Raw genomic sequence first — 71268 nt, 5'->3', positions numbered from 1 at the left:
ACATAGGTCTGTTCCACCCTTGACATGGGTCAGTTGCCACTTGAGAACATTAACCAGTGTTATGTTCCTGGCACAGATGTGTCCAAAGGATTTCCCCACAGGCAAAATAGGATGGTAAAGTTAGATGATAATTCACCAGAGGGATGAAACAAAGCAGACACATGGTAGACATTGAGAAATCCTCAATAGTTTTTGAAATCATTTCTTGAAATGGTGTGACTTCAAGATAGCCATTGTTGCAGAAAGAACTCTACCCACTGAGATGCTCTCATGACCTGCAATGGTTCTACTCCATCACACTCTAGAGTCAAAGAACTTTTGGTATAATGAACATAGTAGAAGCATTCCTAAAGTCCAACTTGATAAACAACCAAGAGGTTTTCAGGTGTTCTAGTTGTTCTGAAATTAGTAAAAAAGGAAATAATGTTTCAATGGTGTTCTAGCCCAAGCTCCAGTATCACATCATAGTGGACAGCCATTGGTTGATTTGTGCACTAGACAGGATTGGAGGGTGTGTATGGTACAGAAGAACCTCTGGTCTTGACCATAATTCATTCCATAATTTTGGTTGCAACCTAATTAGGTCATGACCCAAAGCTAACCAAAATTAAAGCAAAATTAATGCAACGGCCACATGAGGATCTTGTTGCTCAGTGCTTACAAAAAATGGCCTAGAAGGGGGACTTGGCAGTGAGCATGGTTGATCACCACCCAAGTATGTGTTCGTGACCAGATTCAAAACTTTTGTGAATTTCTTGGTCAGAACCCGATTTGGTCATGATCAGAAGTGTTCATGACCAGAGGTTCTACTGTATCTGCCATGACATTGAAACCTCTAGGTGTTTTGAAAAAGGAGGACATGATGTTTGGGCTTGGTTTGCCAGAACGTATCTCCATGACAACAGGTTTGTGACTTCAGACTGACATTTTGCTGTTATAAGTACCCGCAAGCACAGCTGAATTGTTGAATTGGGCCCAGATCCTCGGTTTCTGCTACTCTTTCAGTCCTTCCTGAAACTGGATGTTCGGGGTGAATTTCATTCTACAAAGCGTGTTTTCCAAAGACGAGCATGCAACAGTCAGTCCAAAGCTTAAGAGCAGAGTCAGGGTTGTCAGCCAGTCCAAGGATCGAAGGTTCAAATGTGAAATTAATACACAGGGATCACATTTGAGCTAACATTCCTTTCCTGCTAAGAGCAGAGAGGGAGCCAAGTCTGTTCTGTAGGCCATCACTCCTCAGAATGTTGTTGCAGAAAACTGCCACTGTCTGATTCTTTACTCTGTTGTTAGGCAACTAACCGAATGGAACTTTCCATATGTTCTCCTCTCTCCTTTCATGGGCCATGACTGGTCAATGCTTCAGGAGCCAAAATAAAACAGCCAAAGGGACAAAGCACAACCTAATCTTGCCCCCTTCTGGATATAATATGGTTTAGTTAGATCACCATTGATCATAATTTGAACTTTCTGAGATGTACATATTGACTTAATTCCTTGAATAAAATTTTTGTCAAAGTGCATAATTTCCAGAACTTTAAACAAAAAAGACCAATTCTGTTCAAAAGCTTTCTCTGCAAAACATGCTTTGTTTTTTATGTTGTAAATATCCTAAGGCATCCAATAAAGTTTTATTTGATTAACAGAACAATAGAGCTGGAAGAGACATTGGATGACTTCTACTCTAACCCACCCTGCTCAAGAAGAAGACCCGACACCATAACTGGCTGTCCAATCTCTTCTTAAAAACCACCAGTGATGGTGCAGCCACGACTTCTGGAGACAAGGCGTTCCACTGATTAATTGGTTTTGAATTTCTGAAATAGGCTGAATTCAGATCCCCCATTAAATTCAAAACCACTAAAACCATATCTAGGGTAGGACTCTCATCCAAGAAGCAGATGAGACCACCACTTATATGAGGAACCATTGGGAATTTAGGGCAAAGGCTTGCCATTCACCTTTGCTGTTAGAACTGGTTGCTGCTGCACACTGCTGCCCCATATTCAAGTGATCATCCACTAAGACTCCAAGGTCCCACTCAAAGTTCCTAGTTTGTCAAGATCTTTTGGGATCTTGAGCTTGTCTTCTGGGGGTGTTGGCTATTCCTGCCAGTTTAGTGTCATCTGCAAATTTGATTAGTTCCCCTTCTATTCCCTCATCTAAGGCATTTAGATTTAGTTTGTCGTTCCCAATGGAATGCAGTCATTGTAGTGTGATTCTTCTATCATGATTGTGTAGCAATAAAAATTACTGTTTGAGACTCTTAACAAGTAATTCTGGTTGCTTTCATCTGACCATCATGGAGAATTTTCTCTTGAAGGATCTCTCATGAAAATTGAAAAATCATCTTAGCGTGACTGAACATTTATTAACAGACTGTTTTCCCTCATATTTAGTCCACATTACCAGAACACTCATTCTAAATTGTCGTATTTGATTTAGGAAAATATAGCATTAAAAAACCCAACATCTGTCCATATTTGTATTCTCCTCTTAATTAATGTTATTCATTTTGAATTTCAGAAAATTTTCATCATCCATATTCATTGAATTCCCAAACTCTTCATTATCCATACTTACTTTGAAACCAGCTCATATCAACCTAAACATTTAACACAAATTAATTCAGTGAAGATTATTTTTCTTTAAACCCCATTAATTAAGTGGTTTAAAGAAGGAGCAAAACATTTATAATGATTTACTGAAGAGGCCCAAAGGGAATGGAGTAATTTCCATTAAGTGGGCCTCTATTTTATAACAACTCCCCTTATATTAAAGAAGGAAGATAACATGTTCCCACTTCTTTTCAGATCCTGAATAATTGCTTCATTAAGATAAAGTATGTTTCAAGTTGACTTCAGTTCCTCTGGATTTCACTAACATCATTTTGTTGGCAAAGATGATCTCTGTCTCTGTCTCTCTCTCTTTTCCCATGATGTTTCTTTACCTTCCAAGTCCAGCTATCTCCCCATTTCTATTAGGTTACCAGGAATCTACATCTCATGTACAGCAGCTGAATAGTTTCTATTCTGTACTAATCAAAAGGTAGAATCCAGATAGATGCATTGTAAATCGAGATTTCTCACCTGACATTGTGTTAGAGTGGATATACAGATTGTCAGTGTTCCAAATATCATGTAGAATTAAATCAGAGCTCAAGACATAACTTCCATCAAAGTTCCAATTTAATAAGTTCATGATCTTGTCCCCACACCCACAAATCCATCACATGGTTCAATCTTCCTCTGTCATGCTGGCATTTCATCCCATCTGGTTCCAGTCAGGTGCAGAGACAAAGAATGACCTTGATTTCTAGGAAGGTATTTTTTTATTTTGAATACAAACATATTCTACTCCTTTCTATTCCCCCTCCCAATTACTACACTAATGAAACAGCATAGTACAATAATAGAGAATGTGGCAGGCCAAAGATCTGAAAAGGAATATGACTGCAGGCCTGACACAGATTTCTCTTACTCTTACCCTTTTTTCTTTTCTTTTTCCAGGATGTTTCTTCAACTTCCCAGACCAGCTATGGCACCATTTCTATTAGGTTACCAGGAATCTACATCTCATGTATAGCAGCCAAAAAGCTTCCAAAAAGCAAGATGTGTGGTTGCTGTACAATTCCTAGTGAATTATGCCTAAACAAAGGTATCTCTTAAAACCCCTGAGATATTGTCACCATAATTCATGTATATTCAGCGTCGATAGAATAGATCTTAGAGTCCATGATCCCTATAAGGTCATAAGACAATCTGAAAAATGCATAAATAATAATTTAGTTAGTTTATAATGTAAAGGAACTGTTCAAAAGATATTGAGAACTTTAAAATGATTGCTATGGGTTAGAGGTTTATAAGTTTCTATGTTATTGGTAACTTTGAATGAAGAGGATCCTGACTGCTTTCTTTCCCAATGGACAAAGGACTTTTTACAAAGCTATTTAATGACATGCAGTATATTCATTCTGTGGAGGTTATGAACAAAGGAAGCCAGTGTGTTGTATCACTTCTTACTGTCCTTCCATCTGATACTTGTCACACTCTTGCTAAAAATGGTCTGTAGCCCTCCTACAAGTATTACCCAGAAATTCCAGGTTCTATCAATGAATTGGTTCTCTTTAGAGGATAAATTGTGTATGAATCGTTCCAATATCTAAGTTTAGTAACAGCAATCCAAGACAGGAGTTGATTCATTATCTGGGAAATACAACACATTGTGTTAATCTGTTGACAATGTCTTTGGTACTGTTCTGTACTAATGAAAAAGTAGAATCCAGATAGATGCATTGGAAATCAGGTTTTCTCAGCTGACATTGTGTTATAGAGGATGTACAGATTTCTCTTTCTCTTCCCTATCTGTGTTTTGCAATTAAAGTCATTGTCCATCATTATTTGTAGGCAGACTACCAAGATGGGTGCTGACAATTTCACTTCAGAAACAGGATTCATCCTCTTGGGACTCGCCTCTCATCGAAATCAATGCATTGTGCTATTTGTGGTCTTCCTAACAATGTACTTGCTCACAGTTTTGGGTAACCTGCTGATCATCATACTGGTACACATGGATGCTCAACTGCACACACCTATGTACTTCTTTCTCAGTCATTTGGCAAGCCTGGACATTCTGTATGTCACTTGCTCTTTGCCTCAGACTTTAGTCCACCTCTTGGCTGGAAAAGGTGTGGTTTCTTCCATAGGTTGCATCTTACAAGGAGGAAGTGCCCTGAGCTTGGGCTGTACTGAATGTTTGCTATTGGGTGTCATGGCTTATGATCGTTACTTGGCCATCTGCAACCCCTTGAGATACACCTCGGCCATGGATAGGAAGCACCAACATCTGCTTGCCATCTCCTGCTGGATCATAGGCTGCGTCCTCTCGACAGTCACTATTGTTTGCGTCTTTCGTCATTCCTTCTGCGGTTCCAATCACATTAACCACTTTTTCTGCGAGCTGCGTTTTTTGCTAGCTCTTGCATGTGATGATGTAAAGCGCACTACAGACATACTTAATGCTCTATCTGTATTCACCATTCTGATTCCCTTTTCAGTTATCTTGTGTTCCTATTGTTGCATTGTACATTCAATTTTTCAAATGCAGTCAATTGCGGGGCGTTATAAGGTTTTCTCCACCTGTGGCTCCCACCTTATTGTGGTCACCTTGTTCTATGGAACCATAATCTCTATATACATAACCCCCCATTCAAGTTCATCTGATAAGAACAAAAAGGTTGCAGTTATGTATCTTGCAGTCACTCCCCTGCTCAACCCCATCATTTACACTTTGCGGAATAAAGACATCCACAGGGCTGTGATCAAGGTGTTGAGAGGAAGGAACTTTGAAGAAAAACATGAAGATTATTGTTGAATTCATCTCTTTTTACTCTCAGTCTCTTCCTTAAAGTCACTGTCAATATGAGACTTAATAAATCAGCTGTTTATTTCTGAGAAGTTTCTGAAAGATCAGACATGATTATCAGTTTAACTCTGATTCCTCTAACTTGGTTAGAGGCTCGGAACCACAAGCTACAAAAGTTTCATCTTTTTTAATTACTGAAAAGCTACTGCAGAATGCTTCATACTTTAAAAGGGAAGAAAAATGGGACAGTATTAAGAGAAATTTTTAAGCAAAGGCTCTTAATTTAGTTGAAACTCACAATAAAATGATATAGCACTGCAAAGATTGTACCTTTTTCATCATTCAATGCAATCTAATACTAATATAATGGTTTAAAAATTGTAGATCTACACTCTAGCATCTAAAGTAATGTGTTACTGCTAATTAATGCTATCTAACATACAATGAAAATGTTGTTTCTGAAAGATAACCCCGGGAAATGCTGAATAGGAATTACAATAGCAGCTGTTGAAGCCTGTGTCTTAAATTTGTCAGATAGCCAATATCAGTTTAATTCTAGAAATGAAAAAATGATAAAGACAAAGAAAGTGAGGAAGAGGTATAACCAAATACAACCACACAAAAAATTAACAATACTGTCCTTAATTATAATATAAATGCCAGACTCACACAATTTTGCTGTGTATGCTCATAGACATATACCTCTGCAGTTTTTATTTATATTTTATATTATTTGTCAATCATTTACAAAATAATTGGTGTAAGAATAAACATGAATATGAATGAAATGGGTATGAATAACTAGGGACAGTAGGACAGGGACTGCAGGCCCGATGATGCACTTATGTACACCCCTTACAGACTTTTAGGAATGGGGTGAGGTCAATAGTAGACAGTTTAAGGTTGAATTTATGGGGATTTGAAGATGTAACAACAGAGTCAGGTAGCGCATTACAGTCATTGACTAGTCTGTTGCTGAAGTCAGATTTTCTGCCATCAAGTTTGGAGCGATTTACATTGAATTTGTATCTATTGTGTGCTCCTGTATTATTGCAGTTGAAGCTGAAGTAGTCAATGATTGGTAGAACATTGTAGCAGATAATTTTGTGTACTATACTTAAGTCCGACCATAAATGTTGTAGTTCTAGGTCAGTGGTTTCCAAACTTGGCAACTTTAAGACTTGTGGACTTCAACTCCCAGAATTCTCCAGCTAGCTCTTTTGGCTGGAGAACTCTGGGAGTTGAAGTCCACAAGTCTTAAAGTTGCCAAGTTTGGGAAACACTGTTCTAGGTTATCCAAGCCCAAAATTTCAAGCCTTGTGGTTTGGGTATTCTGTTGCGATCAAAGGAGCAGAGGACTTTTCTCATGAAATACCTCTGGATTCACTCAATTATATTAATGTCCAATAAACAGTGCGGATTCCAGACAGATGAGTTGTATTCAATTGGTCTAGCAAAGGTTTTGTAGGCACTAGTTAGCAATACAATGTTACCAGAGGAGAAGCTATTAGGTTAACAACTTATAATGCCTTTTTGGCAATGCTGTTACAGTGAACTCTAGCGCTTAAAACATTTGATAGGAGTACTCCAATGTCCTTGACAGAGTGAGGGTTTTCTACAAGGTTGTATCTGCCTAGTTTGTATTTGGCCTTCTGATTTTTTTTTAGCAATGTGTAGGACAGAGCATTTGTTGGTTGAGATTTGGAGTTGCCACTTTTTTGACCATTCAGACACAAAGTCAAGGTTACATTGAAGGGCAGTAGTTAAAACTATTGTATGCTCAAAATGTAAAATTTGAATTTGGACCATCTAAAACTCAAGCAGTTAGTTCGTAAAGGCCCTGGGGTTATCTCGTCTCATCTTCTTCACTGAAGGATATTTTACAATTCATCTTCTAAGGGAATGGGGTGTGAAAGTGGAGGACTAACTCCTTCTGTGTTTCTCTGAGTCTGGTCTAATCAGAATATTGTGATGGAAGGAGGCTTTGAACTTCTGTTGTCCTTGTTAATAGCAAGGAATCCAAAATACATTTCACAGTGGCAATCCAGTTTGTTTTAATCAATCTTTAACAAAGGAGAGTCCATCACCTTCTGGAGCCGAAATTGATTTTCCTCCAATTCTAATAGGGTGGAGAAGTCTTTGGAGTTTGGAAAGATGCTGCTGTGTTTCCATGACTTTTTCTATTCTATTCGTAATTTCCAAAAGCTTAACCTCTGGTGATGTCCCTTTTCTCAATCCATAGTCTTTAAAAGTCTACATAAAGATGATTTTTTTTAAAATATGCATTATGCAGTCTACCTTCATCCTAACTTGGTCAGTAGCTGGGAAGGAGTCCTTTGACTGACATAATGTGTACACAAGAAAATAATAACAATGTTATGTTGGATATTGTAAATATATGTATTGTAAACTGCCTGTTATTTTATGCTAAGATGGGATATTTTATGCTAATAAATAAACAAACAAACAAACAAACAAACAAAGTTTCTTCATCATTACATTTTGATAACACAACATCACAATATTTATTTTTATTTTAATCATTTTATTTAAAAATACATGATTTTGACTAAATGCTTATGAAATACCACTCTATTTTTAATTATATTTATTTCATATTGAAGAGAATCCTAGGAGAATGAAATATTTTATGAAATATTTCAAAGGCAGAATATTATATTTCCTTGGATGAGAAAAGGAGAAACATGCTGTTGAAAAGCAGCCTCCACCTTTGTTAATAGCCTCAGAAAGACTAAGCCATCTTATCCATAAGACAAAAGACCTTCAGCTCCAGGGTGATAGGATTAGCCCTCACTCAAAATCCAAACTAGGCCAAAGCGATTAAGCCATAATAGGAATTGCCCAACACCCTTTCAGAATATAAGGCTCTACATTACATCATCACCCAGCAAGATTAAACCAAGCGTTGGACACTGACAGTCTACAAGTTACCTGGATCCCCGCATAGCCCTCTGGGAGTCTGATAACCAATAAGATACATTACTTGCACAGGAACAGGAAGCTCTAGGGCAAGGCCCAAGTCAGTCAGTTAGTCAGTCAGTCAGTCAATCAGTCTCTCTCTCTCTCTCTCTCTCTCTCTCTCTCTCTCTCTCTCTCTCTCTCTCTCTCTCTTTCTCTCTCTCTCTCTGTGTGTGTGTGTGTTTGTGTGTGTGTGTGTGTATGTGTGTGTGTATAATTGCTTCAAATATTTTATAATCCGAGTTTAGTAATGAAATTGGCCTGTAATTTTGAATTTCTTGTAGGTTGGTTTCTTCTTTTGGTATTAATGATATTATTGCTTCTGTCCATGATTCAGGTATCTTGGCTTTTCCTAAAACTTCGTTAAACATTTCCACTCCTAGCTCTTCCAATATTATTTTATTATATTTGTATAACTCCACCGGTATTCCGTCTGGTCCTGGGGTTTTATTATTTTTCTGTTTTTTTCAGGACTAATTCCACTTCAGCTAACGTTATTGGTCTGTTTATCGCCTCCCTTTGTTCTTTTGAGATTGGTGTTACCTTTTCTGCGTTTAAATAATGTTTTATTTTGATTTCCTCCATACTATCTTGCGCGTATAGTTTTGCAAAGTATTTATGAATAATATGCTTCTTTTCTTCCACTTTGTATTGAATTCTTCCCTCATCATCTTTTAATTGATATATCATCCTTTTTTTTTTCTTTCATTCTTCAATCTGTTTGCCAGCCATCATCCAGGTTTGTTGGCTTGTTCAAAGTAATTTTGTCTGGCCACTTTAATTTTCTATGCTAATTCCTTTTGAGTTATTAAGTTGATCTTATGTTTTATCATCCCTCTTTTTCTTTTTTAGTTTTATTCTTTGGGTCTTTCCGTAGTTCATCCTCGGCTTCCATAAGTTCTTTTTGCATACATTCTTGTTGCTCTTTTTGTTTTCTAGTTTTCCTCGCCATGTAGGCAATTGTAAGGCCTCTTGAGTATACTTTCATAGTGTCCCAGAGATTTTGAATTGAGGTGTCTTCTTTTTTCTTTATTCTAAAAAATAGTTTTAATTCTTTCTCCAGCATTTGAGCGTATTCTATTTCATTTACAATATTTGAATTCATCATCCATCTTTTTCTTCTTCTCTGACCTTTCCATCTTAATTTTATTGGATTATGATCTGCCCACTCATTTGCTTCTATTTCAATTTCATCTAATTGATTACATAGACCAGATGAAATCCAAGCCATGTCAATTCTTGATAGGGACTGATGGGGATTCGAATAAAAGGTATATTGCTTTCTTGTTTTGTGCCTTTCTCTCCAAATATCATGTAATTTATATTCCATTGCCATCTCAAAAAAGGATTTGGGCAATGTATTTTTTTTCTTTTTGCTTTCATAGTCCATTTTTTTATTCACGATTGCATTATAATCCCCAATTAAGCAAATATTTTCATATTCTAATTTCCTATAGAATTCCTCTTGTTTTTGATTTGGTGCATATATGACTATTAATAATATCAGTTTTTCTGTTGTCTCTAATTCAATCATTAGCATCCTGCCTTCTTCATCAGAATAAACTTCTTTGGAGTTTATTTTTTCCTTTATATAGGTTGCTATCCCTCTTTATTTAATCTGCCAGTGCTGTATATAATTTCCCTAATTTTTTTTCCAGTAAGTTCCTATGTTACCTTTTAATATGCACTACCTGTATACAGGTTATAGCTACCTTCAGTTTCTTAAGTTTATTAAACATATGTGCTCTTTTTTGGGGGGGGGGTGCGTTCAGTCTATTCAAGCTTATTGAAATAATCATTTCCTGGTTGATCTTTAGATGGGGTGTTTTTTGTTCCTTCTGGTTTGTATCTGACTTTTCCTTCTCATGCCTTCCTTTTCTGCTCTCATTATTTCTTGCCTCTGTTCTTCTTTCCTGTTTCTTTCCTTGTCTTCTGATGTTTCTCCCTCTTACTTCTACTTTCTAGGTCCTCTTTACTTCCTTGTTCTTCTTCCCCTGTGCAGTATTTTTCATAGAATTCCTGCGCTTCTTCTATATTCTCTATCTTATATCTTTTTCCTTGCCAAGATACCAGTACCCCTTCTGGTACCAATCATCTGTACATTATTCTGTTTTCATTTAATTGATTTGTTAAAAATTGGTATGGTTTATGTTGTTCACGAATTCTCTGTGGAATCTGTTTAAGTGTGATCAAGTCTTTTCCCTGGAATGTAATTGTCCATTCTCTAGTTTTTTTGTACACTTCATCTCTAGTTGTTGTTTTTTTGGCAAATCTTACATGCACTTCTCTCAGGAGCCTATGTCTTCTGGCATAATTAGTATGCACATAGGAAGCTTCATCGATGTCCCCTCTCAACTCTTGTTCTTTTCTCTGTAGAATTTCGGTGAAGATTTCGGTCATTTTTCCTTTCAGGTCTTCCTCCTTCTCTTCCGGTATGTTTTGGAGTCTTAGATAGAATGCAGCTCTTTCATGTTCAAGTCTGATTATTGATAACTCTAATTCTTTATTAACTTGTCTATATTCCAATTCCATTTTTTCCAACTTCTGATCTGTTTGTTCTATTTTTGTTTCGATGTTCTGGATTTTCTGTTCGTTGATTGCTAAGGCATTCTGTATCCTTTCAATTTTGTCATCCATGTTTTTGATATTTCCTTTCAATTCTCCCATTTCATTTTTCATTTCTTCATGATTCCTCCTTCATGATTTGTAGCCGTCACTTCTTGGCTTTTCATCAATGTCTCTTGTATCATCTGGAGCATCAATTGCATACTCTGCATTGTTGGTGCTGGTCCCATTGTTCCTGCCATCGTTCCGCCTTTCACCTGCCCCAATGCACTCTCAATTGATCTTTGATTCAAGGAGGGGGGTGTTGCCAAAATCATATAAGGTGTAGTTTTTTCACTAACTTTACTGAAGTTGCCATCCTTGCCCACAATTGCAGGAGACACTGGTGGATGGGAAGCCTGATGTGTTGTGGTCCATGAGTTTCAAAACATCAGATATGGCTTCATGACTGAATTACAAAAATGTAATATGAATCACAATCTGATTACACTATCAACTGGAAAACATTTAATTTTGGCCCTTGAAATTTAAAATATCCATATATTGCTATAAGAAATGGAACATACCATTTGTTTGGATTGGGTTTACTTGGGGTTTTTTTCCAAAATATATTACTATGTCAAGTAAAATGCCTAAATATATAGGTGCAATTTTAATAATTATAACTCAATGGCAAAAACTTAGGTTAAATTTATAGAATAGAATAGAATAAAATAACAGAGTTGGAAGGGACCTTGGAGGTCTTCTAGTCCAACCCCCTGCTTAGGCAGGAAACCCTACACCACTTCAGACAAATGGTCATCCAACATCTTCTTAAAAATGTCCAGTGTTGGAGCATTCACAACTTCTGGAGGCAAGTTGTTCCACTGATTAATTGTTCTAATTGTCAGGAAATTTCTCCTCACTTCTAAGTTGCTTCTCTCCTTGATTAGTTTCCACCCATTGGTTCTTGTTCTACCCTCAGGTGCCTTGGAGAATAGTTTGACTTCTTCTTTGTGGCAGCCCTTGAGATATAGGAATACTGCTATTATGTCACCCCTAGTCCTTCATTAAACTAGACATACCCAGTCTAGGTTAAGATTAATGCATTGTGTGTTTCAGGTTTCTTTTTGTAGTTTAGAAGCACTTGTAATTCTGGGATTCTTAAGAGAGAGAACCCTTCAAGTGAAATCAACTGTTCAATTTTATAAGGATTTTTTTTTAAAAAAAGGATTAAAGTTAACTTCAGTTCTGTATCTAATTATGGAACAAAGAATTAGGCTACCCAATTTGGGGAAATCAGGTTTAAAAAATCTTCCAACTCTTCCTAGCACAGTACAAAATAAACACACCCCAACCTGAACTTTCTGCTTTTCCACATTAACATTAACTTTTCCACATTAACATAACTAGCAATTTCTGTAACACCAAATCTTTCTAATCAACAAAGCCAAGATCATTTTTTTCATAAGCATAAATTACAGAAGTGACAGCCAAATAAGAACATATTTTCCTCTTTAAATAATCAGTTTAACCATTCCTGCTTTATCTTCCTTGCTATGGAAATAATATGCATTTCAATTTGCACCTAACAATTTTTGTGAGCTGTCACCATTTTTATTTACAAAATTAATTGTATACTTTCAAATTCTTTGGCTTTACTGCCCTCTTCTCTTCCTCCTTGTATCTCACACACCCTTTTTCTTGTTCCATTTCCCTCCCTTAATTTCTTTTCTTCTTTGTATTTTATACAATAAAAATAAGAATGATAACATTCAAAAAAGAAATCTAAAATATATTTGATATTACTTGAGAAGGTAATTAATTTGGGGAAGGGGATAAGGGTAAAGGTTTTCCTTGTGCATATGTGCTAGTCATTCCCAACTCTAGGGGGCGGTGCTCATCTCTGTTTCAAAGCCAAAGAGCCAATGCTGTCCAAAGATGTCTCTGTGGTCATGTGGCTGGCATGACTAAATGCTGAAGGCACATGGAACCCTGTTACCTTCCCACCAAAGGTGGTTCCTATTTTTTCTATTTGCATTTTTATGTGCTTTCAAACTGCTAGGTTGACAGAAGCTGGGACAAGTAACAGGAGCTCACTCTGTTATACAACGCTAGGGATTCGAACTGCCGAACTGCCAACCTTTCCGATCGACAAGCTCAGCGTCTTAGACACTGAGCCACTGCATCCTGGGGAAGGGGATATTTTATGTCTATTGGACCTTTTAAAGGATGTTTTAAGAAGTTTGAATAACAGATATTTGTGGGTGGGTGGGTGTACATTATATGGAAGTTGTTATTTCCTTGACTCATAGGATATACGTAGCTATGTCCAGCCATGGCTTCATTTCAGTTTTAAATCATAGCATAAGTTAATACAAAGTTGGAAAAAAATTATAATACTCAAAGATTTAAATGTGATTTTTAAAGTATATTCCTAAAGTAAAGAATTTTGTCATTTTCTGGAGAATTTTGGCTGTACCAAATCTCAGTTTCATCACATTATGTTAATGATAATAAAATTATATTAATAAAATAAAATGCAGGATATGGGCCTCTTATGTATTGTTTATAATATTTAATGCTGTAAAGAGGAGGCAATATGTTTCCATATGACCTAGTTTAAATAATAATCTGAGGGACTGAAATAATTCTAATTAATATTACATGGATAACTTATTAGTCTCTTCTCTATTTTATTTAACAAGTTTTTTTATTATGGTTGTTTATTTAACCACCAATAATGTATGTCAATTATTTTCTCACTTTGTGACAGCAAAAAAAAATTAAATACAGAAGGAAAAAATGACTTTCTGCTCAGTCTTTCTTTGGTCAACATATAAGAAATGTTGTCTTTGGAAGATTTAATGTCTATACGTTGCTATCACATATGTTTTCTATATTTTTCCAGTCAAAGAATGTCCAACATTTGTGATATTTTTTTTCAGAAGGAAAGAACCTTTTAGCTTTTATGATTCATTGTTCAAAAGAGAAAGTCTTTGTTTTTTTTTTCATTTTGCCGTCTTTAACTACTTCAGACTCCCAGGAGGTTTAATTATGGAGCAACAGAACTGTAATGATCTTTGGGAATTCTATAAATGAATAGCTTTGGGAATTCTATAAATGAATAGCTATTAGTTTATGAAATCCACAAATTTATTCCAAGTACTCAAATAAGGAGGGCAATGTTACGTAACATGTCTGTCCTGCCAGGCACTGCATAATTTTGCTGGCAATTTCATTAAGTGGGTGAAAACATCTCAGTGGATAAAAGCTGCCACCAAAGTCACTGAGGATCTAAAACTTAGAAGTGATGCAAAGTTCTTGTGTAATTATCATTTGTAGTATCCCCAGGGGAGGGGGGAATCATAGCAATAGCACCTAGACATATACCGCTTCATAGTGCTTTACAGCCTTCTCTAAGCAATTTTACAGAGACAGCCTATTGCCCCCAACAATCTGGGTCCTCCTTTTACCCACCTCAGAAGGATGGAAGGCTGAGTCAACCTTGAGCCTGGTGGGATTTGAACTGCCAAACTGCAGGCAACCGGTAGGCAGCAGAAGTAGCCTGCAGTACTGCACTCTAACCACTGCGCCACCTCGACTCTCACATGGACTAATCAAAGAATGATATTTTTCTGCCCAATACATACGTAGAAAGTTAGCACCCACCCTTCTTGTAAATGAATGAAATATTTTGAGGAATATTTTTAAAAGGCAGGATAAAATATTTTTCCTAAAAGAGAAATAAAAGTCTTAAGGGAGACAAAAACTCAGAGCCCCCCCCTCCCCCTCCCCAGCAGATATTTTGTGCTCTCCGAGAATGATTGGGCCAGCCTATCTACAAAACTTCAGCTCCAGGATAAAGAGATTAAGACATGACTCTTTGGGACATAATAGGATTAATTCACTAAGACATAGAGCTCACTACTGTTGTGGGCCGCCAGCAGAGCTGGCAGCAGATTCAGACAATGAGGAGGTTGGGGAGGGACATGGACCAGTCCTGGAGTCTGGGGAATGCTCTGATGAGGCCTCTGTGTTGAGGGCAGAGAGGGGGTCAGAGCCATATGCCAGTTGTCAGCTGCCTTCAGAGTCAGGCATCAGTGATGCAGATAAACAGCTGGAGCCTGTTCCCAGTGTGTGCATGCACAGAGTTTCCAGACAAAGGAAACAGCTAAAGAACAGGGGTCGACTTGGGAGTAAGCCCAAAGGTGGACAGTGAATGGCCCCTCCCAAAGGAAATAAAAGAGGATCAAAGGGGGATTGGGGTTTGCAGGAGACAATTAGTTCGCTTAATTGGCCTGTGACTCTCTGAGACTCCTTACTAAGTTTTGCAGATATCAGCCTGGCAGCTCTCCAAGCCAGATAAGGTCTGTGACTGCAAATCCTCCCTTGAAAGACTTTGCTGTATGCGAATGAGCAGAATTCACAGTCAATTAATAAAATGATGTTTTTTGTCGGGACCAGGAGTTTGCTTCATGCTCTTGGGAAACCTAGGTCAGAACAACTACATTGCACAATCTCCTAAGGACATTGCATCAGCTCCAGCAAACTTCAACCAAACCTATCTTAGACAAACTCCTACATGGTTCCATGGGAGTCTGACAAAAGCCAATAGAATACATGTTCTTGCCCAGGAACAGGAAGTTCAAGTGCATAGCGCAAGAGAAGGTATAAATACCCCTCACTCTCAACTCCATAGGATCAGCTGCACCAGAAACCCTCATGTAGCTCCGCTTCATCATTAAACCATCTTTCCAATCAGCCTCCATGTTTCTAGTGTCTTTCTTCCAGCTTGGAACTGAACCAGATGGATATTTCTCCCAACACATACAATAAATCAGATCTGAGCCCTTAGCCTCCATGTTAAGAATCCCTTCTCTCAGGACCTTATTGAGAAAAGTTTTTTTTAATAGTATTTATTGAATTTTCCAACTTTTAAAAGACAAAACACAAAAGACAAATTTACACTTATAACAGCTTTTCCTTATTGGTATCAATATCTTTTGTAACAATCCTATTTCCAAAAATTCTATCTCAATTTCACTATCCAAAGTTATATCCTTATTTACGTTATTATAACATCAAATCAATATCATTTATTTCTTACACCTTTTACATTCTATCTATTATACTTTTACATTTTATACCTTAAGTTCAGTGGTGGGATACGACCAGCCATATCGGTGCCTGCTGGGAGCACCAGGTATCATTCCAGTATGGTGCTCTGGAGCCCCCCCCCCCCCATTCTCTTTATCTGTATTTGAGCTGTTTGGAGCTTCCACGCACGGAGCGCATGGCACCCGTGCAGCGCTCCGCCGAGCAGCTGGAGCATCATGGAGGCATCTCAGAGCGTCACGGAGGTGTCGTGGAGCATCACAGGCGGTAAGTATGCATGTGCGTGCCACACACGTTCATGTGGTGGACCCCTCAGCCCAGTTGCACCACATCGGTTGCACCAGGATCCGGAATCCACCACTGCTTAAGTTTTATGTTTACTTTTAAGCCAGGAATACTATCTATTCCAAATTTGATAGTACTCAAGTTTTTTCCCTCTCCTTCATTTCCATAGACAGTCTATCCATTTCTGCACATTCATAGATTTTCCTTCTTATACGTATTTGGGTCTGGAGGAGTATCTGTTTGTTTCCAATTCTGTGCTAGAATTATTCTACTTGCAGTTAGAATATGTAATGTTATTTATTGAAAAAAGTTGCATGATGCAATGACTCTCCCACCTCCTTCTAATCAACATTCTGAAGATAAGAAATAGTACAGGAATTGACATTTACACAGCTCAAATGGGTAGTCCTTGACCTAAAACAGTCCATTTAGTGACCGATGAAAATTACAATGGCACTGAAAAAAGTGACTCGTGACCATTTTTCACACTTACAACCATTGCAGAATCCTGATAGTCACATGATCAAAATGCAGGTGCTTGGCAATTGATTTTTATTTTTGACTGTTGCAATGGCCCAGGATCATGTGATTTCCCCTTTTGGGAACTTCTGGTAAGCAACATCAATAGGAAGTGAGATTCACTTAACAGCCGTGTTACTAATTTAACAACTGCAGGGATTCACTCAATTACTATGGCAAGAAAGCTCTTAAAACAGGGGAGGAAACATTTAACTGTCTCATTTAACAACAGATATTTTTGGTTCCATCGTGGTCATAAGTCGAGGAATATCTGTAGATATAAGCTACCTATTACTTAGAAATAAGTAATACTTCTTTATGGGTTGTTCTTTATTCCAGAAAATCTTCAGCTACACCTACGATACGATCAAGGATATACCTGTCCTTTCAAAAGCCCATTTCTAACAAAAGTGTTTTTTTCCCCTCAAATGAGTTACACTGAAAATGAGAGAGTCCGTTCAGATTGGTCTTGTGGGAGTTAAAGAGCCATGTTCTCCATTAAAGTGAGATCCTGTTGTATAAGAAGTATATCTGAAACAGTTTATTTGGATTTGTTTGCTTGTTTTTCACTTTTTTTAGTTGCTAATTTATTTTATTTCATCAAGCATGAATTAGATAACAGATATAAGTATAAACATGATTATGAATACATGAAATGAATATGAATACAAGGGAATATTAGGACAGGGACGGTAGGCACATTGGTGTGCTTATGCATGCCCCTTAAAGACCTCTTAGGAATGAGGTCGAGAGTAGTCAGTTCTGGGGGTTTGGGGAAGAAACCATAGAATCAGGTAGTGCATTCCAGGCATTGTCCATTCTGTTACTGAAGTCATATTTTCTACAATCAAGTTTGGAATGGTTTACCATAAGTTTGCATCTAGTGTGTGCACATTGTTGTTGGGGTTGAAATTGAAGCATTCATTGACAGATAGGACATTCTAGCAGATAATTTTATGTACTACGCTTAGGTCGGATCGAAGACAGCAAAGTTCTAAGTTGCCTAAGCCCAAAATTTAAAGTCTGGTGGCATAAGGGATTCTGTTGCGAGCAGAGGAGTGGAGGACTCTTCTCATGAAATATCTCTGGACTCGCTCAATTGTATTAATGTCTGAAATGCAATGCAAGTTACTGACAGATGAGCTGTATTCAAGAATTGGTCTAGCAAAAGCTTTTCATGCCCTAGTTTGCAGTACAATGTTACTGGAGAAGAAGCTTCGCAAAATTAAGTTAACAACTCTTAATGCCTTTTTGGCAATGTTATTACAGTGGGCTCTGGGGCTTAGATCATTAGAGATGAGTACTCCTAGGTCCTTGACAGAGTGAGGGTCATCTGTGAGGTTGTATATGCCCAGCTTGCATTTAGTGTTGTCAGCCTCTGCATTGCTGCCATTGAAACGGGGAGGGGGGGTATGGTATTTGGGAAGGGAATTGTTATGTGCTGGAGGAAGATTCTAGACACTGACCTGACCATCTTATTGTGCATGTGGAGGAAGGGAGTTTCCCGCCAAGGTTAACTGTCCAGCATTCCACCCTGGTGATGTTTTTTGAAGATATCTCCCATCTGACAGTTGGGTGAATTATAATTGGACTCTGGACTGGGGTGCCAAGGGGAGGGGATTGAATCATACATGATATTCTTTGCTTTTGCACCTAATTAACCAGATTCAGCTTAGCTTCGCTACTTTTCATTTGTAATTAGTAAAAGTACACTTAATTTCAAACAAATGGAGTTGAGTGGTTTCTTTCCTGATTATTAAATGAAGTCGCACCTGACAGGTGTTCTGATTTTTTGTTGCCAATGTGTAAGACAGAGCATTTGTTGGTTGAGATTTGAAATTGCCAATTGTTTGACCAGTCAAGGTTGCTATGTAGGACAGCAGCATTGTCAGTGGTGTTAAATAGTTTTACGTCATCAGCGAAGAGGACACAGTTGCTTATAATATGATCACAAAGGTCATTTTCTTATGATGAGTTTCTCTCTCAGTATTTTCTAGCCTCTCCATCAAATTTCAATGTCCACTTCTTAAATTAAAAAAAAACAAACCATTTCGTTAAGCAAGATGTGCAATGTTTTACCTTTTTCCCCTCAAAGTCTTCTCAACATTTTGAGTGCTGCTAAATGGATGTCTTTGTTCCTTAGAGTGTAAATGACGGGGTTAAGAAGGGGAGTGATTACAAGATAAAAGACAGCAATTTTCTTGTCCCGATCAGGAGTGGAGTCTGACTGGGGGACAATGTACATAGAGATGATGGTGCCATAGAATAAGGTCACCACAGCGAGGTGGGAACCACAGGTGGAGAATGCTTTGTGCCATCCTCCTGTTGACTGCATGTGCAATACAGAATCCAGAATATACCCATAGGAAGCCAGGATAATAAAAAGGGGAAGGAGAACAATGAAAGTCGAGAGACCAAAACCAATGACTTTGGTGATTCTTGTGTCTCCACATGCAAGTTTTAGCACAGCGGGTGGTTCACAGACGAAGTGGTTGATGACAACCCCACAAAAGGGATGATGAAAGGCGCAGAGGACATAAATTGCAGAGAACGCAAAACCAATGGTCCAACAGGATGTGGCCAGCAAGAGTTGGTGCAACCTGTCCATGGCTAAGGCATATACCAATGGATGGCAGATGGCCAAATAGCGGTCATAAGCCATGGCTCCTAACAGTAAACACTCAGTACTACCCATAGCCAGAGTCATGTAACCCTGCAGAGTACAACGCGCTAAGGAGATGACCCCATTGCCAGTCAAAAGGTGACTCAACATCTGCGGCAATGTGCTAGTAACATACCCAATTTCCATGCCTGCAAGATGGCTGAGAAAGAAGTACATCGGGGTATGCAGTTGAGAATCAACCCATACCAGTACGATGATCAGAGTGTTTCCAAAGATGGTAAGCAAGTAGATAAGGAGAACTATCACAAAAAGTAGCAGCTGGATTTTGGGATGACTAGTGAGCCCAAGTAGGATGAATTCTCGGGTGATGGTGTAGTTCTCAGCTTTCATCTTTCTTTCTGTCTGAGAAGAGAGGTGAGGCAGGGGCAAAATGAATGTCCCTGAAAATAGGGTGACCTTTAATAAGAGAATTCCTCCAACCAAAACATTTAATGAACAAATTCATTTTCTTTCAGATTTCCAGTATTGATTTTCTGCAGGCATCGTTCATATGTTTATAAGGAAAGGGTTTTTTTTATGGCAGCAACTTCATTTTTAGTGTATAACCTGTGTATAGAGTATGACATTGGATATAAAGAGCAAATAATGCATTATTTACCATGTGAGAATGAATGAACATCATGAACATTAAACAAAGAGCTGGGGGAGAAGGAATTTATCTCCACACTAAAAATCATTTTTTTAGTACAATCAGTAGATTAGTCACCTACCTTTTCTCTTACTACCCAATAAAAAGGGGCAAAGGATTGTAACTTGAAATAGTAGACAAACATATTGAACTTCACCAACATCTATATACTCCAAAGCCTATGGATATACTATTTCATGGCCTATGATCACTGTTTTGTATATGGATATGTTGGAAGGAAAATCCATCTGGTTCAGTTCCAAGCTGGGAGAAAGAAACCGGAAACATCATGGAAGCTGATTGGAAATAAATATTTATTGAAGAAATCAATATTGAAATAAATATTTATTGAAGAAATAAATATTGATGAAGCAGAGCCATCAGGGTTTGTGGTTCTGGTGCAACTGACAAAGTGGAGCTAAGAATGTATGGGTTTTTATGCCTTCTTTGGGATTTGTATTTGAGCTTCCTGTTCCTGTGCAAGAACATTTCTTTAATATTCTTGGTTGTTGTCTGATTCCTATGGAGTCATGGCTCACTCTATAGGCAAAAGGGGAAATGCAAATCCTAGGTGCTTGTCTGAGTTAATCCACTCAACCTTTTTGGCTTCCTAATTGCTTATTTTGAGTTTTCTGACTGACCCAATTTTTCTGAATGGATTATCAAATCTGCATTTCTAAAGGTTGACCTACTCAGTTTCTGCTTGGGGGCAGGGAGATTGGTTTCTTCCTCCCTTAAGTGTTTTCCCCATTTCTCCTTTAAGGAAATATTCTAGCCTGCCTTTTAAAAAATATATTACAAAATATTTCATTCTTCTAGGAGGGGGGCCTTCCCACAGGATTACCCAAGAAAAGGACAAGTGAACTTGATCTTAAAATTATGAATAAAGGCATCTGATTATCTGCTGAAATAATTATCTTTGGATGCCACAAATGACATCATATACATACAATAGGAGGTTGGAATGCGGTTATAGCATGTTTTGCTTGGTAGATCCTCATTTTTGAGATATGAAGAGATGTGGATTTGTATCAAAACTAGATAAATGTCTGAGGATCATTAAATGAAGATACTAAGGGACTTCTAAATGAAGTTGCATGCCATATGATGGAGATCTGTAAACCAAACTCAAAATTCAGAAATGTATTGCAGAACTAATTCAGAAATTTGTTACAGAACTAGTGTTAAAAGATTATCAAAGCCACAACAAAACAGAAATATGAATGGGACATTAGGACATTCACATGCATGACAATATATGGGCCTGAAACATGGCATATTATAACTTTATATACCACATGATCAACCACCTATGAGATGGAAAGATGAACTATGGAAAAATGTGCTCCTGGTTGGAACACTAGAACATTAGACAGAAAACAATTCCAACATCTGTAAATAATGTTGCAAGTGGTGAAACTACTCAATGAATATAATAATTGAAGTCTCAAAGTAGGCATTTGCACTATGTTCTAATTACTCAACCACTTTAACAATTGCTCCATCCCCAAAATTTTAAATCTTTCTCTAGGATTTATCCAACTCACCTGGAGACTTCAGCTAGTACTCTATCCGAGTAGCACTCTGTCTTACACAACATGATGTATAGAAGGTTTGAAATTTTCCTAAGGAAATAAAAAGGATATCAACCTTCTCCCTTGAGAATGCTACACTCCCTGTTGAACTTTTCTATAGATCATTATACATGTGCAACGGCTTATCTCTCAGGGGTATCTTACATACTAACTCTAGTATACATAAATAAATATCCACCACAGTATTCCCTTTCAGGTTAAGCACTATTATGTTATGCAAAAATCAGCAAAGTAATAATAAACCAAAGGAAAATAAATCATGAATAAAAAGGGGAGAAAGAGAGAGGGAAAAAAGAACAAATTCAATTCAAAGTTTCCCATTCAAATTCAAAGTTTCTTCTTACCTATGAGTTGGCCAATCACTCAACCAGTTCTTACACTCCGTTCCGACACCACTCCTGCTCAAAAAGCTTAATCCGGTTGCCCCAACTTTAAAGCAATCATTTGAATATGGTTGTCGCCCCCACTGTCAGTTTGGAGAGTTTTTCTCTAAACTACTGAGGAACTTGACAATTCCTCTTGGTTGCCTGAGATGCCTCTCCTTCTTCCCCATCCTTTCAAAATGGTTCCAGTCTGAAGCCCTCCCCCCTCCCCGACAGCAGTTTGTCTAGTTGGATTTTCATGGGGCTCATTAGAGACCGCTATTTTCCACCCGGTCTCACCGTGATGCTTCTAGTTTCTCCCTCCTTTCTTAGTTTTCTACCTGTCCTCCAGAGGTGGTATTCAGCCAGCTCTGACAGGTTCAGGAGAACCATAGCAGAGATTTTGAGTAGTTCGGAGAACTGGCAAATAGGCTGGCCCTTCCCCCACTGCCTCCCAGCCTCCTGATCTTCTTTCATTGCCCTGAATAGGAGAAAGGAGCTGGACAGCAGGTTAGTGGGGTGGGGAGAGAATGGGGACTTTGCAATATCCTTGCCCTGCCATGCCCAAAAGCCCTTCCCACAAAGCCACACCCACAGAAACAGTAGTAAAATGAAGTGTCCAAATGACTCTTTATTTGAATTGTACAAATAATGGACAAATGTATCATTTCATCAAGAACCAGTTAGGTGTATTAATTAAGGCATCAGGCTAGAAACTGGGAGAGTGTGAGTTCTAGTTCATGTTTAGCATGAAGCTAGCTGGATGATTTGGAACAGTTACTCTCTCTCAGTCCTAGGAAAACGGCAATGGCAACCATTGATGAAAAGTATTGCTAGGAAAACTATTCATGTAATCACTAGGAATAAAGACTTACTCAAATGCACAAAAATCATTTTGCCACATCTCGTTGTCGGTCCTTTCACGAGGACAAATTTAGGAATGGAATTTACAAAAAATATTAGAACTCTACTTTAGTGATAGAGGGTGTCTATATCTTGAAAACTTGACAGCATTTCCCCTTTTTTTCTCTCATACCAAAAAGTATCATGACAGGCCAATCTTGAGTTTCTTTCTCACATGTTCTTGTTTTCTTGGGATATGTTCATGTTTTGCCAATAAGTGCCACATATATCGCTTAAATAAAATCCTAGTAAGACCACACCTGGAATACTGCAACCAATTTTGGTCACCATACTACAAAAAAAAGATGTTGAGAATTTGGAAAAAGTTCAGAGAAGAGCAGCTAAGATGATCAAAGGCCTGGAGGCTAAAACATATAAAGAATGGTTGCTGGAATTGGGTATGTCTAGTTTAATGAAAAGAAGGACTAGGAGTGATATGATATAAGTCTTTGAATATCTGAAGGGTTGCCACAAAGAAAAGGGAATCAAGCTATTCTCCAAAGCACCTGAGGGCAGGACAAGAAGCAATGGATGGAAACTAGGCAAGGAGAGAAGCAACCTAGAACTAAGGAGAAATTTCCTGACAGAAGAATTAATCAGTGGAACAACTTGATTTCAGACATTGTGAATGCTCCAACACTGGAAATTTTTAAGAAGATGTTGGATAACGATTTGTCTGAAGTGGTGTAGGGTTTCCAGACTAAGCAGGGAGTTGGACTAGATGATGTCCAAGGTCCCTTCCGATTCTGCTATTCTACTCTACTCTACTCTACTCTACTCTACTCTACTCTACTCTACTCTACTCTACTCTACTCTAACCTAACCTAACCTAACCTAACCTAACCTACCCTACCCTACCCTACTCCACTCCATTCTCCCTTCTTCACTCCCTCCTCTACCTCTACTTCTACCTCTGCCTCTAAACCATCACACCCACCCCAACCCACTCCACCCACCCTACTCTACTCTGTTAGGTTCTGTTCTACTCCATTCCATTCCATGCCATTCTCCTGCCTGCTTTTCTGCCGCATCATCCTTACAAAAGAGCAGAAACAGTTAAAACTGCCTGGTATTATGTTTATATCTTCCTCCCTCAGTTGAAAGAAAACATAACCAAACACCAGCCCAGCAAGATGTCAATGGTCATATTCATTGCTCTAAGCCCAATCTTCTCGCCATCTTGATCACTGCTGAATGAATCTCCTTGTTCCGCAAGGTATATATGACGGGGTTAAGCAGGGGAGTAACTACTAGGTAACAGATGGTCATTTCCTTGTTGTGAGAAGGACCTGAGTCTGGGTGGGGAATAATGTACATAGAAATAACCGTGCCATAGAACAAGATGACAACGGTAAGGTGGGACCCACAAGTGGAGAAGGCCTTACTCCTTCCTGCAGTTGACCGCATGTGCAATATAGAATGCAGAATGAATCCATAGGAAGACAAGATAACTGAAAGGGGAATGAAAACCATGAAGGCTGATAGACCAGAGACAATGGCTTTAGTCATTTTTATGTCATCACATGCAAGCTTCAGCACAATAGGAAGCTCACACATGAAGTGGTTAATGAGGTTAGGACCACAGAAAGAATGACGAAAAGTACTGACGACATAAATCATGGAAAATGCACAGCCAGTGATCCAGCATGTGCCAACAAGCAGCACCTGGTGGAACTTGCTCATGGCTGTAGCATACAACAAGGGAGAGCAGATGGCCAAGTAACGGTCATAGGCCATGACACCCAACAGCAAACTTTCAGCACTGCCGATGTTCAAGGCAATATAACCTTGGAGCATGCAACGTGTTAAGGAGAGGATTCCACTTCCAGTGATCAGATGGGCCAACATCTGAGGCAGCGTGCTGGTGACCAACCCAATCTCCATCACAGCAAGATTGCTAAGGAAAAAGTACATGGGTGTATGTAGCTGGGAATCAGCCCACACCAAAGTGATGATCAGCAGGTTGTCAAAAAGGATAAGCAAGTAGATCAGGAGGAGCACCCCAAAGAGCAGAAGCTGGGTCCCTCGATGACTTGTGAGTCCCACCAACATGAATTCTTTAACAGAGGTTAAATTCTCAGTTCCCATCTGGCTTACTACCTGTAAGATAAAAGAAGTTGTTGAAAGATAGTGAAAAATCCCTAAAAATTAAACAATTCTTTTTTTTAAAAAAATAGGATATCCATAGAAAATAATGTAGGCAATAATCAAGGTTAAATAGTCATGTCAGTCTGTCTCAGACTTTTAGGAGTTCCTTTAATCAGGAATCTTTCTGGGGAAAAAGTTCTTTTAACAAAATTATACATAGAGAACTAATATTCTCTATGTATAATTATGAATTCCATATATATTAAAAAAATTTAAAAAATATGAATTTCATATGTTATGGAAATAATATATTACTACATTATATGACATTTGGTGCAAAAATTAGACAAATAAGTGACATGAGCATTTTTATCATCATGTAAAATAAGGGACATAGTGGCTCAGTGGCTAAGATGCTGAGCTTGTTGATCAGAAAGGTCAGCAGTTCGGCGGTTCAAATCCCTAGTGCTGCGTAACAAATTGAGTCCCATTATTTGTCCCAGCTTCTGCCAACGTAGCAGTTCAAAAGCATGTAAAAATGCAAGTAGAAAAATAGGAAACACTTTTGGTGGGAAGGTAACAATACTGCGTACTCCTTTGATGTTTAGTCATGGCGGCCACATAACCATGGAGATGTCTTTGGACAGCGCTGGCTCTTTGGCTTTGAAACAGAGATGAGCATCGCCCCTTAGAGTCAGGAACAACTAGCCCATATGTGTGAGGGGAGCCATTACCTTTTATACTATATGACATTTGATACAAAAATTATACAAATAAGTGATATGGGTACTTTTATCTCCATGTAAAATCACCATGCCAGTGGAATTTCTCAAGCATTTTTAATGAGATATTTTTTTTTATATCCCAATTTAATTTTTTTTACAAATAATTCAGTTCAGCAATCTTATCTAATAATTCTTCCTTCTCTTGTTTTCCCCACGACAACAGCCCTGTGAGATGATTTTGGAGGAGAGCAAGTGATTGGTCCAGTCATCCAGCTGGCTTTCATGTCTAAAGCAGAAATAAAAATTTGAAGGAAAATTCAAGAAAAGTGACATGTACTTACATGTAGCTTTTCTTGCATCCTACTCTCATGCCTGTTATCGATTTGGGTGTAATTTACTTAAAGAATTGTAAAAACAAATTTCATCAAAAGTTGTGTCATTTGATTTTATTAGTGATAACAATCACTACAGCTGCCTGTTTTGAGATATTGTGAGTCCTCCATCACTAGAGGTTTTTAAGAAGAAATTAGATAGCATTTGTCTGGAATGGTATAAGGTCTCCTGCTTGAGGAGAAGGTCCAACCAGGAGACCTCCAAGATCTTTCTATTATTCTGTATTCTATAAAAGCATCACCTTCACTCAACCCATCCAGTTGCATTGCCAAGATTAAAGCTGCTTAATTCTTACAGATCCCTTCAAACACTGCAGGGAATTCTGGGCTTCTCATTCTTCAACTATAGAAACCAGAAGCCTGAATTTCTGGACATCCACTGCAGAAATATCAGTCATCATGAAAAAAAATGGAAACATTATGACCAGATTATACCATGTGTGTCTTGTACTTTGCTGGAGATGCAAACACAATAAACCTGAACTATTGTGCTAGGATAAGTCCCAATAGGAGTCTTGCATTGAAGCACAAGACCACAAATTTTGTAGATCACAAATCTTATCCCACTTAGCTTAGTGGAATGGCAGCTTCCATGTTGCTTGTATCTTTCAATTTATATTACTTTTATTTGTTTCCTAGTATGATTTTTATTAGTAACCTTGACTATCACTGTTGTATCTTTTTATTCTTGATGAATGTATTTTATTCTCCTTATGTACACTGAGAACCTATGAACCGAAGACAAATTCCGTTTGTGTCCAATCACACTTGGCCAATAAAGAATTCTATTTTATTCTATTCTATTCCATTCCATTCTTATCAATTTTGCCATACCGTGCTAAGATTGCATCAACTAACCACCACTCTGAACACATGGCACATAGCTGACTTCAGCATCAGTCATTCAGGCTTTTGACCATAATGCTTAGTTCTTTCAGAGGTAGCAATGATTTTCCACCTAATTAAAAGCAACATCTTCCCTCACGTTCTCCTTCCTAACAAAATCAGATTCTGTCAACAGACTTCCAAATGGCAAAATGTCTTACCTTTCTGTACCTCTTAAACAGCACCAGCGTCTGTTGAGCAACAGTGAGAAGCAACTTGGAAATCCAATGGCTTTTCAAGGGAAGATTCTTAGATGTTCTGTGATATGTTCTTCGGATGCTTGAAAAGATTCTCTGTGCACCGAGCTGGTTAATGTAATGACTAGCAACTAACAGAAAATACTTAGCTGAATAAAGCACAGAGAAATTCTAATTACTATTCTATTATTTTCTTTCCTGTGCCAATTACTTTCGACTCCTTAATTTCAGAGTTATCATTCAAAAGGTAGTAGGCTGAAGAATGAGAACACATGATTTTATTAGTAAGTTTTTGAAACTGGGAATTGCCTTAGATTAAATCAAAACAAAGAGTCACCCAGGTTAGACAAACTATCTGAATGACCTTCCCAAATCCTCAGCGGGATGCTGTTCCATATAATTTACTGAAGGCTTTTGATGATATCAACTCTTCTTTTTGGTGCAAAGTATATTTTCAGTAAATCAGTAAGTTATTGTTTCTTGATCCTTGTAACAGCTAACTGTGGTTAGATTCAAGCCCACTTATCCTTGCTTTTCCGTCTTCTCCCAAATATTGACATTTGCTGCCTTGCTGTGCACGGAAACAAGATTGGAAAAGATCATAAGAATGATATGAATGTATTCCATGGAGGTTATTTCAGTTCCACTGGAACTTTGCTTTACTTCATTATAATTCATTTCTATCTCAATCTCTTGAGAACTGAAGTACTTGATTAACACAGTCAAATAAGATGGGTTCTTTGAGTAATTAAAACAAAGGTAGTCTTTCACTTTTGACAGTTGCTTAGCAATCTTTCAAATTTATGACTGACCTCCCCAGAGCTACTTATTTGTGTTGTTGTTAGTTGCGAAGTCATGTCCCACCCATCGCAACCCCATGAACAATGTTCCTCCAAGCCTTCCTGTCCTCTACCATCCTCTGGAGTCCATTTAAACTCACTCCTACTTCTTTGTTGACTCCATCCAGCCACCTCATTCTCCGTCGTCCCCTTCTTCTTTTGCCCTCCATCTTTCCTAGCATGAGGCTCTTCTCCAGTGAGTCCTTCCTTCTCATTCAGTGGCCAAAGTGTTTGAGTTTCATCTTCAGGATCTGGCCTTCTAAAGAGCAGTCAGGGTTGATCTCCTCCAGGAATGACCAGTGTGATCGCCTTGCAGTCCAAGGGACTCACAGGAGTTTTCTTCAGCACCATAGTTCAAAGGCCTCCATTCTTTGGCATTCAACCTTTCTTGTGAATTTCTTATTATTACCTGAATTCAAAGTTCTAATGGTCATGTGATCACATTTTGGGTGTTCAGCAAGCACACCACATTGACAACTATTTGCAGCACCCCACAGTCAAATAATTACAATTTATGAGAGGTTTTGCTGGCTTTTACTTCTGGTTTTTTGCAACAACAAAAAAAAAACACCAATTGAGGATGATGGATTCACCAAAGACAGCCATTGTTGACTTTATGACAATGACAAATGGCTAATAGTGAATCATTAGTTCACTTAATGGCTGCAGGGATTGCTTAATGGCCATGGAATTCACTTAACTGAATTCTGTTAATTCTTAACTGTTGCAGAGGGTATGCTGCAATGGGGCCGAGTGTCCACCATGTACACGTGTGCACCCACTGCCTGTGATGCTCCAGCTGCTCAGCAGAACATCAAACATTCACCACATGCTCCGTGTGCATGCGCAGATGGCCCAGTTGGGTCAAATAGAGATAAGGAACACGGGCAGGCAGGTGGGCCCTCCGAAGCACCGTACCGGAATGGTGCCGGCTGTTTCCAGCAGGCACTGGTGTGCCCGTACTGGGGCGTACCTGCCAAAACCCACCACTGGTGTGCGTCCCCTAGAAGAGACCCAAAGAACAACTGGCCAGCAGGAGGCGTAGAGGAGTTGACCTGGGTGATGGCTCGTTTGCCCGCAGCAATGGCTCCGTGTGCCACCTGTGGCATGCATGCCATAGGTTCACCATCACGGCCATAGTATAATAAATGGACTGAATATATTTTAGTACAAATAGCCATAGCACTTAGACTTATATACCACTTCATTGTGCTTTAACAGCCCTCTCTAAGCAGTTTACAGAGTCAGCAAATTTCCCTCAGAAATCTGGATCTTCAGTCTACCAACTTCGGAAGGATTGAAGGCTCAGTCAAACTGGAGCCAGTCAGGATTTTCTCTTTCTGTGATGATGGCACATTCTGTTAGAAGTGGGGTCATGGGAGAAACGTTCTGGAATTTTCTTCCCAGATTCAATGGATTGAATAATTTTTGGTTTGTGTTTTCTGCATTGTAATTTTACTTAGAAGTAAGATTAGTAAAATATGGATTTTCTTCCATTATATTTTTCCTCAATATTCCCAATATTTTCGAGCATATTTAAAATCACTAGTAATTCATCTTATAATATTCATACTCTGCAATTTATCTGTGTGTTTGTGTGTGTGTGTCTGTTTGTCTTTCTGTCTCTCTGTATTTCTCTCTCTCTCTCTCTGCCACTCTCTGTCTCTCTCTCTCTCTGTATGTGTCTCTTTCTGTCTCTCTTTCTTTCTCTCTCTCTCTGCCTCCATGTCTCTCTGTGTGTGTGTTTGTGTGTTTCTCTCTCTCTCTCTCTGCCTATGTCTGTGTGTGTGTGTCTGTCTCTCTGTCTCTCTCTCTCTCTTTCTCTCTCTCTGCTTCTGTCTGTGTGTTTTTGTGTGTTTCCGTCTTTCTCTATCTCTCTCCCTCTTTCTCCCTCTCTCTCTGCCTTTGTCTGTCTCTGTCTGTCTGTCTGTCTCTCTCTCTCTCTCTTACACACACACACACACACACACACACACAAACACACACACACAAACAGACCTTAAATGAACACCCCCACCCAATCCTAAAAATCTATTTAGCAAGACGAGAATGTTCATGCTATAAAGCCAAAGTCTTTCAGCATTTTGAGTCCTGCTTTATGGACTTCCTTGTTTCTCAGGGTATAAATAATGGGGTTCAAAAGAGGGGTCACTACAACATAAAAGACTGCGATTTGCTTGTCATGATCTTGACCTGTGTCCGAACGGGGGATGATGTACATAGAGATAACGGTACCATAGAACAAGGTGACCACCATAAGATGGGAGCCACAGGTGAAGAAAGCTTTACGCCATCCGGTAGTTGACCTCATGTCCAAAACGGAATAAAGAATTAGACCATAGGAAGAGAGGATGACTAAAACAGGAACCAGAACAATAAATGCTGATAAACCAAAAACAACAGCTTTAGTTACAGTGGTGTCATCACATGCAAGTTTTAGCACAACAGGCAATTCACAAATGAAGTGGTTAATGTGATTGGGGCCACAGAACGGATGGTGAAAAATGGAAGCTACATATACAACTGAGAAGAGGCAGCCTATGGTCCAACAGGATGCCGCAAGCAGTCGCTGGTGCACCCTATCCATGGAAGAGGCATATTTCAGTGGATGGCAGATGGCTATGTAGCGGTCATAAGCCATGACTCCCAACAACAAGTATTCTGTGCTACCCATGGTCAGAGCAATGTAACTCTGTGTCACACATCGTGCTAAGGAAATGGCTCCATCTCCAGTCAAAAGTTGACCTAACACCTGGGGCAAAGTGCTGGTAACATAGCCAATTTCCATGCCTGAAAGGTTGCTGAGAAAAAAGTACATGGGAGTGTGGAGTCGAAAATCAGCATGCACCAAGATGATGATTAGCAGGTTCCCCAAAATTGTAAGCAAGTAGATGATGAGGATGACCCCAAAGAGAAAAAGCTGCGTTCTTCGGTGGCTGGTGAGTCCCAATAAGATGAACTCCTTAATGGAGGTGAAGTTCTCACTCGCTATCTTGGCATCATCTTGCCTGAAATGAAAGGAAATTATTGAAAGATAATGAAATTTCCTGGAAAGGAGGCAGAAAGAAAGAGAAAGAAAGAGAGGGGGGGGAGAGTAAGAGAAAGAAAGAAAGAAAGAAAGATAGAAAGTAAGTAAGCAAGTAAGTAAGTAAGTTTGTTTCAGAGTGTAATCTCAAGACATCCATAATCATTATAAGCTAATTTCTACAAGCTCAAACATTTCAGATGATTGGCACAGCCTAATTGGGAAATTTAATTTATTTATCTTTATTCTCTTTCCTTAACAAATTATAAAAATCCACAGTACAAACATTTGAGTGAGATTAAGGAACTTAAAAATTAATCAGCACAATGCATCAATTTTTTAAAAAGAAAAAGGAAGGGGAAAGGGGGAGCCTGGAAAATTATTCTGAAAACAGAAGAATTCAATAAAGAATATTGACCAGAGTGTTTGATATCTTCCCTGACCCTTTGTAAAAAGAACAAGCAGAAACAATACATTTGAACTCTAAAAAGTAGTGCTTGTTAACAACCCACAGAGGCAAATTGGGTTGAGATTTTATTTCCAGGATTTTATGAACTTGGTGCCTGAAAAATCCATAACTTGATATTTTTAATTACCTATCCTACCATTTTTGTACAGGAGCTGAAGATATCACATACATCTATTTTTGGTTAAGTTTAATCAGGAATGCCTAAAGTTCTATCAGAATGATAAATTGCCACATACTAGTTTTAAATCATTGCAAACAAGAAACACAGACAGATAGGCAAACAATGGGCAATCAAATAATTTTTGAATGGGTCATAATAACATTTAGTTCTAATCTGCTTTTAACTATTTTTTTTTGTAATTTCTGAAGAATTAAATAGCTGTTGACTGGAGAAGAATTAGAACTGATTCTGTATTTCATGATTTATAACAACTTTAACAATAGCCTTAAAATAGTTCCATAGTCAGATTAACTAGCTCAACTTGGACCCCAACATGAAAGAAACTAGAGGTAAAAGTACCCAAAGATTATACTCAAATATAACCTAAATATTACTTGAATATGAATCCCAGACAAATTACCAATGTCAAGGGAAGCTAAGAAAATAGCAATCATTCTAGGCACTTTCTGAGTTAAAAAAGGAAAAAACCAATTAAGCCCAAGAGCTCACTGTAACAGCATTGCAAAAAAGGCATTAAGAGTTGTTAACCTAATTTTGCTAACCTTCTTCTCCGGTAACATTGCACTGCAAACTAGGGCATACAAAACCTTTGCCAGACCAATTCTTGAATACATCTCATCTGCCTGGAATCCACACTGTATATCAGACATTAATTCAATCAAGTGAGTCCAGAGGTATTTCACGAGTCCTCCACTCATCTGCTCACAACAGAATACCTTATGCCACCAGGCTCGAAATTTTGGCCTTGGACATCCTAGAACTATGCCAACTAAGGTCTGACCTAAGCGTTGTACACAAAATTGTCTGCTACAATGTCCTACCTGTCAATGACTACTTCAGCTTCAACCTCAATCATACATGGGCAAACAATAGATACAAACTAAAGGTAAACCTCTCCAAACATGATTGCAAAAAATATGATTTCAGCAACAGAGTGGTCAATGCCTGGAATGCTCTACCTGAATCTGTTGCTATATCCTCAAACTCCCGTAACTTTAACCTTGAACTGTCTAGTGTGGACCTCATCCCATTCCTAAGAGGTCTGTAGGGGCCATGTATAAGTGCACCAGCATGCCTACCATCCCTGTCCTATAGTCCCCATTTATTGGTACCCATTTCCTGTGTTCATGTTTATAATTATACCTGTTATCTCATACGTTTGACAAACTAAATAAATAAAATAAAAATAAATACATCTCCATGGTTTGCCTTAGCAAATGTATCTGCCTTTATCTCCACCAAGAAATACATAAGGTAGAATATGCCAGTATTAAAGTTAAATTCTAAGACTACTCTCCCAAGTCAAAATATTTCATCCTTTAAAAATTATTTTCCTCATAAATAAATTCCAAATGAGCCATTGAAATCTTAGCTTTAAGAATCATTAAGATCTTTCTCAGTAAACCAGAAGGATCCCATCATGATTCCAGTTATAACAGCCAACAACTTGGTACATAATATTGCAAAACAATTTGAGACATTAATGGAATATTTTCAAAGAACTATAATAATGAAATATACTGAAAATATAATGAAATATCTAAATAAAAAGTTCAGGAACTCTACCATGCCATGTCCTTGTAATAATTTGGAGGAAGAAGTTGGTGGCTGAAGATTTTGGACTGATAGATGTAATGAAATTCGAAGAAATTTCAGATTAAATTCTTGGTGTTGATGCAATGGATTTTGTTTGAGATCTTGTAAAGGATTCTTTCAAACTTTTTTCTACCATCTTGTCCATCATTCTGACTCCTGCTCAACCAACCATGTTTTCCTGCTTCCTAAAGTTGCATGTTCATCTTTGAAAGTATTCCAGGACTTAAGATAGCACTCTGGCCTCTTCTCTCACTGTCTATGGGAGATGTCAAGATTTCATGATATTATTTCCAATGAGATTACTCCAATCCCTTGTGGTTTATCAGTTTTCTAATAAACTGATAAAGCTCTCTGTTTTTTTATCTCATGGGCACTTTTAAATATTCACTGAAAGGAAAGAACTTTATGTCAATGTAGTCACAAAGGTTAAAAGAAAGGAGAGGCAAACTTTTGTGTTTATTATTTCTTTTTTCAAACATACATGGAAAATTAATTGAAAGGCAGACAAATATTTGAACATTGAACAAAGAGGAAGAGACATTAGTCAAGCAAAATCCAAGAAGAATGCACTGTCAAACTATTTCTGGATTAAAGCTGAAAATGAAATGAATGAAGTGTCCCTAGGAAATTAATTCAATTCAACATATGAATGTTTATATGGGTAGGGGGAAAGAGGGATTAGGAGGGAGAGGGAGTGAGGGGGTGAGGGAGAGAAGATCTGTAAGCATTTGTAAACAATTTTTTATGGAATGGACTTTCAAGTGGAGACATATGTAGCTTTTCATACAAACTCTCCTTAGAACGTGAGGAAATGCTGAAGGTGCACGGAACATTGTTACCTTCCCACCAGAAGTGGTTCCTATTTTTCTACTTGCATTTTTACATCCGTCCATCTGTTAGGTTGGCAGAAGCTGGGACAAGTAACGGAAGTTCACTCAATTACATGGCACTAGGGATTCGAACCACCAAACTGCCAACCTTTCTGATCGACAAGCTCAGTGTCTTAGCCACTGAGCCACCATGTCCTTTGTACACCTAGGTAGTCCTTAGTTAAAATTCACAAAACACATACAAAAGATTTGAGTCTTCTCCAACACCACAATTCAAAAACAGTGATACCATTAGTTAGCGTATTAAGCAATGGCCTAATAAATGGCCTAATAGAAACCTTATTTGGGGCATTTGCTTGTTTTTATAAAGCAACTCTTCACAATATTTTAGATACTGCCCTATGTATGCTCTTGTTCCTCAAGGTATAAATAATGGGGTTGAGCAGAGGGGTGACCACAACATAGAAGACTGCAATTTGTTTATCATGATCAGGAGATGAAGCTGACTTTGGAATTATATACATATAGATAATCGTCCCATAAAACAAAACGACCACAATCAAATGGGAGCCACAGGTAGAGAAAGCCTTCTGCAGTCCAACGTTTGACTTCATATGTGAGACCGAGTAAAGTATATACCCATAGGTGGTCAGAATGACCGATAGAGGAACCAGAATGCCTGATGCTGCTATAGCTAATTTCACAAGCTTGGTTATATGTGTGTCACTACATGCAAGTTTCATCACCACTGGAATTTCACATATGAAGTGGTTGATCTGGTTGGGACCACAATAAGTTTGGCCAGCAAGAGAGATAACACAGATGGCAGAGAGCACAGGAGCAATTACCCAGCAGGCTAAAGCAAAGTGCCACTGGTTTTGCTTGCTCATGGCAGTAGCATAAATTAGTGGACGGCAGATGGCTAAGTAGCGATCATAGGCCATGACACACAAGAGATAGGACTCCATGCTCGCCATGGTCAATGCGACATATATCTGGATGATGCAGAATGCAAAAGAGATGACCCCATTTCCAGTCAAGAGATGGGTTAACATGAGGGGCATGGTGCTGGTGACATAACATATTTCTACCCCTGCAAAATGTGAGAGAAAATAGTACATGGGAATGTGGAGCTGAATGTCAATCTGCACTACGATGATGATCAGGAGATTCCCCAAAACCGTAAGCATGTAGACAAGGAGAATGATCACAAAAAGAAAAAGCTGAATTTTTCTTTGGCTGGTTAATCCAAGTAAGATGAACTCCTTAACAGAGGTGACATTCTCAGCTTCCATCCTGGCCTCCTGCTGTAAAGAAGAGAAAATGAAGCAAAATTTTAGATTCCTTGGGAAAAAGACTAGCATTTTTTTACAAAAGACCAAATTACTCTCAAAAGATACCGATCGTAACCCACTCTTATATCTCAAGGTAGAGTTATGAGATGGACTCCAGAAATTTTATTTCAAGGATAACCATTTCCACAATCACAGGTTCAATCCCTGGATATTCTTGTCTTAACTCAAAAGCTAAGGCAACTTAAATTTGGTTACATCTTGGATGGATATGGGAAAGTGGTTGGGAGGCTTGTTGGCACACAGCTACAAAGGGGATAAAGTGGATTATCTGGAACATTTACAGTCTGGATTTAAGACAGGGCATAGCATTGAAATGGCATTGGGCACACTTACTAAAACTGTATTACTATTATTCTTCTCTTCCTTACTAGTATCTATCTCTTCCAACTTATTACTATAACCATGTTGCTTGTATCTTTCAATTTATATTGTTTTTGTTAGGAATATAATCTAAAGGTTGGGTTGGCAATATATAAATCATATAGCAATGCTGTACCTGTTTCTTTAAATCTTACTGTAAAATGTGATTGGTTGCTGTTTCCTCAATCGGCCATAAGGGGGAGCCAGAATGAGTGTTAGCTCTCTGTCTGTTTGTTAGATGCTGGGCTAATCTGATCTGAGTGTTTTGGAAGCTGGCTGTTAGAAAGTGCCACGAGCTATTGTAAGTTTTGTAACTGCTAGCAAACTTTGAGTACTGAACTGTTTGTATGATTATGGACCATGTTATTTGGATTATCCCTTAACTGAAAGACATTGATGATTGACTGTCTTATCTGTGTATGACTTGGACTGTTTGATGGAATCTAATACTTCTATTTCCACAAAAGTAAAAGCCTAAACTGCAGTGTCTCTGTATGCTGGTTTATGTGTTCTCCAACAACACTCTCACAACGCTTCTCTGAATGTACTCACTCTCCCAACGGGGAGCTTACCTAACAATTTTTATTTGTTTACTAGTATGATTTGATAGCTTATTAGTAACCTTAAATATCAACTAAGTGCTGTATCTTTTTTATTCTTGATGAATGTATTTTATTCTCCTTATGTACACTGAGAGCATTTGGACCAAAGACAAATTCTTCTCCTTCCCTTTGTAGGGAAGGTTGTTGAGAAAGTGGTGGCCTTTGAACTCCGACGGACCTTGGATGAAACCGATTATCTGGATTCCTTTCAGTCGGGTTTCAGGCCTGGTTACAGCATGGAAACTGCTTTGGTCGCGCTGATCGATGATCTCTGGTGAGCCAGGGATAGGGGTCACTCCTCTATCCTAGTGCTTCTTGACCTCTCAGTGGCCTTCGATACCATCGACCATGGTATCCTTCTGCGACGGTTGCGAGAGGTGGGAGTGGGAGGCACTGTTCTTCGTTGGTTCTCTTCCTACCTCTCGGACAGGTCGCAGTCGGTGTTGGTTGGAGGGCAGAGATCGACCCCTATGCCCCTCAATTATGGGGTGCTGCAGGGTTTGGTCCTGTCCCCCCTCCTATTTAACATCTACATGAAGCCACTGGGTGAGATCATACCCCGGCATGGGATTAAGCACCACCAATACAGGGACGATACACAATTGTATCTGTCCACCCTGTGCCAACTCAGCGAAGCGGTAGAAGTGATGTGCCAGTGCCTGGAGGCTGTTAGGGTCTGGATGGGAATGAACAAGCTTGCACTCAATCCCGACAAGACCGAGTGGCTATTGATGCTCCCTCCCAAGGATGGTCCAGCTATTCCATATCTTAGCCTGGGGGGTGATATTATACACTCCTCAGAGAGGGTTTGCAATTTGGGGGTCCTCCTGGATCCGCAGCTGACGCTAGAAAATCACGTGTCGGCTGTGACCAGGGGGGCCTTTGCCCAGGTCTGCCTGGTGCACCAATTGCGACCCTATCTGGACCGGGAGGCCCTTCGAATGGTCAATCATGCCCTCGTCACCTCAAGACTGGATTACTGTAACGCACTCTACATGGGGCTGCCCCTGAAGAGTGTTCAAAGACTTCAGTTAGTCCAGAATGCAGCTGCGCGAGCGATTGTGGGTGTACCTAGATACACCCATGTTACACCTATACTCCGCGAGCTGCATTGGCTTCCCATTGGTCTCCGGACACACTTCAAGGTGGTAGTCGTTACTTTTAAAGCCCTACATGGTATTGGACCTGGCTACCTGAGAGACGGCCTCCTGCCAGTTAGCTCACAGAGACCTATAAGATCGCACAGACTAGGCCTCCTCCGGATTCCATCTGCCAGTCAATGTCCACTGGCGACTCCCCGGGGGAGGGTCTTCTCTGTAGCTGCTCCGGCCTTATGGAAAGATTTTCCCGTTGAGATCCGGACCCTTACTACCCTTCCGGCCTTCCGCAAAGCGACTAAGACCTGGCTGTTCCGGCAGGCCTGGGGCTGTTGATGTATCCAGCCCCCTCCTAAGTTATGAATGTTGTTGAATTTTTAATGTTGTTTTTTTATTTTTTGTATGTCCCCCCCCCTCCCTTTTTTTACCTGTAAGCTGCCCTGAGTCTCTTTGAGAGTGGGTGTCTTTCTAGAGTCCAAGGTCATCCTTTGTCTCTGCACCTGACCGGAACGGGATGGGTGGAACTGCCAGCATGGCAGTGGAAGATTGGACCATGTGATGGACTTGTGGGTTTGGGGGCAAGATCATGAACTCTCACCTGGGTGGGGAAAACCAGGAAGTTTTCAGATTTGGGTTTTCCCAGATGTGCCAACATGACTCTCTTAATAAATTGGAATTTTGAACAATACTTTCTCTTGGACTCTGATTTAATTTTGGATGTTATTTGGAACCCTGACAACCTCTCCATTTGCTCATGGACTTGCCTTCCGTCTCTCCATTTAAATGTCGACATGAAACTACTGGAGTAGATAATCTGTTGGCCTGGCATCTGGCTTACTAATCACATCTAATTATCTTCCATCCCAAGCCAGACTGGTGATATTTTGACAGTGCAGACTGAAGCCCTGAAGGCTGTAAGTGTCCGCCTGGGGAGGAATTGGTTTTGACTCAACCCTGGCACGACAGTGTGACTTTGTGATATTGGTTTCCCAGGCCCATATATTTTATCTTTGACTCTGGCATTCCCCAGACAGAACTGGTACGTCATTTGTGGGTTCTTTTAGACTCACAGCTCCTACTCAAGGCTATTGGGGGGGGACTTTGCACATTTCATCTAGTGCACCAATTGCACCTTCTCCTGAACTAGGAGGCCCTATCCATAGTCACTCATGCCATAATTACCTCCTGTTTGGATTACTGTAATGTGATGTGCATGAGGCTGTCCTTGAAGGGTACCCAGAAGGGTTTCAATGGGTTTCAAAATCAAAATTCTGCATGAGTCAAGATTTGCACATGTGTCACCTCTTTTGCAGGAGCTGCATTGGTTATTGATTTGCTTCCAGTTGCAATTCATTTTACAGAATAATAGAATTGGAAGGGACCTTGTAGGTCATTTAGTCCAATCTCTGCTCAAGCAAGAGACCCTATACCATTTCTGACAAGTGGCTGTCCATTCACTCAAGGTGCTGGTTATTACTATTAAAGCCCCACATGGCTTGAAGCCAAGTTATCTGAAGCATTGCCTTTTCTCAGATACATGTATGCAGATGATAACACTCTGGTGGCAGAAAGTGAAGAGGAACTAAAGAGCCTCTTGATTGCGGGTGAAGAAGGAGAGTGCAAAACTTGGCTTGAAACTCAACATTAAGAAATTAAAAGAGGCTTGCTCCTGGGGAAGAAAGCTATGGCAAATCCAAACAGCATACTTAAAAGCAGAGACATCATCGTGTATAGTCAAGGCTATGGTTTTCCCATAGTTGCTTCTATGGTTCTGCAACCCAACAAGACAGACACAGACTTCAAAGGATAATCAGAACTGCAGGAAAAACAATTACTGCCAACCTGCCTTCCATTGTAGGCAGGTTGGCTCCATTATAAGAGCCAAGGTGGCGCAGTGGTTAAATGCAGCACTGCAGGCTACTGCTAGATCAGCAGTTCAGCAGTTCAAATCTCACCGGCTCAGGGTTGACTCAGCCTTCCATCCTTCCGAGGTGGGTAAAATGAGGACCCAGATTGCTGGGGGCAATATGCTGACTCTCTGTAAACCGCTTAGAGAGGGCTGAAAGCCCTATGAAGCGGTATATAAGTCTACTGCTATTGCTATTGCTATTGTGGACCTGTAGACTGCATGAGTCAAAAAGAAGGCTGTGGAAATATTTACAGACCCTTCATGCCCTGGATATAAATTGTTTCAACTCCTACCCTCAAAACGACACTATAGAGCAATGCACACCAAGACAACTAGACACAAGAACAGGTTTTTTCCCATCACTCTGCTAAACAAATAATTCAGAACAAAAAACAACTTTCCTCCATTTCATCAAGCATGTCGTTTGGTTACAGGTTTTTGTGCACCAATTCTTAAGCTCAGGGTTAACATCACTGGTTTACATTAAACATAACTGAATATTTCGCTGTCATTGGGCATTATGTATTCAAGTTACCATTAATATTCTTTCATTTGAAACAATCCTTATTTCATTAAATTCATGATTGTCTATCAAATAACAGAGTCTTTAAAGTATTATAGTGTCACCTATCTCTAAGAAGAAGAAAGAAGAAAGAGCGATATTGATTGTTTCCTGATTGCTTATTTGTACCCTATGATTATCATTAAGTGTTGTATCCTATGATTTTTGACAAATGTATCTTGTCTTTTTATGTACACTGAGACCATATGCACCAAAGACTGTGTGTCCAATCATACTTGCCCAATAAAGAATTCTATTCTATTCTATTCTATTCTATTCTATTCTATTCTATAAAAACTGACAGCAGACAGCACTCCTTACTAGCACTGATGATGATAGTTAGGGTAATGAAACATTTGCAAGAAAACCAGCAAGCTCAGAGAGCACCACAAGCCCCTCATTTCAACCCTGAGCTACAAATATTTTCTTTTATTGAATCCTTTATCCAGCAGCAAAATATCAGCTTACCTTACTTAGCCTTTTGCCAAGCAACTAAAAAAGACATTCCTTGCTCTTGGTTTCTGCCCATCTCAGTAGACTATATCAGATATGTAATTGGAGAGGCTTTGATGATCCATTGTACAACTCTCAAGAAGTTATGTTTTTTAAACATTTTTTTTAAATCTTGGCAGGACTCAGTTACTTATTGTCTCATAATTCTTAAAAGCATCTACACTCTAATGGGTGAGTAATAACTCACAACACCTGGAGATACCTTGGGATTAATTAGCGAGCACAATTATTTCCACAAGGAATCTATGAAGTGTGCATGATATCAATGGGAATATGGAATATTCTCAAAGGCTCTACTGAAAAGAAATCATTAGCAGTTAACAATCCTAGGGAAATTGCCCCAATTAATTATCTGTGCTTGATATATATTTTTTAGCTTCAATAAAGGAAAAGAAAGTTATTTGAATCAAAGTTTTAAAAAATCAATCAATGTTTAGATGGGACGATCAAAAAATAGATATAGAAGGGGACTTAAGAGAGGAATGGGGGAGACAAGTAAAGAAACAAATCATAGCAACTGAAGTACCGAAGCGGGCAAGGGTCGATGAGTAGATGATCCTTTTTTTCTTTATTGTTGTTTTGACTTGCTTCTCCTTCTAACCCTCTTTATTTAAAGCATAGCAATTAAAGTATAAAGCAGGCAAGAGATTATGGATGGATCCTGTTCTCAATTCTTGATTTGAAGTGTTTTCTCCTATATCTCCCTCTCCATTCCTCTTCTCTTTTTCTCTTTTTGTAGGCAGGTGACATGATTAGAAGTTAGACATGAAAAAAAGAAAAAGCTTTTCAATGTAGAGTGATATAATTAAAAGCTAGAGTAAGGGATAGAAATAAAGGGAATATCAATGTATTACATTCCTATTTGACAAAATGAAACTAATAATGAGAAATAGGTGGAATAATTGAATAATGATAGGCTGTAACTAAATACAGATGTGTATTGTTATGGTAATTTTATAAGTTGATTGAATGCATAACAATGTTTAATTTGATTAGTTTTGTTTGTACTGGAATGTATTGTGCCCAAGTGCCACACTGTTCACACATTGTTTTGACATTTTTATAAAAAAATAAAAAACTGGGGGGGGGGGAAATCAACACCCGAAAATCTCTGTTTATATCTTTTAACTCTCAATAAATATTAAACCAGAAATCCCAAAGGTGCCTTTTCAAAAGGCAACTAGAATTACTTTGTTTTGGCTTGAAGGCATTTTGCTTCTCATCCAAAAAGCTTCTTCAGTTCTGAACCGAAGAAGGTTTTTTTGGATGAGAAGTGAAATGTCTTCAAGCAAAAACAAGGAAAGTCCAGTTGCCTTTTGAAAAAGTGCCATTGGGACAACCATGACCTGGATGACTGAGAATCTCCACAGACATTATACAAGTCAGAAATCAGAAATTTCTACCACACTTCAACTGAAAAACTTAATACTGGCCTAGGTAACACTGATCTAGGAGGCAGGAGGGTAAATTCTTCCTTCCCAGGCCCTTCCTTTGTGGAGAACTGCAGGATTCAACCCTTGACCTCGTCCAATTTAACATCTGCTGTTAGAAAGTGTTGAAACTGTTGGATGAGGTCATCCACAGGTTTGGTATTCATATGTAGTCATAATTATATTTGTTGACCCCAGGCCAATCAAGTGAAGCTCTCAAGGCTTCACCCCTGAATGGTGTGTGCATGTGGATGAGAAGGAATAAATGTATATGTGTTGGTAATGAGTTCATGAAACCATCCACTTTGCCAATCTCCAGACTGCCTTTCCACAAATCGCGTTGATTTTAGATTCTCCAGCTAAGGGGAATAATCCCTAAAAATTGATAACTCTCAGATAAATTACTTCGCATTTAGCTCAGTCAGAAAAAAAGGATTTTTGGCATAACTATGAAATGATGGAAGGGACACTGTGGCTCGGTGGCTAAGATCTGAACTTATTGATAAGAAAGGTCAGCAGTTCGACTGTTCAAATCCCTAGCACCGCATAATGGAATGAGCTCCCATTACTTGTCCCAGCTTCTGCCAACTAGCAGTTTGAAAACGCGTAAAAATGTAAGTAGAAAAATAGGGACCACCTTTGGTGGGAAGGTAACAGCACTCCATACACCTTCGGTGCTTAGTCATGACCATGGAGACATCTTCGGACAGTGCTGGCTCTTTGACTTTGAAACAGGGGCACCACCCCCAAGAGTCAGGAATGACTACCACATATTTGCAAGGGGAACCTTTACCTTTAGCTATGAAATGATGGTCAGGACCTGAAAGAGAAGCTAAGGGGAACAATCCCTAAAACTGATATCTCTCAGGTAAATTACTTTGCATTTAGCTCAGTCAGAAAAAGGGGATTTGGGCATAACTATGAAATGATGGTCAGGACTAGAAAGAGAAGGGAGTTCTGAAAGAACAAAGTGGCAATATTTCATGAAAATAGTGAGGTTTCTTTTTAAGGCTTGCTTTATCTTATGCTACCTTTCCCTAGAATTCTGTTTGTTTCCAATATTTTTGACATCCTATCAGCATTCTTGGGTCTTTCTCTGAGATGTGTGTCTGGAGAAGAGAGTAACTTTACTTTTTTAATTGTATACCACACATCCCAGCTCTTGCATAGTTTTCCTTAGATGTCTTAAATAAGGGACTTTCCCTTAACTGTGAATGCCTCTCCATGTTTAAATATATGACTAAGACAGATCAAGTATAACTTGTTTCTTGGCCAAGCTTTCTTGGATGATTGTCAAAGATAGACCATCTCCTGAATGGTTATAAGAAGAAGAAAATGGATAGCAACTTGCTTGTTTTCTCTTGCTCCTAGTAAATCATGAAGATTTTAATATCCGGGTCAATATTCTATTACTATTGTTGTATGTACACTGACAGCTTATGCGCTAGAGACAATTTTCTTGTGTATCTAATTACACTTGGCCAATAAAGAATTCTAATTCTAATGGAGATTAGGCATTCAGACAAACTTGTGCAGCAGCAGCCAAAAAAGCCAATGCAATCCTAAATTGCATTAACAGAGGGATACAATCAAGATCAAGTGAAGTACTAATACCACTCTATAAAGTCCTAGTAAGACCACACCTAAGGTACTGCATCCAGTTTTGGTCACCACACTATAAAAAAGATGTTGAGATTCTAGAAAAAAGTGCAGAGAAGAACAACCAGGATGATTAGGGACTAAAACATATGAAGAATGGTTACAGGAACTGGGCATGGCTAGTCTAGTGAAGAGAAGGACCAGGGGAGACATGACAGAAGGGTTCCAATATTTGGGGCTTGCCACAGAGAGGAGGAGGTCAAACTATGTTCCAAAGCACCTGAAGGCCAGACAAGGAAAAATGGATGGAAACTGACCAAGGAGAGATTCAACCTAGAAATAAGGAGGAAATTTCTGACAGTGAGAACAATCAACTAATGGAACACCTTGCCTTCAAACATTGTATGAGCTTCATCACTTGAGACTTTCAAGAAGAAATTGGACTACCATTTGTCAGAAATGGTGTAGGGTCTCCTGCTTGAGCGTGGGGTTGGACTAGATGACCTCTAAGGACCCTTCTAATTCTGTTAATCTGTTATCTATTAATTTGAATGAATTATTTAATATAATTTACAATAGAATCTTTTATGGGTATACTCAGAAAAAAATGTCATTGATATCATAGATACACATTCCCTGGTAAAATACTGTATTTCTCAACATTAACCACTTTAAGAAGTATTAACTTCTCAGCCAGCATGTTTTGTCTGTTTACAAAAAGACGAGAGAAAGAAAGATGGGAGAAAGATGAATCTATAAGTGTTCTCAACTAACATTGATACTGGGCAAAAGTTTAGAACAGATTACGATATGATCAACCTGTGATAAATATCAATAACAAATATCCATTATTCATTTTGGATCAATATGGATTTAAAAACAATATTCCAGACTAACAGAACTTTGTGAAATATAGGCAGTAGATTGTATTCTCTCAGCCAAATAATTTCCCCCCATTTCACTCATATTTTTTTAACTTTAGATCAGGGGTGTCAAACTCGATTTGATTGAGGACCACATCAGGGTTGTTCTTGACTTGAGAAGTGGGGGGGACATGACTATGGAGTATGGATAGGGCATGGCCAGCTTAACATCAGTCATAGAGGCTCCATTTTCAGCTACAATGGCCTCCTGTAGCCCTCTGCGAGTGAAAGCAGAGCCCTGGGGGCACATTCACCCTCCTCAAGCTCCACTTTCACTGGCAGAGGGCTTCAGGAGGCCATTGCAGCTGAAAATGGAGTCTGGATGTGCCATAGACAAAAATGGAGCATCAGAGGGCTGCACACAACCCTCTCAATCTCTCTTTTTACTGCCAGAAGGGACTGCAGGCCGGTCCTTCATTGTTTCCAGGGTGGTTCCATGGGGTAGATATAACCATCCCACGGGCCAGTTCCAGCCCATAGGGTGCTTAGTTTGACACTCAAGGCTTAGTCTGGCCTAGAGTTTGACACCCCTGCTTTAGATTATATCAATTGTTTTCCAGCTTTAACTCTGCCATTAAAGGGATTTTTGTAAAGAGCCCAGGAAGTAGATATAATAGCTCCCCACATACCTCATTTTTCCTAAAATAAAAACGTATTTACATTGTACCCAAATACCATGATAATAATAGTCTGAGAGATCAGTCATAGGTTGAGTTTATGGCTAGACAAACCAACATTTAAGGCACTCTGGATTAATACTCAAGATCAGCCAATGTGGCATGACTATTAAAAAAAAGATTGACACAAACATTCGTGTTTTCTGGTTAAAGTATTTTCTTTGCAATATCTTTCTTACTGACCTATGGATGTCCTTGTTCCTTAGAGTAGAAATGATAGGGTTAAGCAGAGGGGTGACCAGAACATAGAAAATTGCACTGTGCTTATTATGATCAGGAGCTGAGGTTGATTTTGGAATTACAGTATATACATAAAAATGATAGGACCATAAAACAAGGTGACTACAAGCAAATGAGAGCGACAGGTAGAGAATGCTTTGCGTTGTCCAACTGTAGACTTCATGTGGGATACAGAATAAAGAATTAATACAAAGAGGTCAGGATGACACAAAGGGGAAACAGAAGGAGAGGGATTCCTGCACCAGGTACGATATTCTCAATGACTTGTGTATCACCGCATGAAAGTTTTAACACCACAGGAAATTCACACATGAAGTGATTGATATGATTGGGACCACAGAAAGTTTGGGAAACCAGGAAGGCATCACAAATGCCACAGAACAGTGGAGAAATTATCCAGCAGGCTACAGGAAACTGAAATTGGCAGCGTCTGTTCATGACAACAGCATATTTTAGGGGAGAACAGATGGCCAGATAACGGTCATAAGCCATGACACCCAATAGCAAAGACTCAATGCAAGCTGTGGACCCTGCAACAAATATCTGGGCAATGCAGAGTGGGAAGGAGATGGCTCCATGCCCAGCCATGAGGTGAGATAACATTACGGGCATAGTGCTGGTGATGTAACATATTTTGATCATCACAAGATGAGAAAGAAAATAATACATCGGAGTGTTGAGTTGTACATCAACCTGTATCAATATGATGATCAGCAGGTTTCCCAAAACTGTAAGCAGGTAAATGATGAGAATGACCACAAAGAGGAGAAGCTGGATTTTTCTGTCACTGGTGAATCCGGAAAAGATGAATTCCTTGACAAAGTTGAAATTCACAGCTTCAATCATGCCTCCTCTCTGAGGAGAAGGAAAAAGAATGAGAGACCATTAGATCAAATATTGTGTCTACCTATGTAAATAAACAAAAAGAGGCTGGTGTCAACCAACCACCATTTTTAAATCAAGGTATTGAAATTATTGCAGGAAATGTTGGTATCATTATTGGAAGAAGAGCATGTTTTGATGGAGGGAAGATAAAAATTACTACAGGATAGCAAATAAGTTCTGTCAATTTTGTTATATGATTATAGAGGTATTCCTTTCCAAGGAAGATTGGGAAAGAATATATTCAAATTACTTCAACAATGTTTATTTTGAACTTGAATGAAGAAATTAGAACATACCCAGGGTGGTATTTACTTACCTTCCCTACCAGTTCGCAAATGTAAGTGCACTCGCTCAGCTTTCCATGCATGCAGTCAATCTCCCACACTTGCACTCAACCTCCTGCGCATGCACTCAACCTCCCACGCATGCACTCAACCTCCTGCGCATGCACTCAACCTCCCAAGCATGCACTCAACCTTCTGCATATGCACTTAACCTTCCGTGCATGCACTCAACCTCCCATGCATGCACTCAACTTCCCACGCATGCACTCAACCTTCCATCCATGCACTCAGCCTTCCGAACATGCACTTTGGCTTGAAAATGTGCCTAAATAGGAGGTCATAGAGCCAGGGCAGATGGGCAGTGCCACCCTCGATTTCCACTACCAGTTCGGGTGAACCAGTCTGAACTGGCAAAATACCACCTCTGAACATACCCACCTTAAACTTAATTAAGTCTACTAACTCAGATTATTTTTCATTTCCTAGTTTGCATTAGAAAGCTAAACAAGGGTTAGTACTTGAATTAGAGATGACCAGGAGATTTTGGAGCTGCTGATTACCACTTTCTCTAATGGTAGAAGAGAACTTTATCTTTCTTCTTTCCTCATTAAATGGTCCTCAACTGTCAAGAAAGTCAAGTGAAGTATTATCAGCTTCTTATACATTTCCCACCCAGCAAGATGGAAGATGTTCCGTTTGCTTTCTATGAAAGCCAGGCATTGTGCACCTGTTGGGGAGTTTATAGGTCTCTCGGGGAACAATCTATACAAATTGTTACAGAAAGTGTCTTAGGAAAAAAATCAATATTTTGGCAAGATCTCAGCAGCTTATAACAAGTAAGAGCATACCATGGAAGAATAATACATTCCCTGAAAACATCTTGGAATTATTTATTCCAGAATATTCTGTCATTGCTTGTCCATTTTCATCAATTGGTTATCCTTATGAGCACATACACAAATACCTAATTACATGAGCCACAGTGGCACAGTGGTTAGAGTGCAGTACTGCAGGCTACATGCGCTGACTGCCGGCTGACTGCAATTTGGCAGTTCAAATCTCACCAGGCTCAAGGTTGACTCAGCCTTCCATCCTTTCCCAGGTGGGTAAAATGAGGACGCAGATTGTTGGGGACAATAGGCTGACTTTGTAAAACTGCTTAGAGAGAGCTGAAAAACATTGTAAACACTTATATACACTGCGGTATATAAGTCTAAGTGCTATTGCTATAGCTACAACAGTCCATTTAGGGACCTTTCAGTTACAACAGCTTTGGAAAAAACTGACCTATGACCAATTTTCACACATTGCAGCATCTCCATGGTCCCATGATCAAAATTTGGCTGTTTGGCAACTGGCTCATATTTATGATGTTTAGAGTGTTCTGGGGTCATGTGATTATTATTTTTTTCCTTCTGACAAGGAAAGTCAATTGGGAAGCCAGATTTGCTTAACAACTGTGTTAATAACTTAACAACTTCAGTTTTTAACTTAACAACTCTGGTAAAAAAAAGTCTGGAAAATGGTGCAAAATTCACTTATCAAATGTCTTACTTAGCAATAAAAATTATGGACTCAATTGTGGTCGTAAGTCAAGGACTACCTGTAGTCACAGGTTATCAGAAACATCAGTACATCCTTCAAAATCATGTAACTAGTATACTATTTTTTTTCATAAGGGCCATTTTTTGGTTTAAAAATACATAATTCCATATTTTTTTGTTTAAGAAGCATATAATATTGTCTTGGAGACCAAGGGTTTTCATCAAAAAAATTTAAAAAAGAAAAACATGTAAGACTGTGGGTAGAATATGGAGGAAAATTAGACAAAGCAGTTGGAAAGAACTGGTTAAATAAATAAACAACTTCAATTTGCCCTGCACAGATAACATAGAGCTAAACTAAGGTTTTCTCAATTTTTTTTCATCAAATAGTTTCCAGAACAAGAACAATTATACTGTCATAGATCTATCAACCTGTATCTCTCCAAACAATCCTATGTCTTCTGCCATTTGTGGATCCAGTCCTCCAAACATCTTCTTAAACAAATCTGTATGGACTCCTCTTTGCAACTCCTTGTTTATAGTATCTCTCATATAATATTGAAGCCCTCCTTCTGTTTCCTTTTTCAGCTTATCTTTAATTATCAGCAGCGTTATCAAAGATTTTGCAAATAGTATTTCATAGTCCATAAATTCTTTAATGCTTTCTTCTTCTTCTATGTCCTGTCCTTTGAAATAAATTTTCTCTCCATTTAATTCCTCTTTGAATATTCCACTCTTCTCCCTCAGAAATAAACCAATTGTCACGAATATCATCAGGCTCAATTTCTTTATATTCATCTTCCATTTCAATTTTTTGAATTTCAATATTCTTATTTTGTGTTTGAAGAACATCCTCAGTTTTTTCATCACATTTCATTGCCAAATGCACCAAATAATTCAATTTTCTCTCAATTTTTTCCTCTGTCTCCAACACCCGAGGGAGGGCCTTCTCTGTAGCTGCACCGGCCTTGTGGAACGAGCTTCCTGCTGAGATCCAGACCCTCACCACCCTCCTGGCCTTCCGTAAAGCGACTAAGACCTGGCTGTTCTGCCAGGCCTGGGCCTGTTGAGTATTCCAGCTCCATTTGATGAAATGGATGTTATGTTGATTTTAACTTTTTAATTTTAAATGTTTTAAATGTTTTTATTTGTTGTTTTTATTTGCTGTGAACCGCCCAGAGTCCCTAGGGAGTGGGCGGCATACAAATACCATTAAAGTTTGAAAGTTTGAAAGATTTAAGTAGCTCTGGGGAGGTCAGTCATAAATTTGAAAGATTGCTAAGCAACTGTCAAAAGTGAAAGACTACCTTTGTTTTAATTACTCAAAGAACCCATCTTATTTGACTGTGTTAATCAAGTACTTCAGTTCTCAAGAGATTGAGATAAAAATGAATTATAATGAAGTAAAGCAAAGTTCCAGTGGAATTGAAAAAACCTCCATGGAATACATTCATATCATTCTTATGATCTTTTGCAATCTTGTTTCCATGCACAGCAAGGCAGCAAATGTCAATATTTGGGGGAAGACGAAAAAGCAAGGATAAGTGGGCTTGAATCTAACCACAGTTAGCTGTTACAAGGATCAAGACACAATAACTTACTGATTTACTGAAAATATACTTTACTATACCAGTATAAAATATAAAATATACTTTACTATATAAAATATACTTTATAAAATATAAAATATACTTTACTATAAATATACTATACCAAAAAGAAGAGTTGATATCATCAAAAGCCTTCAGTAAATTATATGGAACAGCATCCCGCTGAGGATTTGGGAAGGTCATTAAGATATTTTGTCTAACCTGGGTGACTCTTTGTTTTGATTTAATCTAAGGCAATTCCCAGTTTCAAAAACTTACTCATAAAATCATGTGTTCTCATTCTTCAGCCTACTACCTTTTGAATGATAACTCTGAAAGTATTTTCTGTTAGTTGCTAGTTATTACATTAACAGGTTCAGTGCACAGAGAATCTTTTCAAGCATCCAAAGAACATATTACAGAACATCTAAGAATCTTCCCTTGAAAAGCCATTGAATTTCCAAGTTGCTTCTCACTGTTGCCTCAACAGACGCTGGTGGCGTTTAAGAGGTACAGAAAGGTAAGACATTTCGCCATTTGGAAGTCTGTTGACAGAATCTGATTTTGTTAGGAAGGAGAACGTGAGGGAAGATGTTGTTATAATTATGTGGGAAATCATTGCTACCTCTGAAAGAACTAAGCATTAAGAATGGAATGGAATAGAATAGAATAAAATAGAATTCTTTATTGGCCAAGTGTGATTGGACACAAATGGAATTTGTCTTTGGTGCAGATGCTCTCAGTGTACATAAGGAGAATTAAATACATTCATCAAGAATAAAAAGATACAACACTTACTGATAGTCAAGGTTACTAATAAGCTAACAAATCATACTAGGAAACAAATAAAAGCAATATAAATTGAAAGATACAAGCAACATGGAAGCTGCCATTCCACTAAGCTAAGTGGGATAAGATTTGTGGTCTACAAAATTTGTGGTCTTGTGCTTCAATGCAAGACTCCTATTGGGACTTATCCTAGCACAATAGTTCAGGTTTATTGTGTTTGCATCTCCAGCAAAGTACAAGACACACATGTAAAATCTGGTCATAATGTTTCCATTTTTTTCATGATGATTGATATCTCTGCAGTGGATGTCCAGAAATTCTGGCTTCTGGTTTCTATAGTTGAAGAATGAGAAGCCCAGAATTCCCTGCAGTGTTTGAAGGGATCTGTAAGAATTAAGCAGCTTTAATCTTGGCAATGCAACTGGATGGGTTGAGTGAAGGTGATGCTTTTATAGAATGCACAATAATAGAAAGATCTTGGAGGTCTCCTGGTCTGACCTTCTCCTCAAGCAGGAGAACTTATACCATTCCAGACAAATGCTATCTAATTTCTTCTTTAAAACCTCTGGTGACGGAGGACTCACGATATCTCAAAACAGGCAGCTGTAGTGATTGTTATCACTAATAAAATCAAATGACAGAACTTTTGATGAAGTTTCTTTTTACAATTCTTTAAGTTAATTACACCCAAATAGATAACAGGCATGAGAGTAGGATGCAAGAAAAGCTACATGTAAGTAAGAAATAGTATGCCATTTTCCTCATTTCTCAGCCAGCTAGATTTAGTCACTTTTCTTGAATTTTCCTTCACATTTTTATTTCTGCTTTAGACATGAAAGCCAGCCGGATGACTGGACCAATCACTTGCTCTCCTCCAAAATCATCTCACAGGGGTATTGTCGTGGGGAATATAAGAGAAGGAAGAAGTATTAGATAAGATTGCTGAACTGAATTATTTGTAAAAAATAAAAATAAAGTTGGGATACAAATAAATAAAATATCTCATTAAAAATGCTTGAGAAATTCCACTGGCATGGTGATTTTACATGGAGATAAAAGTACCCATATCACTTATTTGTCTAATTTTTGTATCAAATGTCATATGGTATGAAGGTTGTTCCTGATTCTAAGGGGCTCATCTCTGTTTCAAAGCCAAAGAGCCAGCGCTATCCAAAGACATCTCCGTGGTTATGTGGCCGCCATGACTCACTCTGTTACGCGGCACTAGGGATTTGAGCCGCCGAACTGCTGACCTTTCTGATCAACAAACTCAGTGTCTTAGCCACTTAGCCACTATGTCCCTTATGGTGATTTTACACCGAGATAAAAATACCCATGTCACTTATTTGTCTAATTTTTGCATCAAATGTCATATAGTGTAGTAATATATTATTTCTATAATATATGGAAATCATAATTATACATAGAGAATATTAGTTCTCTATGTATAATTTTGTTAAAAGAACTTGCTCCCCAGAAAGATTCCCAATTAAAGGAACTCCTAAAAGTCAGAGACAGAGTGGCATGACTATTTAGCCTTGATTATTGCCTACATTGGTCTTCTATGGTATCCAATATTTTTTTTAAAGAATTGTTTATTTTTTAGGGATTTTTCACTATCTTTCAACAACTTCTTTTATCTTAAAGGTAGTAAGCCAGATGGGAACTGAGAATTTGACCTTTGTTAAAGAATTTATGTTGGTGGGACTCACAAGTCATCGAGGGACCCAGCTTTTGCTCTTTGGGGTGCTCCTCCTGATCTACTTGCTTATCCTTTTTGACAACCTGCTGATCATCACTTTGGTGTGGGCTGATTCCCAGCTACATACACCCATGTACTTTTTCCTTAGCAATCTTGCTGTGATGGAGATTGGGTTGGTCACCAGCACGCTGCCTCAGATGTTGGCCCATCTGATCACTGGGAGCGGAATCCTCTCCTTAACGCGTTGCATGCTCCAAGGTTATATTGCCTTGAACATCGGCAGTGCTGAAAGTTTGCTGTTGGGTGTCATGGCCTATGACCGTTATTTGGCCATCTGCTCTCCCTTGTTGTATGCTACAGCCATGAGCAACTTCCACCAGGTGCTGCTTGTTGGCACATGCTGGATCACTGGCTGTGCATTTTCCATGATTTATGTCGTCAGTACTTTTCGTCATTCTTTCTGTGGTCCTAACCTCATTAACCACTTTGTATGTGAGATGCCTGTTGTGCTGAAGCTTGCATGTGGTGACATAAAAATGACTAAAGCCATTGTCTCTGGTCTATCAGCCTTCATGGTTTTCATTCCCCTTTCAGTTATCTTGTCTTCCTATGGATTCATTCTGCATTCTATATTGCACATGCAGTCAACTGCAGGAAGGAGTAAGGCCTTCTCCACTTGTGGGTCCCACCTTACCGTTGTCATCTTGTTCTATGGCACTGTTATTTCTATGTACATTATCCCCCACCCAGACTCAGATCCTTCTCACAACAAGGAAATGACCATCTGTTACTTCGTAGTTACTCCCCTGCTTAACCCTGTCATATATACCTTGCGGAACAAGGAGATTCATTCAGCAGTGATCAAGATGGCGAGAAGATGGGGCTTAGAGCAATGAATATGACTATTGACATCTTGCTGGGCTGGTTTTTGGTTGTGTTTTGTTTCAACTGAGGGAGGATGACTATAAACATAATACCAGGCAGTTGTAACTGTTTCTGCTCTTTTATAAGGATGATGCGGCAGAAAAGCAGGCAGGAGAATGGCATGGAATGTAATGGAGTAGAACAGAACCTAACAGAGTAGAGTAGAGTAGGGTGGGGTGGGGTGGGGTGGGGTGGGGTGGGGTGGAGAGGGGTGGGTGAGATGGGTTAGAGGTAGAGGTAGAAGTAGAGGGAGAGGGAGAGGGAGAGGGAAGAGGGAAGAATGGAATGGAGTGGGGTAGGGTAGGGTAGGTTAGAGTAGAGTAGAGTAGAATTGAATTGAATTGAATAACAGAATCGGAAGGGACCTTGGACATCATCTATTCCAACTCCCTGCTTAGGTAGGAAACCCTACACCACTTCAGACAAATAGTTATCCAACATCTTCTTTAAAATTTCCAGTGTTGGAGCATTCACAACGTCTGAAGTCAAGTTGTTCCACTGATTAATTCTTCTGTCAGGAAATTCCTCCTTAATTCTAGGTTGCTTCTCTCCTTTACTAGTTTCCATCCATTGCTTCTTGTCCTGCCCTCAGGTGCTTTGGAGAATAGCTTGATTCCCTTTTCTTTGTGGCAACCCCTGAGATATTGGAAGACTTATATCATGCCACTCCTAGTCCTTCTTTTCATTAAACTAGACATACCCAATTCCAGCAACCATTCTTTATATGTTTTAGCCTCCAGGCATTTGATCATCTTAGCTGCTCTTCTCTGAACTTTTTCCATAGTCTCAACATCTTATTTTTTGTAGTATGGTGACCAAAATTGGTTGAAGTATTCCAGGTGGTCTTACTACGGTTTTATTTAAGCGATATATGTGGCGCTTATTGGCAAAACATGAACATATCCCAAGAAAACAAGAACATGTGAGAAAGAAACTCAAGATTGGCCTGTCATGATACTTTTTGGTATGAGAGAAAAAAAGGGGAAATACTGTCAAGTTTTCAAGATATACACACCTGTATCACTAAAGTAGAGCTCTAATATTTCTTGTAAACTCCATTCCTAAATTTGTCCTCGTCAAAGGACGGACAACGAGATGTGGCAAAATGATTTTTGTGCATTTCAGTAAGTCTTTATTCCTGGTGATTACATGAATAGTTTTCCTAGCAATATTTTTCATCAATGGTTGCCATTGCCTTTTTCCTAGGACTGAGAGAGAGTAAGTGTTCCAAATCATCCAGCTAGCTTCATGCTAAAGATGAACTAGAACTCACACTCTCCCAGTTTCTAGCCTGATGCCTTAATCAATACACCTAACTGGTTCTTGATGAAATGATAAATTTGTCCATTATTTGTACAATTCAAGTAAAGAGTCATTTGGACACTTTATTTTACTGCTGCTTCTGTGGATGTGGCTTTTTGGGCATGGCTTTTGGGCATGGCAGGGCAAGGATATTGCAAAATCCTCATTCTCTCCCCACCCCACTAATCTGCTGTCCAGCTCGATTCTCCTGTTCAAGGCAACGAAAGAAGATCAGGAGGCTGGAAGGAAGTTCGGGAAGGGCCAGCCTATTTGCCAGTTCTCCGAACTACTCAAAATTTCTGCTATGGTTCTCCTGAACCTGTCAGAGCTGGCTGAATACCACCTCTGGAGGACAGATAGAAAACTAAGAAAGGAGGGAGAAACCAGAAGGTCACCGCGAAACCAGAAGGGTCTGATGAGTCCCATGAAAATCCAACTAGACAAACTGCTGTCGGGGAGTGGGGAGAGCTTCAGACTGGAACCATCTTGAAGGGACGGGGAAGATGGAGAGACATCTTAGACAACCAAGAGGAATTGTCAAGTTCCTTGGTAGGTTAGAGAAAAGCTTTCCAAACTGGCAGCGAGGGTGGCAACCATATTCAAATGATCGCTTTAAAGCTGGGGCAACCGGATTAAGCTTTTTGAGTGGTGTCAGAACAGAATGTTAGAACTGATTGAGTGATTGGCCAACTCATAGGTAAGAAGAAACTTTAAATTTGAATGGGAAACTTTGAATTGAATTTGTTCTTTTCTCTCTCTCTCTTTCTCCCTTTTTTATTCATGATTTACTTTCCTTTGGTTTATTATTACTTTGCTGATTTTTACATAACATAATAGTGCTTAACCTGAAAGGGAATACTATGGTGGATATTTATTTATGTATACTAGAGGTAGTATATCAGATACCCCTGAGAGGTAAGCCGTTGCACATGTATAATGATCTACAGAAAAGTCCAACAGGGAGTGTAGCATTCTCAAGGGAGCAGGTTGATATCCTTTTTATTTCCTTAGGAAAATTTCAAACCTTCTCTACATCATGATGTGAAAGACAGAGTGCTACTCGGATAGATTACTAGCTGAAGTCTCCAGGTGAGTTGGATAAATCCTAGAGAAAGATTTAAAATTTTGGGGATGGGGCAATTGTTAAAGTGGTTGAGTAATTAGAACATAGTGCAAATGCCTACTTTGAGACTTCAATTATTATATTCATTGAGTAGTTTCACCACTTGCAACAACATTATTTACAGATGTTGGAATTGTTTTCTGTCTAATGTTCTAGTGTTCCAACCAGGAACACATGTTTCCATAGTTTACCTTTCCATCTCATAGGTGGTTGATCATGTGGTATATGAAGTTATAATATGCCATGTTTCAGGCCCATATATTGTCATGCATGTGAATGTCCCAATGTCCCATTCATATTTCTGCAGTTTTTTTTGGCTTTGATAATCTTTTAACATTAGTTCTGCAACAAATTTCTGAATTAGTTCTGCAATACATTTCTGAATTTTGGGTTTGGTTTACAGATCTCCATCATATGGCATGCAACTTCATTCAGAAGTCCCTTAGTATCTTCATTTAATGATCCTCAGACATTTATCTGGTAGTTGTTGATTTTGATACAAAGCCACATCTCTTCATATCTCAAAAATGAGGATCTACCAAGCAAAACATGCTATAACCACATTCCAACCTTCTATTGTGTGTATATGATGTCATTTGTGGCATCCAAAGGCAATTATTTCAGCAGATAATCAGATGCCTTTATTCATAATTTCAAGATCAAGTTCACTTGTCCTTTTCTTGGGTAATCCTGTGGGAAGGCCCCCTCCTAGAAGAATGGTATATTTTGTGAAGTATTTTTTAAAAGGCAGGCTAGAATATTTCCTAAAAGGAGAAATGGGGAAAAAACTTAAGGGAGGGAGAAACCAGTCTCCCTGCCCCCAAGCAGAAACTGAGTAGGTCCGCTTTTAGAAATGCAGATTTGATAGTCCATTCAGAAAAATTGGGTCAGTCAAGAAACTCAAAATAAGCAATTAGTAAGCCAAAAGGGTTGAGTGGATTAGCTCAGAGAAGCACCTAGGATTCACATTTACATTATTGGAGAACAGACAAACCAGCCTATAGAGACATTGCAGTTTAAGTAGGCTTTTACTTTCATAGAAATAGAGGTATTAGAGTCCATCAAACAGTCCAAGTCATACACAGATAAGACAGTCAGTCATCAATGTCTTTCAGTTAAGTGATAATCCAAATAACATGGTCCATAATCATACAAACAGTTCAGTACTCAAAGTTTGCTAGCAGTTGCAAAACCTATAATAGCTTGCGGCACTTTCTAACAGCCAGCTTCCAAAACACTCAGATCAGCCCAGCATCTAACAAACAGACAGAGAGCTAACAGTGATTCTGGTTCCCTCTTATGGCCGATTGAGGAAACAGCAACCAATCACATTTTACAGTATGATTTAAAGAAACAGGTACAGCATTGCTATATGATGTATATATTGCCAACCCAACCGTTAGATTATATTCCTAACAAAAACAATATAAATTGAAAGATACAAGCAACATGGTTATAATAATAAGTTGGAAGAGATAGATACTAGTAAGGAAGAGAAGAATAATAATAATACAGTCTTATTACTGACCAATGCCATTTCAATCCACTTCATCCTCTTTGTAGCTGTGTGCCAACAAGCCTCCCAACCACTTTCCCATATCCATCCAAGATGTAACCAAATTTAAGTTGCCTTAGCTTTTGAGTTAAGACAAGAATATCCAGGGATTGAACCTGCCATTGTGGAAATGGTTATCCTTGAAATAAAATTTCTGGTGTCCATCTTATAACTCTACCTTGAGATATAAGAGTGGGTTACAATTGGTATCTTTTGAGAGTAATTTGGTCTTTTGTAAAAAAAAAAAAATGCTAGTCTTTTTTCCAAGGCATCTAAAATTTTGCTTCATTTTCTCTTCTTTACAGCAGGAGGCCAGGATGGAAGCTGAGAATGTCACCTCTGTTAAGGAGTTCATCTTACTTGGACTAACCAACCGAAGAAAAATCCAGCTTTTCCTTTTTGTGATCATTCTCCTTGTCTACATGCTTACGGTTTTGGGGAATCTCATGATCATCATCGTAGTGCAGATTGACATTCAACTCCACATTCCCATGTACTATTTTCTCTCACATTTTGCAGGGGTAGAAATATGTTATGTCACCAGCACCATGCCCCTCATGTTAACCCATCTCTTGACTGGAAATGGGGTCATCTCTTTTGCACTCTGCATCATCCAGATGTATGTCGCATTGACCATGGGGAGCATGGAGTCCTTCCTCTTGAGTGTCATGGCCTATGACCGCTACTTAGCCATCTGCCGTCCACTAATTTATGCTACTGCCATGTGCAAGCAAAACCAGTGGCACTTTGCTTTATCCTGCTGGGTAATTGCTCCTGTGCTCTCCGCCATCTGTGTTATCTCTCTTGCTGGCCAAACTTATTGTGGTCCCAACCAGATCAACCACTTCATATGTGAGATGCCAGTGGTGATGAAACTTGCATGTAGTGATACATATATAGTCAAGCTTGTGAATTTAGCTATAGGAGCATTAGGCATTCTGGTTCCTCTATCGGTCATTCTGACCACCTATGGGTGTATACTTTACTCGGTCTCACATATGAAGTCAAACGTTGGACTCCACAAGGCTTTCTCTACCTGTGGCTCCCATTTGATTGTGGTTGTTTTGTTTTATGGGACGATTATCTGTATGTATATGATTCCAAAGTCAGCATCATCTCTTGATCATGATAAACAAATTGCAGTCTTCTATGTTGTGGTCACCCCTCTGCTCAACCCAATTATTTATACCTTGAGGAACAAGAGCATACATAGGGCAGCATCTAAAATATTGTGAAGAGTTGCTTTATAAAAACAAGCAAATACCCCAAATAAGATTTCTATTAGGCCATTTATTAGGCTATTGCTTAATGCGCTAACTAATGGTATCACTGTTTTTGAATTCTGGTGTTGGAGAAGACACAAATATTTTCTTTGTGGTTTGTGAATTTTAACTAAGGACTATCTAGGTGTACAAGGGACCTGGTGGCTCAGTAGCTAAGACACTGAGCTTGTCGATCAGAAAGGGCGGCAGTTTGGTGGTTCGAATCCCTAGCGCCATGTAATTGAGTGAACTCCCATTACTTGTCCCAGCTTCTGCCAACCTAGCAGTTGGAGGGATGTAAAAATGCAAGTAGAAAAATAGGAACCACGTTTGGTGGGAAGGTAACAATGTTCCGTGCACCTTCAGCATTTCCTCTAAGGAGAGTTTGTATGAAAAGCTACATATGTCTCCACTTGAAAGTCCATTCCATAAAAAATTGTTTACAAATGCTTACAGAACTCTCTCTCCCTCACTCCCTCTCCCTCCTAATCCCTCTTTCCCCCTCACCGATGTAAATATTCATATGTTGAATTGAACTAATTGTTTCATTCATTTCATTTTCAGCTTTAATCCAAAAATAGTTTGACATTGCATTCGTCTTGGGTTTTGCTTGACTAATGTCTCTTCCTCTTTGTTCTTTGTTCAATGTTCAAACATTTGTCTGCCTTTCAATTAATTTTCCATATATGTTTGAAAAAATAAATAATAAGGCAAAAGTTTGTCTCTCCTTTCTTTTAACCTATGTGAATGTATTGACATAAAGTTATTTTCTTTCAGTGAATATTTAAAAGTGCCTAGGAGATAAAAAAACAGAGAGATTTATCAGTTTATTAGAAATAACCACAAGGGATTGGAGTAATCTCATTGGAAATAATATCATGAAATCTTGACATCTCTCATAGACAGTGAGAGAAGAGGCCAGAGTGCTATCTTAAGTCCTGGAATACTTTCAAAGATGAACATGCAACTTTAGGAAGCTGGAAAACATGATTGGTTGAGCAGGAGTCAGAATGATGGAAAAGATGGTAGAAAAAGTTTTAAAGACTCCTTTACAAGATCTCAAACAAATCCATTGCATCAACACCAAGAATTTAATCTGAAATCTCTTCGAATTTCATTATATCTATCAGTTCAAAATCTTCTGCCACCAACTTCTTCCTCCAAATTATTACAAGGACATGGCATGGTAGAGTTCCTGAACTTTTTATTTAGATATTTCATTATATTTTCAGTATATTTCATTATTATAGTTCTTTGAAAATATTCCACTAATGTCTCAAATTGTTTTGCAATATTATATACCAATTATGGCTGTTATAACTGAAATCATGATGGGATCCTTCTGGTTTACTGAGAAAGATCTTAATGATTCTTAAAGCTAAGATTTCAATGGCTCATTTGGAATTTATTTATGAGGAAAATAATTTTTAAAGGATGAAATATTTTGACTTGGGAGAGTAGTCTTAGAATTTAACTTTAATACTGGCATACTCTTATCTTACGGATTTCTTGGTGGAGAGAAAGGCAGATACATTTGCTAAGGCAAACTATGCAGATGTATTTATTTTTATTTTATTTATTTAGTTTGTCAAACATGTATGAGATAGCAGGTATAATTATAAACATGAGCACAGGAAATGTGTACCAATAAATGGGGACTGTAGGACAGGGATGGTAGGCATGCTGGTGCGCTTATACATGGCCCCTACAGACCTCTTAGGAATGGGATGAGGTCCACACTAGACAGTTCAAGGTTAAAGTTACGGGAGTTTGAGGATGTAGCAACAGATTCAGGTAGAGCATTCCAGGCATTGACCACTCTGTTGCTGAAGTCGCATTCCAGGCATTGACCACTCTGTTGCTGAAGTCATATTTTTTGCAATCGTGTTTGGAGAGGTTTACCTTTAGTTTGTATCTATTGTTTGCCCATGTATGATTGAGGTTGAAGCTGAAGTAGTCATTGACAGGTAGGACATTGTAGCAGACAATTTTGTGTACAACGCTTAGGTCAGACCTTAGTTGTTATAGTTCTAGTATGTCCAAGGCCAAAATTTTGAGCCTGGTGGCATAAGGTATTCTGTTGTGAGCATAAGGTATTCTGTTGTGAGCAGAAAAGTGGAGGACTCTTCTCGTGAAATACCTCTGGACTCACTCAATTGAATTAATGTCTGATATACAGTGTGGATTTCAGGCAGACGAGATGTATTCAAGAATTGCTCTGGCAAAGGTTTTGTATGTCCTTGTTTGCAGTACAATGTTACCGGAGAAGAAGGTTAGCAAAATTAGGTTAACAACTCTTAATGCATTTTTTGCAATGCTGTTGAATGATTGCTATTTTCTTAGCTTCCCTTGACATTGGTAATTTGTCTGGGATTCATATTCAAGTAATATTCAGGTTATATTTCAGTATAATCTTTGGGTACTTTTACCTCTAGTTCCTTTCATGTTGGGGTCCAAATTGAGCTAGTTAATCTGACTATGGAACTATTTTAAGGCTATTGTTAAAGTTGCTATAAATCATGAAATACTGAATCAGTGCTAATTCTTCTCCAATTAACAGCTATTTAATTCTTCAGAAATTACAAAAAAAAATAGTTAAAAGCAGATTAGAACTAAATGTTATTATGACCCATTCAAAAATTATTTGATTGCCCATTGTTTGCCTATCTGTCTGTGTTTCTTGTTTGCAATGATTTAAAACTAGTATGTGGCAATTTATCATTCTGATAGAACTTTAGGCATTCCTGATTAAACTTAACCAAAAATAGATGTATGTGATTTCTTCAGCTCCTGTACAAAAATGGTAGGATAGGTAATTAAAAATATCAAGTTATGGATTTTTCAGGCACCAAGTTGATACAATCCTGGAAATAAAATCTAAACCCAATTTGCCTCTGTGGGTTGTTAACAAGCACTACTTTTTAGAGTTCAAATGTATTGTTTCTGCTTGTTCTTTTTACAAAGGGTCAGGGAAGATATCAAACACTCTGGTCAATATTCTTTATTGAATTCTTCTGTTTTCAGAATAATTTTCCAGGCTCCCCCTTTCCCCTTCCTTTTCTTTTTAAAAAATTGATGTATTGTGCTGATTAATTTTTAAGTTCCTTAATCTCACTCAAATGTTTGTACTGTGGATTTTTATAATTTGTTAAGGAGAGAGAATAAAGATAAATAAATTAAATTTCCCAATTAGGCTGTGCCAATCATCTGAAATGTTTGAGCTTGTAGAAATTAGCTTATAATGATTATGGATTTCTTGAGATTACACTCTGAAACAAACTTACTTACTTACTTACTTACTTACTTTCTTTCTTTCTTTCTTTTTTTCTTTCTCTTACTCTCTCCCCCCCCCCTCTCTCTTTCTTTCTCTTTCTTTCTGCCTCCTTTCCAGGAAATTTCATTATCTTTCAATAATTTCCTTTCATTTCAGGCAAGATGATGCCAAGATAGCGAGTGAGAACTTCACCTCCATTAAGGAGTTCATCTTATTGGGACTCACCAGCCACCGAAGAACGCAGCTTTTTCTCTTTGGGATCATCCTCATCATCTACTTGCTTACAATTTTGGGGAACCTGCTAATCATCATCTTGGTGCATGCTGATTTTCGACTCCACACTCCCATGTACTTTTTTCTCAGCAACCTTTCAGGCATGGAAATTGGCTATGTTACCAGCACTTTGCCCCAGGTGTTAGGTCAACTTTTGACTGGAGATGGAGCCATTTCCTTAGCACGATGTGTGACACAGAGTTACATTGCTCTGACCATGGGTAGCACAGAATGCTTGTTGTTGGGAGTCATGGCTTATGACCGCTACATAGCCATCTGCCATCCACTGACATATGCTTCTTCCATGGATAGGATGCACCAGCGACTGCTTGCGGCATCCTGTTGGACCATAGGATGCCTCTTCTCAGTTGTATATGTAGCTTTCATTTTTCACCATCCGTTCTGTGGCCCGAATCACATTAACCACTTTGTTTGCGAATTGCCTGTTCTGCTAAAACTTGCATGTGATGACACCACTGTAACTAAAGCTGTTGTTTTTGGTTTATCAGCATTTATTGTTCTGGTTCCTGTTTTAGTCATCCTCTCTTCCTATGGTCTAATTCTTTATTCCGTTTTGGACATGAGGTCAACTACTGGATGGCGTAAAGCTTTCTTCACTTGTGGCTCCCATCTTATGGTGGTCACCTTGTTCTATGGTACCATTATCTCTATGTACATCATCCCCCATTCAGACACAGGTCAAGATCATGACAAGCAAATCGCAGTCTTTTATGTTGTAGTGACCCCTCTTTTGAACCCCATTATTTATACCCTGAGAAACAAGGAAGTCCATAAAGCAGCACTCAAAATGCTGAAGGACTTTGGCTTTATAGCATGAACATTCTCGTCTTGCTAAATAAATTTTTAGGATTGAGTGGGGTTGTTCATTTAATGTGTTTGTGTTTGTGTGTGTGTGTGTGTGTGTCTGTGTCTGTGTCTGTGTCTGTGTCTGTGTGTGTAAGAGAGAGACAGAGAGACAGAGAGAAGGAGACAGAGAGAGACAGACAGAGACAGACAGAGAGAGAGTGACAGAGAGAGAGAGAGACAGAGAGAGACAGAGACAGACAGACAGACAGAGACAGAGAGAATGACACAGAGAGAGAAACAGAGAGATAGACAGAGGGACAGAAACACAGAGAGACAGACACACAGAGAGACAGACACACAGAGAGACAGAGAGAGAGAAAGAGAGACAGGCAGAGACAGACACACACAGAGAGACGTAGACAGAGAGAGAAAGAAAGAGAGAGAGAGAGAGAGAGAGGCAGAGAGAAAGATAGAGAGAGATACAGAAAGACAGAAAGACAAACCGACACTCACTCTTTGAGTGACACTCACATAGACACACACAGAGAGAGATAAATTGCAGACTATGAATATTATAAGATGAATTACTAGTGATTTTAAATATGCTGGAAAATATTAGGAATACTGAGGAAAAATATAATGGAAGAAAATCCATATTTTACTAATCTTACTTCTAAGTAAAATTACAATGCAGAAAACACAAACCAAAAATTATTCAGTCCATTGAATCTGGGAAGAAAATTCCAGAACGTTTCTCCCATGACCCCACTTCTAACAGAATGTGCCATCATCACAGAAAGAGAAAATCCTGACTGGCTCCAGGTTGACTCAGCCTTCAATCCTTCCGAAGTTGGTAAAATGAAGATCCAGATTTCTGAGGGAAATTTGCTGACTCCGTAAACTGCTTAGAGAGGGCTGTTAAAGTGGTATATAAGTCTAAGTGCTATGACTATTTGTACTAAAATATATTCAGTCCATTTATTATACTATGGCCGTGATGACCTATGACCTATGGCACGCATGCCACAACTGGCAAGCGGAGCCATCTCTGCGGGCGAACGAGCTATCACCCATGTCAGCTCCTCTACGCCTCCTGCTGGCCAGTTTTTTTGGGGGGTCTCTTCTAGGGGATGCACACCAGTGGTGGGTTTTGGCAGGTACCCCCCAGTACGGGCATACCAGTTCCTGCTGGAAACAGCTGGCACCATTCCGGTATGGTGCTTCGGAGGGCCCACCTGCCTGCCCGTGTTCTATAATCTGTATTTGTCCCAACTGGGCCATCTGCACATGCTCACGGAGCGTACGGCACATGTGTGATGCTCTGTTGAGCATCTGGAGCATCACAGGCTGTGGGTGCACACATGCACCCAGCGCCCGTGCACATGGTGGACACTCGGCCCCATCACAGCATACCATATGCAACAGGATCCAGAACCCACCTCTGATGCGCATGTATGCTTGGAGGGTGGGGAGGAGACCTCCATGGGGGATGGGGGATGCAATGCCCCCCCACATCCCATTTTTGGTTCCAGGAGCTTCAGGGAGGTCCCCCAATCTCCTGTTTTGGTGCTAGCAGGCCATAGTGTATATTTTGACCCTGATTAATAAATGGACTGATTATATTTTAGTATAAATAGCAGTAGCACTTAGATTTATATTCCACTTCATAGTGCTTTACAGTCCTCTCTAAGCGGTTTACAGAGTCAGCCTATTGCCCTCAAAAACCTGAGTCTTCATTTTACCAACCTACCTGTTTTGGTCCCAAGAGGCTTCAGGGAGGCCTGCTAGAAACAAAACAGGTGGTCGTGCATGGATGCGTGGGAAGCGGGGGTGCAGCGCCCCACCACTCCTTGTTGCAGGAGGCTTTAGGGGGGCCTGCTACCATCAAAATGGGGGCCATGCATGCATGCGTGGGAAGCAGGGGAGCATGGGGGTCACATGTGCCTGTATGATGGGTGGGGCCTTTGGGGGAGCATTAGATTATGGGTGTTGGCACATGCGCATGGGCCTGGGTACTTGAGAGACCGCCTCCTGCCAATTACCTCCACCAGACCGATTCGATCGCATCGATTAGGCCTCCTCCGAATCCCATCTTCTAGCCAGTGCAAACTGGCAACTACCCGGAGGAGGGCCTTCTCGGTGGCTGCTCCGTCCCTTTGGAACGAACTCCCTGTGGAGATTCGGACCCTCACCACCCTCCAATCCTTCTGCGCTGCTGTAAAGATCTGGCTGTCCCGGCTGGCCTGGGGTTAAGATTATAGCCCCACTCAAATGGTGTGATTGTTGCATTTTTTTTCTCTTTTAATATGTTGTATTGTTTATTGTTTGTTGTTTCCCCCTCCCTTTTGAATTGTGAGCCGCCCTGAGTCCCCTTAGGGAAAAGGGCGGCATACAAATAAAGGCAAACTAAACTAAATTAAACTAAACTTTTGGCACCCGAGGAAAAAAAAGCTTTGCCATTGCTGCATGATGGGATGGTCTTTACAGATAGTCTTTGGAATTACAGTTATGAGCCATGCAATAGCAATAGCAATAGCAATAGCAGTAGACTTATATACCGCTTCATAGGCCTTTCAGGCCTCTCTAAGCGGTTTACAGAGAGTCAGCATATTGCCCCCACAACAATCCGGGTCCTCATTGCTGGTCATTGTGGGTAACCATATAAATACATACAATTTTATCACCATTTTTGCGCAGTTGTGAAGTGAATTCCATGGCCATTAAGCAATCCCTGCAGCCATTAGGTGAATCAATGATTCACTATTAGCCATTTGCCATTGTCATAAAGTCAACAATGGCTGTCATTGGTGAATCCATCATCCTCAATTGGTGTTTTTTTTTTTGTTGCAAAAAACTGGAAGTAAACACCAGCAAAAAAAAACCTAAATTGTAATTATGTGACTGTGGGATGCTGCAAATAGTTGTCAATGTGGTGTGCTTGCTGAACACCCAAAATGTGATCACATGACCATTAGAACTTTGAATCCAGGTAATAATAAGAAATTCACAAGAAAGGCTAAGCCCCAAAGAATTGAGGCCTTTGAACTCTGGTGCTGAAGAAAACTCCTGTGAGTCCCTTGGGCTGCAAGGCGATTACACCGGTCAGTCCTGGAGGAGATCAACCCTGACTGCTTTCTAGGAGGCCAGATCCTGAAGATGAAACTCAAATAGTTTAGCCACTGAATGAGAAGGAAGGCCTCACTGGAGAAGAGCCTGATGCTGGGAAAAATGGAGGGCAAAAGAAGAATGGGACGACGGAGAATGAGGTGGCTGGATGGAGTCACCGAAGCAGTAGGTGTGAGCTTAAATGGACTCCACAGAGGATGGTAGAAGACAGAAAGGCCTGGAGGAACATTGTCCATGGGGTTGCGATGGGTGGGACATGACTTCACAACTAACAACAACACCAATAAGTAGCTCAGGGAGGGACAGTCATAAATTAGAAAGATTGTTAAGCAACTATCAAAAGTGAAAGACTACCTTTGTTTTAATTATTCAAAGAACCCATCTTATTTGACTGTGTTAATCAAGTACTTCAGTTCTCAAGAGATTGAGATAGAAATGAATTATAATGAAGTAAAGCAAAGTTCCAATGGAATTGAAATAACCTCCATGGAATACATTCATATCATTCTTATGATCTTTTGCAATCTTGTTTCAAGATTGCAAAGCAGCAAATGTCAATATTTGGGAGAAGATGAAAAAGCAAGGATAAGTGGGTTTGAATCTAACCACAATTAGCTGTTACAAGAATCAAGACACAATAACTTACTGATTTACTGAAAATATACTTTGCACCAAAAAGCATAGTTAATATCATCAAAAGCCTTTAATAAATTCTATAGAACAGCATCCCCCTGAGGATTTGGGAAGGTCATTAAGATAGTTTGTCTAACCTGGGTGACTCTTTGTTTTGATTTAATCTAAGCCAATTCCCAGTTTCAAAAACTTACTCATAAAATCATGTGTTCTCATTCTTCAGCCTACTACTTTTTGAAGGATGACTCTGAAATTAAGGAGTCGAAAGTAATTGGCACAGGAAAGAGAATAATAGAATAGTAATTAGAATTTCTCTAGTTCTTTAAATATATATTTATGGCTTGTGATATCTTAAACAGGATTGTAATAAAACTGTGCTTTATTCAGCTAAGTATTTTCTGTTAGTTGCTAGTCATTACATTAACCGGCTCGGTGCACAGAGAATCTTTTCAAGCATCCGAAGAACATATTATAGAACATCTAAGAATCTTCCCTTGAAAAGTCATTGAATTTCCAAGTTGCTTCTCACTGTTGCCTCAACAGACGCTGGTGGTGTTTAAGAGGTACAGAAAGGTAAGACATTTTGCCATTTGGAAGTCTGTTGACAGAATCTGATTTTGTTAGGAAGGAGAACGTGAGGGAAGATGTTGCTTTTAATTAGGTGGAAAATCATTGCTACCTCTGAAAGAACTAAGCATTATGGTCAAAAGCCTGAATGACTGATGCTGCAGCTGACTGTAGTTGACTGATGCTGAAGTCAGCTATGTGCCATGTGTTCAGAGTGGTGGTTAGTTGATGCAATCTTAGCACGGTATGGCAATATTGGTAAGAATGGAATGGAATAGAATAGAATTCTTTATTGGCCAAATGTGATTGGACACAAATGGAATTTGTCTTTGATGCAGATGTTCTCAGTGTACATAAGGAGAATTAAATACATTCATCAAGAATAAAAAGATACAACACTTAGTGATAGTCAAGGTTACTAATAAGCTAACAAATCATACTAGGAAACAAATAAAAGCAATATAAATTAAAAGATACAAGCAACATGGAAGCTGCCATTACACTAAGCTAAGTGGGATAAGATTTGTGGTCTACAAAATTTGTGGTCTTGTGCTTCAATGCGAGACTCCTATTGGGACTTATGCTAGCACGATAGTTCAAGTTTTATTATGTTTGCATCTCCAGAAAAGTACAAAACGCACATGGTATAATCTGGTCATAATGTTTCCATTTTTTTCATGATGACTGGTATCTCTGCAGTGGATGTAGAGAAATTCAGGCTTCTGGTTTCTATAGTTGAAGAATGAGAAGCCCAGAATTCCCTGCAGTGTTTGAAGGGATCTGTAAGAATTAAGCAGCTTTAAACTTGGCAATGCAACTGGATGGGTTGAGGGAAGAGGATGCTTTTATAGAATACAGAATAATAGAAAGACCTTGGAGGTCTCCTGGTCTGACCTTCTCCTCAAGCAGGAGACCTTATACCATTCCAGACAAATGCTATCTAATTTTTTCTTTAAAACCTCTAGTGATGGAGGACTCAAATATCTGAGAACAGGCAGCTGTAGTGATTGTTATCACTAATAAAATCAAATGACAGAACATTTGATGAAGTTTCTTTTTACAATTCTTAAAGTAAATTACACCCAAATAGATAAGAGGCATGAGAGTAGAATGCAAGAAAAGCTACATGTAAGTAAGAAATAGTATGCCATTTTTCTCATTTCTCAGCCAGCTAGATTTAGTCATTTTTCTTGAATTTTCCTTAACATTTTTATTTCTGCTTTTGACATGAAAACCAGCCGGATGACTGGACCAATCACTTGCTCTCCTCCAAAATCATCTCACAAGGGTATTGTCGTGGGGAAAATAAGAGAAGGAAGAAGTATTAGGTAAGATTGCTGAACTGAATTATGTGTAAAAAAATAAAGTTGGGATATAAATAAATAAAATATCTCATTAAAAATGCTTGAGAAATTCCACTAGGATGGTGATTTTACATGGAAATAAAAGTACCCATGACACTTATTTGTATAATTTTTGTATCAAATGTCATATAGTTTAAATGTAAGTGCTCCCCTCACACATATGGGCCAGTTGTTCCTGACTCTAAGGGGCGATGCTCATCTCTGTTTCAAAGCCAAAGAGCTAGCGCTGTCCAAAGACGTCTCCATGGTTATGTGGCCGCCATGACTAAACATCAAAGGAGCACGCAGCATTGTTACCTTCCCACCAAAAGTGGTTCCTATTTTTCTACTTGCATATTTATGTGCTTTTGAACTGCTATGTTGGCAGAAGCTGGGACAAATAATGGGACTCACTCTGTTACGCGGCACTAGGGATTTAAACTGCCGAACTGCTCACCTTTCTGATCAACAAGCTCAGCATCTTAGCCACTGAGCCACTATGTCCCTTATGGTGATTTTACATGGATATAAAAATAACCATGTCATTTATTTGTCTAATTTTTGCATCAAATGTCATATAGTGTAGTGATATATTATTTCCATAATATATGGAAATCATAATTATACATAGAGAATATTAGTTCTCTATGTATAATTTTGTTAAAAGAACTTGCTCCCCAGAAAGATTCCCGATTAAAGGAACTCCTAAAAGTCAGAAACAGACTGATATGACTATTTAGCCTTGATTATTGCCTACATTGGTCTTCTATGGATATCCTATTTTATTTTTAAAAAAGAATTGTTTAATTTTTAGGGATTTTTCACTATCTTTCAACAACTTCTTTTATCTTACAGGTAGTAAGCCAGATGGGAACTGAGAATTTGACCTTTGTTAAAGAATTCATGTTGGTGGGACTCACAAGTCATCGAGGGACCCAGCTTCTGCTCTTTGGGGTGCTCCTCCTGGTCTACTTGCTTATCCTTTTTGACAACCTGCTGATCATCACTTTGGTGTGGGCTGATTCCCAGCTACATACACCCATGTACTTTTTCCTTAGCAATCTTGCTGTGATGGAGATTGGGTTGGTCACCAGCACGCTGCCTCAGATGTTGGCCCATCTGATCACTGGGAGTGGAATCCTCTCCTTAACGCGTTGCATGCTCCAAGGTTATATTGCCTTGAACATTGGCAGTGCTGAAAGTTTGCTGTTGGGTGTCATGGCCTATGACCGTTACTTGGCCATCTGCTCTCCCTTGTTGTATGCTACAGCTATGAGCAAGTTCTACCAGGTCCTGCTTGTTGGCACATGCTGGATCACTGGCTGTGCATTTTCCATGATTTATGTCATCAGTATTTTTCGTCATTCTTTCTGTGGTCCTAACCTCATTAACCATTTTGGGTGTGAGCTTCCTATTGTGCTGAAGCTTGCATGTGATGACATAAAAATGACTAAAGCCATTGTCTCTGGTCTATCAGCCTTCATGGTTTTCATTCCCCTTTCAGTTATCTTGTCTTCCTATGGATTCATTCTGCATTCTATATTGCACATGCGGTCAACTGCAGGAAGGAGTAAGGCTTTCTCCACTTGTGGGTCCCACCTTACCGTTGTCATCTTGTTCTATGGCACTGTTATTTCTATGTACATTATCCCCCACCCAGACTCAGGTCCTTCTCACAACAAGGAAATGACCATCTGTTACCTAGTAGTTACTCCCCTGCTTAACCCCGTCATATATACCTTGCGGAACAAGGAGATTCATTCAGCAGTGATCAAGATGGCGAGAAGATGGGGCTTAGAGCAATGAATATGACCATTGACATCTTGCTGGGCTGGTTTTTGGTTATGTTTTCTTTCAACTGAGGGAGGATGACTATAAACATAATAACAGGCAGTTTTAACTGTTTCTGCTCTTTTGTAAGGATGATGTGGCAGAAAAGCAGGCAGGAGAATGGCATGGAATGGAATGGAGTAGAACAGAAGCTAACAGAGTAGAGTAGAGTAGGGTGGGGTGGAGAGGGGTGGGTGGGATGAATTAGAGGTAGAGGTAGAAGTAGAGGTAGAGGGGCAAGTGAAGAGGGGAGAATGAAATAGCAGTAGACTTATATACCGCTTCATAGGGCTTTCAGCCCTCTCTAAGCGGTTTACAGAGAGTCAGCATATTGCCCCCAACAATCTGGGTCCTCATTTTACCCACCTCGGAAGGATGGAAGGCTGAGTCAACCCTGAGCCGGTGAGATTTGAACCGCTGAACTGCTGATCTAGCAGTAGCCTGCAGTGCTGCATTTAACCACTGCGCCACCTTGGAGTGGAGTAGGGTAGGGTAGGGTAAAATAGGGTAGGATTGGCTAGAGTAGAATAGAATAGAATAGAGTGGAGTGGAGTGGAGTGGAGTGGAGTGGAGTGGAATGGAGTAGAGTAGAGTAGAGTAGAGTAGAGTAGAGTAGAGTAGAGTAGAGTAGAGTAGAGTAGAGTAGAGTAGAGTAGAGTAGAGTAGAGTAGAGTAGAGTAGAGTAGAATAGAATAGAATAGAATAGAATAGAATAGAATAGAATAGAATAGAATAGAATAGAATAGAATAGAATAGAATAGAATAGAATAGAATAGAATAACAGAATCGGAAGGGACCTTGGACATCATCTAGTCCAACTCCCTGCTTAGCCAGGAAACCCTACACCACTTCAGACAAATCGTTATCGAACGTCTTCTTAAAAATGTCCAGTGTTGGAACATTCACAACTTCTAGAGTCAAGTTGTTCCACTGATTAATTCTTCTGTCAGGAAATTTATCCTTAGTTCTAGGTTGTTTCTCACCT

The 71268-nt window shown here is 39.1% G+C and overlaps 10 protein-coding genes across 10 annotated transcripts; 5 read left to right on the top strand and 5 right to left on the bottom strand.

Annotated features, from left to right (window-relative positions):
• The first annotated feature begins 4416 nt into the window (after window positions 1-4416).
• Window positions 4417-5370, top strand: LOC148046438 (olfactory receptor 8I2-like). The gene has a single exon (XM_087714734.1). The coding sequence runs from the start codon at window positions 4417-4419 to the stop codon at window positions 5368-5370; it is 954 nt and encodes a 317-aa protein (XP_087570860.1).
• A 13525-nt stretch (window positions 5371-18895) lies between these two features.
• On the bottom strand, window positions 18896-19819 carry LOC106549170 (olfactory receptor 2J2-like). The gene has a single exon (XM_014066746.2). It carries the CDS (start codon window positions 19817-19819, stop codon window positions 18896-18898), a length of 924 nt encoding a protein of 307 aa, XP_013922221.2.
• A 4307-nt stretch (window positions 19820-24126) lies between these two features.
• On the bottom strand, window positions 24127-25065 carry LOC148046437 (olfactory receptor 5P56-like). The gene has a single exon (XM_087714732.1). The coding sequence runs from the start codon at window positions 25063-25065 to the stop codon at window positions 24127-24129; it is 939 nt and encodes a 312-aa protein (XP_087570858.1).
• Window positions 25066-30156: 5091 nt separating this feature from the next.
• On the bottom strand, window positions 30157-32907 carry LOC148046436 (olfactory receptor 2B8-like). Its single transcript, XM_087714731.1, has 2 exons — window positions 32891-32907; window positions 30157-31111 (listed from the first exon to the last, which is right to left on the bottom strand). The coding sequence occupies exons 1-2, from the start codon at window positions 32905-32907 to the stop codon at window positions 30157-30159; spliced, it is 972 nt and encodes a 323-aa protein (XP_087570857.1).
• Window positions 32908-34581: 1674 nt separating this feature from the next.
• On the bottom strand, window positions 34582-35499 carry LOC148046435 (olfactory receptor 5P56-like). Its single transcript, XM_087712031.1, has one exon. The coding sequence runs from the start codon at window positions 35497-35499 to the stop codon at window positions 34582-34584; it is 918 nt and encodes a 305-aa protein (XP_087568157.1).
• A 9776-nt stretch (window positions 35500-45275) lies between these two features.
• Window positions 45276-46317, bottom strand: LOC148046434 (olfactory receptor 5P56-like). The gene is given in 3 exon segments (XM_087714730.1): window positions 45276-45530; window positions 45533-45660; window positions 45663-46317. Coding segments are annotated over 3 exon segments (1038 nt in total).
• Window positions 46318-52221: 5904 nt separating this feature from the next.
• Window positions 52222-53160, top strand: LOC148046433 (olfactory receptor 5P56-like). Its single transcript, XM_087714729.1, has one exon. It carries the CDS (start codon window positions 52222-52224, stop codon window positions 53158-53160), a length of 939 nt encoding a protein of 312 aa, XP_087570855.1.
• A 4325-nt stretch (window positions 53161-57485) lies between these two features.
• Window positions 57486-58403, top strand: LOC148046432 (olfactory receptor 5P56-like). The gene has a single exon (XM_087712030.1). It carries the CDS (start codon window positions 57486-57488, stop codon window positions 58401-58403), a length of 918 nt encoding a protein of 305 aa, XP_087568156.1.
• Window positions 58404-60594: 2191 nt separating this feature from the next.
• Window positions 60595-62815, top strand: LOC148046431 (olfactory receptor 2G3-like). Its single transcript, XM_087714728.1, has 2 exons — window positions 60595-60662; window positions 61861-62815. Exons 1-2 carry the CDS (start codon window positions 60595-60597, stop codon window positions 62813-62815), a joined length of 1023 nt encoding a protein of 340 aa, XP_087570854.1.
• A 6505-nt stretch (window positions 62816-69320) lies between these two features.
• On the top strand, window positions 69321-70259 carry LOC148046430 (olfactory receptor 5P56-like). The gene has a single exon (XM_087714727.1). The coding sequence runs from the start codon at window positions 69321-69323 to the stop codon at window positions 70257-70259; it is 939 nt and encodes a 312-aa protein (XP_087570853.1).
• Window positions 70260-71268: the final 1009 nt, after the last annotated feature.

The sequence above is a fragment of the Thamnophis sirtalis genome, unplaced genomic scaffold, assembly GCF_051295495.1.
Source record: "Thamnophis sirtalis isolate CommonGarterSnake01/CBP01778 unplaced genomic scaffold, rThaSir2_p1.2 scaffold_4, whole genome shotgun sequence".
Lineage (NCBI taxonomy): Eukaryota > Metazoa > Chordata > Lepidosauria > Squamata > Natricidae > Thamnophis > Thamnophis sirtalis.
The sequence above is the reverse complement of the archived record's forward strand: the minus strand, read 5'-3'. Positions and strand labels throughout refer to the sequence as shown.

Excerpts from the sequence above, each read along its gene's own strand:
- LOC148046431 (XM_087714728.1), top strand. The coding sequence starts at position 60,595 with ATGTCTGATATACAGTGTGGATTTCAGGCAGACGAGATGTATTCAAGA. Across the intron at positions 60,663-61,860 it reads ATTGCTCTGGCAAAGGTTTT|GCAAGATGATGCCAAGATAG; the intron begins GTATGTCCTTGT and ends CTTTCATTTCAG.
- LOC148046438 (XM_087714734.1), top strand. The coding sequence starts at position 4,417 with ATGGGTGCTGACAATTTCACTTCAGAAACAGGATTCATCCTCTTGGGA.
- LOC148046433 (XM_087714729.1), top strand. The coding sequence starts at position 52,222 with ATGGGAACTGAGAATTTGACCTTTGTTAAAGAATTTATGTTGGTGGGA.
- LOC148046430 (XM_087714727.1), top strand. The coding sequence starts at position 69,321 with ATGGGAACTGAGAATTTGACCTTTGTTAAAGAATTCATGTTGGTGGGA.
- LOC148046432 (XM_087712030.1), top strand. The coding sequence starts at position 57,486 with ATGGAAGCTGAGAATGTCACCTCTGTTAAGGAGTTCATCTTACTTGGA.
- LOC148046437 (XM_087714732.1), bottom strand. The coding sequence starts at position 25,065 with ATGGGAACTGAGAATTTAACCTCTGTTAAAGAATTCATGTTGGTGGGA.
- LOC106549170 (XM_014066746.2), bottom strand. The coding sequence starts at position 19,819 with ATGAAAGCTGAGAACTACACCATCACCCGAGAATTCATCCTACTTGGG.
- LOC148046435 (XM_087712031.1), bottom strand. The coding sequence starts at position 35,499 with ATGGAAGCTGAGAATGTCACCTCTGTTAAGGAGTTCATCTTACTTGGA.